The sequence below is a fragment of the Scardinius erythrophthalmus genome, assembly GCF_964197995.2.
Source record: "Scardinius erythrophthalmus genome assembly, chromosome: 6".
NCBI lineage: Eukaryota > Metazoa > Chordata > Actinopteri > Cypriniformes > Leuciscidae > Scardinius > Scardinius erythrophthalmus.
The window spans coordinates 45,976,019-46,048,107 of NC_138226.1; the positions used below are offsets into that span (position 1 = coordinate 45,976,019).

Genomic DNA, 72,089 nt, shown 5'->3' on the forward strand with positions numbered 1-72,089 from the left:
GCGACCCAGCGGGACAATCTGGGAAGCTCTAGCCAGGCTTCCAGAAAGTGCACCAGCGGGGTCATACGAACCACAGACGTTCCGTCGGGGGTGCAGCGAGGCGGAATGACCGGCCCAGGCGTGGGTGGCATAGCGGCCCAGTGCGGGGGCACGGTCATTAGCCGCGTCCTGCCAGAGGAGGCCAGGGGAGGACCAGCGTCCCACGGGGGCGTGCTCTGGCAGGGGTCTGGCGACAGAGGGGGACGAGAGGAGCGTGGCCCGTGGGCGGCGCGTGCTCTCATCCGCACACTCCGTGTGCTCAGAGATGGGGTAGTGAGTTCTTTCTTTAACCATTTTAGGGTGCTGCCCGTCGTGGGACGAGCAGCGGGAATGGGAAAACCAAGGATTCTCCCCCGGCCCTCCACCGGGGGAAGGAGCGGCCCTGCAACCGGCTCCTGAACAGAACTCAACGCCATCTCTGAGTAGCCCGTCTCAGGAGCGCCGCTTAGCCTGGCGTTTAGCGGGGCACGGGGCGGGAGAGGGCTGTGGCGCCTTCCTACGGCTTCCTCTCCGACGCGACCCGGAAGCAGCGGACTGCTGGGGCCGATCGGGAGGGGGGGGAACCGTAGGAGGGCGCCCTCGGCGGCGAGCGGGCTGAGGCACCTGTGCCGACGACTGCGCTGCCGGAGCAGCGGGCCGCCGGGGCAGGACGTGTTTTAAAGCCTCAGTCTGCTTCTGGGCAGTCGAGAACTGCTGGGCGAAGTCCTCGACTGCACCGCCGAACAGGCCAGCCTGGGATATGGGGGTGTCGAGGAACCGGGTCCGCTCGGCCTCCCGCATATCAGCCAGGTTTAGCCATAGGTGTCGCTCCTGGACCACCGAAGTGGCCATCACCTGACCCAGCGAGCGTGCGGTCACCTTCGTCGCTCGGAGAGCAAGGTCGGTGGCGGCACGCAACTCATCAAAGAGTGCTGGGTCAGACCTCCCCTCGTGCATGTCACACAACATCTGGGCCTGGTAGACCTGCAGAGTCGCCATGGCATGCAGTGAGGAGGCCGCCAGCCCCGCAGCTCTGTAGGCCTTCGCCACAAGGGTGGAAGAGAACCTACAGGCCTTGGAGGGGTGCTTTGGGTCCCCGCGGGAAGAAGCACTCTGAGGACACAACTGCATCGCAACAGAGCGTTCAACCTGGGGAACCCCAGTGTACCCTTTGGCGGCCGCCTGATCAAGGGGAGGCAAGGCGGAGGCGGTCGCCGAGCGATCACGGGAAGACAATGGTGCCTTCCAGGACCTCGTGACCTCCTCATGCACATCCGGGAAAAAAGGCATTGGGGTTGGCCGCCGACGCGGATCAGCAGCCGCACCCAAAAACCAATCGTCCAGCCGCGAACGAACCGGCCCAGGTGGCGGGGACCACTCAAGACCGATCGCCGCGGCTGCCCGGGAAAGCATGGCCGTCATCTCGGGATCAGACTCGGACAATGCTGGGACACCCGAGGGTGGCAGCACAGCCGAATCCTCACTTCCCGAGGACTCCTGCCCACCTTGTGATGCAGCGATCGACATTGAGTCTTCCTCTGGAGCGCCGAATGAAACTCGCGGCAAGTCAGAGGACTGTACAGCGGTTTCCACGCGGACACTCGCGGGTTGCACGGGAACAGAGGGAAGTGTGGAGCGTGGAATAGTCGGCGCTTTGTTCCACACTGTAACCCTCAGATCACCCTGGCCGCCAGCCGAAGTACCAGCCCTCTCGGGACCAGTAGATCGGGGTGCGGATGAGGGGACTCTCACATTAAGATCATTGAGTCTCGATCTCAACCGTGCGATGGGCATGTTCCCGCAGTGGGAACATGACTCATCCACAAACGCTGCCTTGGCGTGATCGACACCCAGACACACAAGACAACGATTGTGCCCATCAGAGTCAGATACAAATAGACCGCAACCAGAAGTGCACGGGCGAGGCATCTTTAAAAAGACGTGCCGCGTGCAATGCTCTTTTGTGAAAGGAGATTTCTCCGCAGAGTGTTGAAGCGACCAGGGAGAGAACACACAAACTCTGGCAAATCACTGCACAGATCAGCAGGGAATGTGCACTCGCTGGAACTCGCTGTCACACCAACACCTGGAGAGAGGCTCGTCTCGAAGAGATAAAGAGATGAACTCAGGATTTGGCTGTGGAGTGAAGTAGATCAACTTGGCTCCGAAGCGAAAACATATCTGCATCTTGCCAGCGACTTCCTTATATACCCCCAGGGTGGGGCGGAGTTACGCTATGCAAATTCCGCAGACCCATGGCATTTCTTTGCCATTGGCTCGTGTTTTAATACTCGAAGATGATAGGATTTCTAAGCGAAACCCCATTCGTCGTCATCCGACGTAACTCGGAGTGACAACGAAAGGGAACTGGTGTTCCTACAAATATGGGATTGTCTGGGATTACTATGTGTTTTAGTTCTTTGACCCAGTTTTCAGTTTGTTGCTATGGTTTCTCTTTGATTTGGTTATGTGTTACACCTGTTTTTAATGTGAGTAAATGTCACCACAAAGAGTTTTAGACAATACAAACTTATTTTTCCAGTTCCTTACTGGCCAACTAATGAGAAACTTTGTTTTGATTTTCTCAGCAAAGATTTTTATTCATATACAGTGCTTGGTAAAAGTTAAATGTAGACCCTGTGTACAAGCCAGTGAGGTCAGATTTTGCCATTTCTCTCCTTCTGTCTCATTTATTTCTCTGTCCATTCTTGAGCTTCATATATTTTCTTCATTAATGAATCTCCATCATTCAGAGCTCCAGTAGAAGGTCAGCAGGGAAGAAGCCCAGTTTACGGCCAGTGCTTACTTTCAGATATCCATTCACCTCTTCTCCTTTCTTCACCACAATCTACAAAGCAGAACATTAACAGGAATTATAAATCTGAAAAATCAATCAGTGATCAGTCAATAAACTGCCTCTTAAATACATTTTGATTCGGCTCCTTTATGCTTAAGTACAAAAATTATATAGGCAGACCAGATTTTTAGATTATCATACGGGACATACAGAGGTATTCCAGTTGAGTTATTCAGGGGAGGGGAGAGGAGCGCATAAAAACACATTTGCCATTTCTCAGGTATCTCGCTATATAATTTGAGAAGCTGTTAGCAGTAAGACCTTAACAGAAAGCAGCTGGGTGCGCTAACTCTCCCCAACACTTTATAAATAATAGTGAACCCACATGGAAATCACTCATCCCTCTTCAGTCCTCACCACACAGACACACACTGACCTGATCTTTCTTCAGGGTAATCTGGCCCATCTCTCTGTTTCCCACGAAGGAGCGTTTCACTTTATATACCCTCTCGCCTGCTCGCACCCTGATGATGTAGTTCATGGGCAAGTAGCCTGTCTTCTCACCAATCTTACCCTTTGAGACACACATAGACACAGTTTTAAACTAGTGGGCTAGTGTTTACTTTAAAGCCTAGGTCTGAAGCCCTGCTCACATACCCCTTTCCACCAAGGCAGTGCTGGTGCTGGTTCGGAGCCAGAGTCTAGTTTCAAAATTGGTTCTTTGTTTTTCAACACCCAAAGCGGGGTGACCAACAAGACGAAAAGAATTTTTTTAAATAGCAGCTAATCAAGCTAATAGCAGCTCGATTGTAATCTCCGTCTATGCAAGGGTTCGAGCTGCACGAACGCGTTGGATTCGCCGTGTTTGGATGCCGATGTAGGTTCGCAAAGCCATGAGCATCAATAGGAACACAACGACCATCATTGTTGATGGAAGGCTTGTTCGAGATGCATCGGAGCGGCGCGGACCAATCGGAGCTGCGGTAGTGTTTGGAGAGTATACGACTCCTTGTGTTTTTGGATCGCTTTCGCAGTGCTTTGATGCCTGCAAGAATAGGAACCATCCCGAACAAGCCTGATGTGTCTGTGTTTGGCGCTGCCATGCTAGCGTTGCTGGGCAACATGAGATGTATACAGTGACGTAAGATCTGGCTCTGTAGTGGCTTTCTGGCCTGTGGAAAGGCAAACCGGTTCTTAGAAAGCTTGTCAGTCGAACCAACTCTGAACTGGCAATAGCACTGGCTCTGAACTAGCACCCGGTTCTTGCTGGTGGAAAAGGGGTAATAGAGACCCAAATGTACTGCAGAGTTTAGTTCCAACCCTAATCAAACACACCTGAATCAGCTAATCAAGCTCTTCAGGATCACCTGAAAAATCACAGGCAGGTGAGCTGAAGCAGGTTGAAAACAAACTTTGCAGGAGTGAGTTTCCCGAAAGCATCATTAGCCAACTATGGTCACCTGCGTGAAGTTGGCCCCCCACCCAACGCAAAACGTCGTCAAACTATGCTCAATCGTTTGTGCTCCGTTTGTGCTGGTTTGTGCTGTAAAAAAATTCGTTTGTGCTGTTTCGGTTTTTTAGATATTAAAAGAATATTTTTAGGTCATTCTGAGGTCATTCAGCCCCCCATATGTTCCAAATTCACCCAAACTAGTCTCATTCGTTTGTGCTTCGTTTGTGCTGGTTTGTGCCGGTAAAATTTTCGTTTGTGCTGCGTTGGGTTTTAAAATATCAGAAATTGAATTATAGACGATGACGTCACCAGCCCCCCCACATGCTCCAAATTCACCCAAAATAGTCTCGTTCCTTTGTGCTTCGTTTGTGCTGTTTTGTGCCGATACAATTTTCGTTTGTGCTGCATCGGCCTTTAAAATATTAGACAGTGAATGAAAGCCAATTATAGACGGTGACTTCACCAGCCCATTAAATGACTTCAACCAGCCTGCATCTTCATGAACGCACCACAGAGAAATGCACATTTCATACATAAGCAGAGAGCAGTCTGTTTTCTTTCGTTTTGAATTGTTCTGTTTAAAAGTAGACATGTCTGTGATGCAAGTAGGTCTAGGCGCTGAGTTTCGGTTCATTTATGAGACCAACTGCAGTTCAGGCGCCGGCGCCTCTATGTCCTGATTATCTGTTGTCTGATATAGGCCTATTAACATTTTATTTTGCCTATTAAATCCTGGCATTTGGTAGATGAAACAATGATTAAAATTAAGATTAAATTAATACAAAACGAATTTCACCTTAAAGAAAGGCTTTGTGCTTTCTGTTTGAGGTCTCTGCGAAAGTTTTAAAGCAGTCTTTTAGTGTCGTTTTCAGAGTGGTCAGTCCGTAACGCAGTTCTCCGTCCGTTACATTGTTTTTTCCTCATAAATGCAAACACGAAAAATTAAATAAAATGAATAATTTATGTTCTGCGGAGAGACAACGCTTCTTCATCCGGTGGGTAGGCTAGTATTAGGCTACTTTTGGTTTGCGCAGAATTACTAAAAAAAAAATGTAACGCACATGCTATTTCCCTCATATTAAATATAAAACGCATGAGTAGACTGATATTTTTTTAATGTCTGGACTCCTTTATTAAGGGAGAAGCCTATGGATATATAACAGACAGTTTCAATATATTGATATTAAGTGCATTTTCTGATAATTTATACTTCAAGTTTTGACTTGCAAATGTCACGTCCATAACACTGGAATTGACCAATTTTAAAGAATTTATCCTCAACTGTTTTTGTAGTGTAAGTCTATGTATTTTATAATGTTAACTTCAAATAATAGTTATATGAAGATGTGGTAGCATTGGATCTGGACTCAGGAGTTGGAAGGGGTGTGTCGCGATTCTGCCTTCTCACACCGCAACACAGGTCCGTGGATGGAGCGTCGGGATTTTGGTTTCATATTGCATATTGTTACACAGCCCTAGTCGTTTGTTTTAGAAATGTTAAGTTCTACTTCTGTAGTTATTTTGGTGAAAGTAACTGGAGTAGCTAATGCATTACAATTCTGAGACGGCCTTTATTGTAAGGTAGGCTACTCTAAATAATTTCCTTTAAATAAAAGTAACAAAGTAATCTATAATGTATTACAGTTTGGAAGTGCTGCTGATATTGTGAAAAATGATTAGCCTATAAATAGATTATATATTTTCATATAATTAATATTTTAATGTTAATATAATTCAAATTTAATATAATTCAAATGTAATTTATTCCTGTAATGTCAAAGCTGAATTTCTGTATCATTACTCCAGTTTTCAACGTCACATTATTCTTTAGAAATCATAAGATGTTGATGTTGTGCTCAATTATTATTGGTGCTCACTGCTCATTTAAGAAAGGCTCTTATTTTGTATTGTAGGCTATTTTGTATTATATTTTTTACATATTGCGTATGTTTTTTTTTTGTTTGTTTTTGTTTTTTTTATGTTTAATATTTTTTGTGGAAAATGTAATTTTTGATATTTTTTCCCCTTTAATCCGTTTCGGTCTTACCTTGTTACTTCAACTAGCTACTATAAAAAAAAAATATGTATATTATATTATATTATATTATATTATATATATTTTTTAAAGGACGATGCAGCACAAACGAAAATTGTATCGGCACAAAACAGCACAAACGAAGCACAAACGAACGAGACTATTTTGGGTGAATTTGGAGCATGTGGGGGGGCTGGTGACGTCATCGTCTATAATTCAATTTCTGATATTTTAAAACCCAACGCAGCACAAACGAAAATTTTACCGGCACAAACCAGCACAAACGAAGCACAAACGAATGAGACTAGTTTGGGTGAATTTCAGAGATGTATAGTAACGAAGTAGAACTACTTCACTACTGTACTTAAGTACTAAAAGGCTGTATCTGTACTTTTCTAGAGTATTATTTTTTTCTCCTACTTCCACTTTTAATTAAGTACATATTTTCGGCGAGTGTAATACTTTTACTCCGATACTTTTTTTATGTGCTGCATCGTTACACGTTACAATTATAAAAATGTTACGAATCATTCCAAACCTACATTATCACTGCCAGAGCGGTAGATGGCTCTGTCACCAGGTTTGATGAAGCAAGCCCAGCGAATCAAACGATCAAGAAGACCGCGTGTGCGCTCCCGTTCTGCCTTTCGCTCTGCTGCCTGCCTCCAGTGAGAACACTTGAGCTTTGTTCATTTGTTTCGAGATGAAAGAGCCAGAACTTCGAGTGATCGTGGCGGTGAGGGTGAGAAAGGAGACCACTCCTGGCCCTACTAGTCCATGTTTTCATTTGTCGGAGGGAAAGACATTTCAAATAGATTGAAGTGCGTAACTGTTAGCTGTCATGAGGACGCCGATGCACTGAATCGTTCCTTGTTTAAATAGTTTAAAGTTAGGCTTCTATTGTATGCAATGTTATTACCTTGACAAACTATACATCATTAAAATGATATAAGACTCAAGTTTCAGTATTTGAGCACTATTTTATTCTGAGAAATGTATAGGGACAGTTGTCTTAATTTATGTCAGTTATATATCAGGAAAAAATAGTCGATACCTTTAATATGAATTATGAGCGTCAGCCGCACCCATTCAGGAAAAAAAAAAAAAACTCATGTGCGGTCGTCATGAAAGCGCTTGACCAAACAACGTCCCTCAGGGCTTTAGCTCAAAAATGTGCAGATTTTGATAGATTGATAGATTTCATAGGTTTACGTTACATTTCTATAGAGAGGAATAATATTTATTTAAATTATTATAACCAAAATGGGCCGATGTAATCATTATGAGCGCTGGATACTCTGATGTAGCCTACTGTGTTTTCAGTCCATACCGGCAGCCTGAGGGCGCCCTATGCACATTAGACCATATATGGAACACATGAAGAAGAGCCATTCCAGGAACTCCCTGACATAAACAAAGCTTCCAGAGATCGCTGTTACATGGTGGTAAATACACAATAAGCTGTAGAGAAAAAGGGCACAAGCAGGGAAGAGAAGAGAGGGATGCTTTAGAGGGGGAAGGGACATATTTGATCTGTTTTTGTTTACAAAGAGTTAAGCTCAGTGTGTTAAGGTGTTCTTGAACATTCATGTCCTTGTACTGCTGCTTCAGCCAAATTGTGTGTCCTAAACATTTGAAATAATATAAACAATATGATGTTCAAACTTTTGACTCTTTTCTTTAATAACTTCATAACACAATACTTGTACTTTTACTTTCAGTACTTGAGTAGTAAATTTTTAAATCAACTACTTGCAATACTTAAGTACAAAAAATGTTGAATACTTTAGTACTTCTACTTAAGTATTTTGCTTAAAGAGCACTTCAACTTCTACTCAAGTCACTTTTTTGATAGAGCACTTGTACTTTTACTCAAGTCTGGGTCTCTAGTACTTTATACATCTCTGGTGAATTTGGAACATATGGGGGTTGAGTGACCTCAGAATGACCTAAAAATATCATTTTAACCCTCAGAGGTCGGAGATCACGCCGGCGTGATCTGCTCGCTTTTTTCCTTATGATTTGAATTGAGACCCGAAATACTCTTTTGACTTTGATTTTACAAAACAAGTTTCATACATCAATCGATTCTGTTAAATGTGTATTATTTTTGTGTATACTCACAATAAAAACAAAGTGCTGTGCTTTTTGCCAAATAAAGAAAAATAAACACAAAGCGAGTTCTGCCTTCTCTCTGTCAGTGTAGTCCATTCTGAAACGCGTCCGAAAATGAACAATAACTCAGCGAATACTCAGTCAAACAGGCATACAGTCACACAGGCATGAAGCTTGAATTCTCTTCTTTTTAATGAAGTAATTTATATAAAAAACAAATATTCTCATCTTGTGAAATCTGTATTAAAAGAGAGCGATTCCAGTCGAGCTAATTACATCTGATTCAGATGTAATGTGACTCCGCCCACGGAGAGCGTGCGCTATTCAAACGCAAATGGCTGAGGCAATCCGCGCAAACCTGTGAACGCCCCCATATCAGCGCGAGAAAACACAAGTTTATTCAGATCATTACTTGTTTACACCGTCTTGCAGCTGTGAGGAATAATAATGGAAAATGTCCCCCAGAAGTGCGGGTATATCGAGGAGCGAGCTGAGGAATACTAGTAAGTTTTTTTTTCCTTCTCACGTGAATTTCTTCACATGGGTTTCTGTTTATGAATGAATGAACGGCAGAGATGCGCGCTGTTTACCACAGCTGGCAAAGACAGTTTAAATTTAAATCGCGTGTGTGAATGAATGATGATGTTTCAGCAAGCTGTATTGCTATACTGAGATGAGTAAAAATCGACTGAAATATGTTTAAATAAAATGTAGGCTATTTGTATAAGCAACGTATTAAACTGCAAATTAACAATATGCCCTAATATTTCATGAAAACAACGTTACAGTCAGGCGAAATATGAAAGTAATGAATACATAGATAAAATGTAGGCCTATAATCATTTTTTTTTACAAAGAAAGAGTACACTTGAAATATTGTTGAAATTGTAATATTGTTGTAATTGTAACCTTTTTAATAAAATGGCAAAACATATTTACAAGATAGATGTAAGCAAAATCTTAAATGGTCAATATAAGTCTTCTTCTAAATATATCTTTTGTTTTTGCATTGTGGCTCAGTCAGTGTCACACCTGAATGAATGGCTAATTATGCAGAGTCATTATGCAGAGTGGGTGGGACATTGTTGTAAACCACTCCTCGTTCACGCCTCCTCGCATATTGGCTTTCCAAGCAAAACCTGTTTTACATAAATTTAAATCAATGTATGGTTTTATGTGAACGATAAAGCAAGACTATTTTCACATAATTTTTAAGAAAAAACACTAGGCGAGGACATCCATTATTCAAAAGTCTTATTGACACATATTTACTATGTGTTTTGTGGCCTTATTTCAGAAATTTTAGTTTTTAGTTTTTTCAATAACCATGCATAAACATTATTCTCTCAAAAATGAAAACATGTACATACACGTGGCTCACATATTATGGTAGCCCTGTTTGTGCTTTATAGAGTGAATTTACACCTTTGCCATTAATATGTTTATAAGCAACTGAAAAAAGCACAAATGTCAGGGCATGTCAGAACATCTCAAGGGCCCCAAAAACAGCTCAGACCCCAGAGGGTTAATATCTAAAAAACCAACGCTATCTCACGACCAATTCGTACGAATTCGTACGAATGATAAAAAGTTGGCTAATTCGTACTAATTCGTACGACCTAGCTCGTACGAATTTGTACGATTTGTCTAAACCCACGTGATGGGTAGGTTTAGGGGCGGGGTCAGGGGTAGGTCATTCGTATGAATTCACACGAATTGGCCAATTCGTAAAATATGTACGATTTTGCAAAAATCGTACTAATTCGTACGAGCCAGGTCGTATGAATTCGTACGAATAAGCCACCTCGTAGAATTTGTAAGTTTTCCCGTGAGATCGGGCTCAAAAAACCGAAGCAGCACAAACGAAACTTTTTACAGCACAAACCAGCACAAACGAAGCACAAACGAGCGAGACTATTTGGGTGAATTTGAAGCATGAGGGGGGGCTGGTGACGTCATCAAAAATAATTGAATGTATAATATTTTAAAACCCGAAGCAGCACAAACGAAAATTTTACCGGCACAAACCAGCACAAACGAACGAGACTATTTTGGGTGAATTTGAAACATATGGGGGGCTGAATGACCTCAGAATGACCTAAAAATATTCTTTTAATATCTAAAAAACCGAAACAGCACAAACAAAATTTTTTACAGCACAAACCAGCACAAACGGAGCACAAACGATTGAGCATAGTTTGACGACGTTTTGCGTTGGGTGGGGGGCCAACTTCACGCAGATACTATGGTCGCAAGTTCCACCGTTATCAGCATAATTCAACAAGTCTGAGTTTACCGAAACCTTTTGCATTGCAAACTTCAGCATTGCAAAGTTGTGTGGTTGGAATGAATGCTCTCGACCTGTGGTTAGAAGCATAGGTTCTTGTTTGTATGACGTGGACTTAAATCATTATCTTGAGCAAAATAAGCAAGCTGACATTCAGTGCAATCTATATCTTTTATTTTGAATGCATATATAATTTGCGTTTTTATTTTGTAAAAATATTTAAAGCACTGTTTTTGATGAGAGCGCATGTGTGCACGTGCTCAAGTACGTAAGGACAAGCCTATGATTGAATCTGGAAATAAAGCAAAATAACAGATAAAAATGAGAAATTGTCCTCAGATGCCATGTCCATGATTTATAGCAAAATATCTAGCATTAATTCGATCTCATAGAAGTTATTATTCCACAACCTGCGTGACATCATTACCAATGTGGTTGAACGTCAAATTTGTGACATTATACAGTTTCGGGAGACTAGCTAGTTGATTTCTTCAATATTGCATCGTACTATGGTAGTTAAGCAGCGGACTACGTCATTGTACAGGAAACACACCCCAGGATAGTGGTCACCAGGAGCAGGGTTGAAGACATAGGCTTTAAAGGTAAAGTGTGTTAGTGTTTCTCCATTAAAATAATTTCTCCTTTCTCAGCTTAATGTGCAAACACTTTAGGAAGATATACATTCTGATTTCCACTGAAATCATATTCTAACCTGGGATGCATTTCCCAAAGCCAACCATGGTTGCAAGTTCCATCATTACCAACACAATCTAGCGTAAATGTTTTAACCATAGTTGCTAACGATGGAAACGCACCCCTAGGCGGTATCAAAAAAAGTAGGTAACTACTTTAGTAACTGGTAATGGGCAAGTTAGCACAGAGTCGTTAATATCGGCATGGAATGGAAGTTGTGTTAGTCTGTTCTTCCCAACTGTGATGTATGTACAAGTGGAATGGCTTCTTGACAAAAAAAAAAAAAGTAGGAAAGAACTTGATTCTGTCTATCGGGAATTAATTGGATCATTAGATCATTGTGGTTTGCTGCTGCGATGATCTCATGTGAGTGACAGTTTGCCCCGCCCTTGCGCCAGTAAACACTTAATTAGAGAAGAGAAGTCATTCCAAGGGGGAGGGAAAGTTAATTTGATTGAAGATTACATGGGAACATTAATTTTTGGAAAATCATGTTCACGGATAAATCCTTTATTAAAAAAAAAATACTGCAGTGTTTCAACAACAATAGTCAATTTTGATTTCATGATGATTTTAAAAGGTTTCAAAAGCTTTAGGTTAGGGTTAGGGTTAGGGTTATCTGATAACCTGAGTGAGGTATCACAATAGGTGAAATGCCTCTGGTATGACTAATCATAACATACCATCATGACAACACGATTACATGTTTCTAGACTGATGCCAACATGATTATCATGTTGTTAGCATGATGCAAACATGACTACCATGTTGCTAGCACATTTTTACTTGTTTTTATCATGTTTTAACCCTAAGCTAATTGCTATTAGCATGTAGCTATTCACTGCTAGCATGTGTAGCATGCACCAAAAAGGCCAACCTCCATCTCTATTGTCTATGACAAATTCATCAGAATCAGAAAGAGCTTTATTAATTTTCTACAAAACACATTTAATGAAACAAATAAATAAGGACAGTAAGGTTGTTTCAGAATAAAAATTTACATATTATGAACTAGGGCTGCCATGATGTTAGATTTTTCACACCACAGTTATTGTGGACAAAAGAATTCACGATATCGATATATCGCGATACCTATAGAAATTCTGTGATGACTGAGTAGAACTGGGTCAGCAGTCAAGTTATCAGTCAAGTTAATTTTTACTTTGTTTTATATAGTTTTTCTTTTTTACCCAACAAACATAGGGATACTGATAATGCATTTTTACTTCTTGTGTACTCAATCTATGGCAAATTTTTGTGAAGGAAGACAAGCATGTGAAGTTTATCTGGTTTGAAACTGAAGCGAAACACTGTCTGAAGGTTTCCTGAAGAACTGAAAAGCTCTTAAACCTATTGTTATGCCGGCGCCAATAAAGTCATGCAGATTTGAACAAAAAAAATCAAGCACAAATACAAATATAAAAAATAAGATGAGTAAAGAAAATGGGGTTCTTAATAATCACCCTTAATTAAATATATGAACACAGAAACCCTGTTAACAGGTTAATGTCACGTTTACCATTCCATGACTAGTAAAACTAGATGTACCGCATCGCGGTACAAAATATGACCGCCGCTCAGGCCTGCACTGGCTTTCCACAAAAATAAATGACGTGGAGTAATTTGGCTGTATTGCGTGTTTATGTATATACCTAAAAAAAGTAATAGTATGTGCATGTCTGTCTGTGTGTGTGTGTGTGTGTGTGTGTGTGTGTGTGTGTGTGTGTCTGTGTGTGTGTGTGTGTGTGTCTGTGCGTGTATGTATGTGTGCGTACATGTGTGCGCGTGTGTGTTTGTGTGTGTGTGTCTGTGCATGTAGATTTGTATGTGTGTGTATGGGTGTGTGTCTGTGCGTGTGGATGTCAGTGTGTGTGCATGCTTGCGTTTGTTTGTATTCCTGCATGTGTGTGTGTGACAGTATCATCCTAAACCAGCAACCCTTCGCTCAACAGCACCATCTACAGGCCGATGAGTGTATAAATGAATTTATTTTATACCCCCCCATGGATGAAATTCTACAAAACTGAGTGGCCCCCGGGGACCAAACGAAATTTTTCCGTAGAAGTCTAGTGGGGCTACATGCCCACCAAATTTCATGTTCCCCAGTGTTTCGGTGTCCCTGGTATCGTTGACGAAAAATTTACGGGGGCCCCAGCGCAGGTGGGGGGGGGGGGAGTGGCCCCCGGGGACCAAACGAAATTTTTCCATAAAAGTCTAGTAGACCAACATACCATAAAAATTTCTTCATCCTCGGTGCCACGGTTCAGGTAGTTATTTAGGAAAAACTGCATTTTTTTGGTTTTGGGGGGGGGCCAGCGCGGGGGGGGAGTGGCCCCCGGGGACCAAACGAAATTTTTCCGTAGAAGTCTAGTAGACAAACATACCATAAAAATTTCTTCATCCTCGGTGCCACGGTTCAGGTAGTTATTTAGGAAAAACTGCATTTTTTTTGGGTTAAGGGGGCCCCAGCGCGGGGGGGAGTGGCCCCCGGGGACCAAACGAAATTTTTCCGTAAAAGTCTAGTAGACAAACATACCATAAAAATTTCTTCATCCTCGGTGCCACGGTTCAGGTAGTTATTACCTGAGGAACATGAAATTTCCTCCGAAACACCGGGGAACATGAAATTTGGTGGGCATGTAGCCCCACTAGACTTCTAAGGAAAAATTTCGTTTGGTCCCCGGGGGCCACTCCCCCCCCGCGCTGGGCCCCCCCAAACCCCAAAAAATGCAGTTTTTCCTAAATAACTACCTGAACCGTGGCACCGAGGATGAAGAAATTTTTATGGTATGTTGGTCTACTAGACTTTTACGGAAATATTTCATTTGGTCCCCGGGGGCCACTTCCCCCCCCCCCCCCCTGCGCTGGGGCCCCCGTAAATTTTACGTCAACGATACCAGGGACACCGAAGCATCGGGGAACATGAAATTTGATGGGCATGTAGCCCCACTAGACTTCTTAAGAAAAACTGCATTTTTGGGGGTTTGGGGGGGCCCAGCGCGGGGGGGGAGTGGCCCCCGGGGACCAAACGAAATTTTTCCTTAGAAGTCTAGTGGGGCTACATGCCCATCAAATTTCATGTTCCCCGGTGCTTCGGTGTCCCTGGTATCGTTGACGAAAAATTCAGTAAGGTGACAAAAAAAAAAAAAAAAAAAAACTTTGACAATCCCTATATGACCGCTTTCGCTAGCTACGCTAGCGGCGGTCATAATAATAGCAATTTACTCTCTGTAAATTGGCGTAATCCGCAGGGTGATGGACACGGAGATGGGTAAAAATGTTGATGGCTACACATTCTGCAGCGCCGCGTCGCGTGTAGGACAACTTGAGGTATCGAGATAAGCGCTTCTCGTCCGGTGTGCGACCCCCTTTAAGGCGCTGTTTTCTTTGAAGCCGAAGAACTCCATACTGGCGAGCTTACTTTTTTCAGGTGTGGACAGAGTGTTTCACTCTGGGGGAGCGCTGCGTCATCTTCTTGTTTGATAGGTGTCCACGGGTGCAATACAGACACCTGAGAGGTCAACCAGGTACTGGCACTGGAGTACTTGCGTGTCATGTTATCATAAGAGTCCTATTAATTTTAAACATTAAACAATTAAAAATTGCAATATATTGCAATATCGAATTGCAATACTTGTAGAATCGCAATTCTTAAAACAATCGCAATACATATCGTATTGGCACCCAAGTATCGAGATAGTATCAAATCGGTAGATAGTCCCAGCACTAATATATGTGCATGTTCATCTATATTGCTTTTATGCTGTTTTTATGTTTGTTTCTTTGTTTGTTCATTTGTCTCCTCTCGTATTATGCATCTTTTCTTGTTTTTCGTAAACTAGCTTATTTGTCTGAGACTTGCATTTTCAACTTTTTTTTTTTTTTTTTGCGTGTTCGTACTTATCTGTATCTTGCTTTGTTTGCTTAATACAAAAAATAATAATAATGTGCACTCCATGTGCGTGAAAAGACCGGGGTTTCCTTTATTCGTTCCCGTTCTCTTGTAAACTGCGTAACATGGTTTTATTCATTAAATCATATTTGGGTGAGACAAAGAATCAAGGACTTCAGGACTACTAGAAGATTGGGATCATGGTTGGAGTTGAACTCTGCAGGAAAGTGAATCTCGAGGACCAAAGTTGCCCAGCCCTGGCTGAAAAACTGAACTCCTGACTCACTCATGTACTCCTGTACTAACCTTAACTTCTGATAGCAATCCACCACAATGAACTCACCCTCCACCACTCCTCATTAGAGTCATCCAGCACTGTGATGCGATCTCCTGGACTGAAACACACACACACACACACACACACACACACACACACACACACACACACACACACACACACACACACACACACACACACACACACACACACACACACACACACACACACAACAACAACAACAACACACCTGATCAGGTTTAGAAATTAAACCAATTAATGAAGCATTTATGATGGTTTTGACAATGCATGAATGCGATGACTGAATTGAAATATTAATAAATATGTGAATAGACTCACTGGAAGTCTAGGTCATCTTTCTCAATGGCTTTGAAGCGATACAGAGCCATATAATAGTGAGACTGACTAAACGTCTGCTGCTGCTTCTTGTTCTGCGAATCAAACACAGTCTGTTAGAGGGTTTATTTGCCTCTTTCATGGACAGCGACAGAGAAGTGGGGGTGAGATCAGGAACCAGATTCAGATTCGGTTGCATCCTGTTAAAGAGTGTGCACTACATGCCAGAGCACATGTCCCACAAACTCTCTTGCAGTTAAAATAATTTAATTGGATTTTTTCCCCCAATGGAACTAAAAAATTAGGTTTCAGGAAATCGGTAAAGTATTTTTTTTACATCTGTATTGAGATGAGCGTCTACTATTTATACACAAAGCTGTCAAACGTAACTGACCTATCAAAATATGCATTTAGCTGTTTTAATTAATTATGCAGGAAACATTAGAAGCATCCAAATGCAACAGTCTTGTGTTATTATTTCTCTGCATTGTGGTCAATCGAAGTCTGGTTATGACATGGTGACGAGTGAAAATGTGCATAATTTGTCTCAGATCATCTTTAGACCATGAAAACAGGCCAGAGTAATCAAGTCTTTGACCACTAGGTGGTGTTGGTCCCAAGCTTCTCAGTTTCCTCCAGGACATGATGGCCATGTAACAGAGAAAGTTTTCTAATAATATGCCAGTGTTTTATGGCAAAATACAGGATTTTAGAAATCAAAATGATCTATTAGAGACGCTAAAGGGTTTGAGAGATATTTTCTATGTTCTCTATCAGTCTGCCTTATTTCAATGATTGACACACAAATTACATTTGGTAAACAATAGAAGCTTATGCACAAGAACAAAGAGGTTTGTTGAGTGAGGAACGATCTTCTGTGATTACCATATGTGATGTCCTATGTGTGTCATTCTTTGTTTAGATGTAAATTAAAACCTGTTCATCATATAAAGCGATCATATCTCTTTACAAGACTTCTTTTAGATTAAACTGCTTGATCCATTTGGATTTGTTTTACAATTCCTTTATACACTTTTTGGATCTGGTAGGTTTTGCTTAGCTAGATTTTCAAAAGCCTCTCAGGATTCATTACAAAAAATTTAATTTGCAGATTAACCAAAGTCTAATGGGTTTGGAACAACATGATGTTGACAGAATTATAATTTTTGGGGTAAATTATCCCTTTAAGTCTCTATGAAATTCTGGTCTGTAGATATGGCTCAGGTTTATAGGATTTTTAGTCTTTTAGAAAAGAAATAGCACACGTCTCCTCAACAAGCCACACAATTTGAGGAACAAATCATGCCCATAGCACAAATGTAGTAGTGTGAGTTATGCACTATAGTTTAGTTCTAGGGGTGTGTTCAAATCTTTAACCCAACATATAACCAATAGTATTAGTGATACATGCTTTAACAAGCACCACTATTGACAACTAAAACTACCCAACAAACACCATATAACAGGACAATCTGAAGGGCACACACATATACACCCGAACTCATGAAGGAATCATAAGCTCGAACTAGAAACTCTGAAAATGCTGCATGAAGTTGACAAACCAGTCCATGCAACCTTTGCTCCTGTCCTTGCAACTTTTTTGGACATTAGTACAGCGGTATTTTACCTTGTCATCTGCTGCTGTTTTATCTTTCTTGTCTCCATCTTGCTTTCCTAACAATAAAGGATAAAGTGTGCCCATTCAACATGTCTTTTTTTTGGAGTTAATGGATATAAAGAGCCACTATACTGTAGATTGATTCAAACGGCCTTTGTTTCCCACAAAAAAAACAAAAAAAAAAAACATGAATTAACAGGCCAGTCTCATATTGTGTCTCATGTTAAGTCTTATGAATTTAGAACGACATCAGGATGAGTAAATGGTGACTTGGCATTTTTTTGGTAAACTATCCCTTTAATAATTAACAGAAAAGAGGGATCATATAAAATTGCATGTTGCTTTGGTAACATTTTATTTTGATGGTCCCTTTTGAACATTCTGTTGACTATAAGCAACTACATGTCAACTAACTCTCATTAGAGTAATAGAAGTCTGTCTGCTTAAAGGTGCTCTAAGTGATGTTGGGTGGCGTCACTTCTTGTTGATGTTTGAAGTATTGTCAAACAAAACGGAGGCTAGCTAGACCCTCCCTCCTCCTCATCCGCGCACTAACCCCCCAAACCACACCCCAAATCCTTCTTGTCAGTTATTAGCTGGAACAGTTTGTTATGTTTCATGGTGCGGGTTAGCCCAGTTTGTTTTTCTTGCCATTTGTGGAGCCTGGGGTGTCTACAGAGACCGAGTTTTTTTACATTGTGTTCAGGGGACAGGCAGCTAGCAGATGGTGAGGAGATGTTTGCTGTATATGACAAAAAATGTTTTGGCCTAAAAAACGTGTGACATCGCTTAGAGCACCTTTAATTCCTGCAAACTATTAATTGTGATGATCCTCCAACAGACATTCAATTGACTATGAGTAACTTTGCAACTACATGTCAACTTATTCTAACCCTAACCCTACCAGTCTACTAATATTCAACTAATACTCTAATGAGAGTTCGTTGACGTGTTAAAGGGACCATCAAAATAAAGTGAAACCGTTGCTTTTTATTTAGTACAAGTTATTTTACATAACAGATGTTTACATACTGTTCACAATATATATAAATAATATATATTACGACATCAGAGTCAGGTCTAAACCAACACTATAGAAACTATCCGTGACATTAGTGTTTGCTGATTGGACGAACGCACGGAAACACCAGCACCCGGTATTTAAAAAAAAAAAAAAAGCTGTGTAAACACAGATTATAGCCTATATATTTTCTCCACAAACTAACTCTACGAACATGGAAAACAGTGATAGACGAGCCTCTCAACCTTTACGCTGAGGAGAAAATCCAATACAACTTTGGACCAAGCAAAACATGTATTTCTCCTCAACTAGCAAGATTGGAAATGGTAGCTAGTTCCTATAACTGAGTTCCTATAACTACCCGGTGCAAAAGTCCATCATCTCAGGGAAATAGCAGAGAGGCTTGCGGTGGAGATGAGCTGGCCAGAGGGGCATCAGAGAACAACACTTGGACCGTTTGAGGATGAAGAAACACTGAGAGAGCACCTTCAGTCAACTGAAAAGAGATTTTTTCCTGCCCTGGTCACATTGGATTCTCACACATGGAAACCTATGTGCTGAATGGATTCCTCTACTCCAGGTACTAACGCTAAAAGACGTTTCGTGCCTCTAAAAAGTGCTTTTGACCTTCTTTTTGATCTGAATGGTATTTAGAAAACACTTTTTTCCCACAGATTTTTCCCACCGTCATATTAAGTGTGGTATTTGGCACAGGGCCTAAGTTTTAGCCCGACTGCAATGCTCTCTTGACCAGGGACTAACACCCTTTGACCTCATCATGGACCCTATAGACTATACTTACTTACAGACCACATATATTCCCACAATACATACTGAAAACTTCAGTTTCAGCTTGGTTGCCTTTTATCTATGGCCCTTTCCCAAAAGGCACATTTCATATGCACTTCTAGTCTTGTTCTAGTGGACTTACGATGGCGGCCGCGTGTGTGTGTCCGTTAAGTCCACAAGAGCGTAGAGTGTCCCATTTGTCATTTTAGTTTTCAGAAGATCGCCCCCCCTTTGCGGTCAATATGCGCTCCTGATGCGCACTTTTGCCGAGCTTCTTCCCGACAGTCGAAGTGGCATTACATCACGAAAGTGGTACTCGTAGGAAGACCGCGAGTGTTTGGGGTGCCATTTGGGACAGGGCCCTTGTACTCAAGGACCAGTGCTGTGACTGTTTTGAAAGAACAAGAACATTTGTGTCTATTAATCTAGAAAATTAATCTGTTTAGGAAAATCTGAGGAGGCATTACTTGTTTTGAGAGAACTTTCACAAGTCGCTGGAGAAATGTGTAAAGAAAACTACAAAAAAAATAGTAAACTCCCCTTCGCAAACAATATTCCATTTTCAAGAAAGATATATAGAGTAGAGCCCTGCGCCGGACTGTTTTCTTCATCCCGCTCCAGCCCACGCCTGCCGAATTTCTGACCATTACCGCCCGCTCCTGCAACGTATGTGTTACACTCCCGCCCGCTCCCACAATATGTATGTCCACTCCCGCCCGCACCCGCAAAACTCTGAGAATTTATTCCCACACAATAATAGAGATGCATTGATTTTGTGTCTTCTCCCGTCCCGCAGGAAAAAAACACATATTTGTATTGCTATTATTAAAGAGATTCATGGGGTTGTTTGTTTCGTTTCCCTGGCCGGCATGTATTCTGGACACATACACACAGGACAATGGAGGAAATCGAGTGTATGCTGTTTTTGGATGGTTTTGTTTTCGTTTTTGCTGTTTTTTATTCAGGATAGGCTACTCCGTCTGGCGCGTGCAATGATGACGCAGTGAATAGTGACGATTCTCTCTGAACAATCAGCAGTCTGCCGTGTTTTCACGTCACATTTTAGTATCGCCTCAGCTCGCTTAGAACCTCGCCGGAGGTGGCACGAACAAAAGTACCTGGAAGCAGATACAGTTACAACTTTTACACAGTGGAAAACCAAACAAAGGCAAGTCGAGCCGAGCCGAGGCGAGCTGGTACTGTGTAGTGGAAAAGTGTCATTATTGACATCTCCATCATGTCGCTAGCCTAGGCTACCTCCCGATCCCGCAGTGTTTTTTTTAGCCGCCCATTCCCGCCCGCAGCAAAGTTCAAACCACCCGCTCCTGCGAGATTTGCGTTGGGTCCCGCGGGACCCGGCGGGACTCAATCCCAATGCAGCCCTCTAATATAGAGTATACCCGCATATAAATTCTACAATGTAAAAGCCACAAAACAAAATTGATTTAATTTGCCACCTAGAGACTGCAGTTTCAGCAGTTATTTAAATGGATGAGTTATTACCCTAAATTACTGTTGCAAGCTTGATGCGAAAACATTTTTCGAATCACAAGGCCTGATAGCTTTCCGGCGTACAGACGTGTCTGCGGAAAAAAAAATAATAATCAGGGCTGCGTTCACCCCCGACAAAACGTTGCACAACGTTTTTTAAACAGAAACGGTGATGCGTTGAACACACTGTTCTGACGACGCAAGAGTTGCAACTATGGCAGCTGAGAAGGCCATTCTTTGTGTTCTTTGTGAAGAATTTTCGGAGCCTGATGAAGTCGGTATAAATGTGTTTAATACTACAAAATATGCCCGATGTTACAGTTACTGCACTTGCCGCCCAGAACAAAAGAGAACAGCCCCATCGAGTGAAGGGATTGCTGAAACTGAAATGGAAGCAGACTTCTTACCTAATTCAGACTAAAACATCTATTTAGCCTCACATACTGACTTTATTTGTAGTTCATACTGTTTTAATACCCTGTATTTTCTTTCTCATTTTTAGGAAAAGGACTTAATTACCATTGTTTATTTCTATACCAAATGTCATACACTTGCAATGAAGCTAAAAATATAAACAACTACATCATTATGTTGATATCCTATATTTTTACAATAAAACTTTCGACAAACATGTCTTCTAATATCCTCAGTTGTTGCGTATACCGAGCTGCATCGAACACATTTGTAAATTACTTTCCTTGAACCCATTGTGCAAGTTCACTTTAATACCGCATGCTTTATATGTACATGTTGCTGCTGATTGGAGTGCAGTTCTGACACACCCACCAAACAAGAGAAAACTTATCTCAAACCCTGTTGCACACCGGTGCACGCTGTTTCCAGGAAACATGACGTTCAACCCGGAAACCATAGCAAACGTTGCGCACCGTTTTGAACTTGAACGTGCCCCAGGTTTGCATTCGCGTGATCTGACAATTCCCAAGCTGTTCCCAAGATCTGAGAGGTGCTTTCACTAAACCACACCAGTAAACCTACTTCAGCCAATTAGTAATAGGGTAGGGGCTGGTCTTGGGTTTTGGACAATCAGATTGATTCAGCAGTCACTCCACTTGCGAATTTGTTTTGGGTTTCCCATACAATACGAATGTGTTTCCCCTCACTGGCAGCGTGAAACGTAGCCAAAGTCATGGAGTGCAACTTTATGAAGCCAGGGGAAGACACCAAACTTGTCGATAAAGGCATAAAGAATAAATTAGACTATCTAACAGAAATTAGCGGAGGATAAACTCACCCTTACGCATCTGTCTGTCTCGAGGCAGCATGCGGTCTATCATTACACACGGCATCTTGCCAGAATTTAAAAGAAATCTGTCCGACAAGCTTAAGAATAACATGTTTTCACTTAAACATTGATGAGGCCACGGACAAAAGCATGGATACGATTTAAGGGTGGAACGGTACATGTATTCGTATTGAACCGAAACGGTAGGGGCGTCACGGTTCGGTGCATGAATACACGATATAAAAATAAATAAAACTTGCGTGCAATTTAATTAATGTAATGCGGAACTACTGTTAGATACGCGGGTGCTTTAGGGACACCTAATCTGTAGCCCTGCCTTAGCTCTGAAGCAGGCTGCGGTGTAAGGATTGCAATGCTGGAATATGTTGTGTGTGTGTGTGTGTGTGTGTGTGCGTGCGTGCGTGCGTGTGAGAGTGAGAGGTGTGGGCGCGATCGAACAGTGGAAACATAAAAACATACTCCGCCATTTTGTTCATACGGGACATCATTCAAACTGCAAAGTGTTTAGCCTACTTATATTTGTGTACACTCGCAATATAAAACAACATTGTGCTTTTGTCAAACTGTAATCCAACCAAAATCTCTCTCTCTCTCTCTCTCTCTCTCTCTCTCTCTCTCTCACACACACACACACACACACACACACACACACACACAAACACACACACACACACAGTTTAAAAGCAGAAAATATTTCTCCAACCTCATTTAAAAACAGTCTGCCGGTGCCGTCTTTTGGACATTCATTGCATTGATTTTCATTTTTTGTCCTCAAACAGAGCACTAATCTGTTGATTTTTAAGTTACACATTCTACATTGACTAAATAGAAAATCAAATGTGTTTTTAATGGTAGTAATATTTTATACAGAAATAAATTATTTATAATTAAGATGAGAATAAAGTTAGTGTTAATTAAAATTTTAAGGAAAACAAATATATTGATCTGAAATATAGTAATAATTTTAAAGTAATTTAGGTACAATTACCAAACATATCTCAAGGTATTTTTGTCTTTTTATTAATTTAATTAATAAACTACTTACCGTATATACAACTATTGTCAGTGCACTACAAATAAACTGGTTCTATGCCTTTACTTTATTAATAAAACTTATTTAAAAAATACAAGGCTTAAGACATTTATTTTCCTTTGGTGAAACAGCCTGAGACATGCAAAATAAAATAAAAATTGCCTTCTGCATTTTTGTTTTGCTTTCTCTCCATTGTACCGAACTCGTACCGAACCGTGATGTCTGAACCGAGGTATGAACCGAACCGTGACTTCTGTGTAGCCTACCGTTCCACCCCTAATAAGATTCTAAATGTACTAGTCCGATTTTATGACGAGGATGCAGGCAGTGTGAAAACACAGACCCTTGCCAAGGGACTATTTATCAAAATGTTCTCCCAGGGGAGCACACTCCCAGGGGACAATTATGTTGATCAGGGCATATATCTTGGCTTAGGGGCCCGCTTACCTCCCATGGAAAAAAGTTCAGGCTCAGGATTTCTTTCTACTATCACCCCTGCACATGTAATTCGCAGTCCCGTGGATTCCTAATAAGATGACTGCGTTTCAACCACGGAATTTCGCTGTAAAGAAACAATAAGCAACTCCTGGTTTAACTTACCCTCACCAACCTCTTCATCCTCTTTCGGTTGTTGAGCTTCCTCTTCCTCCATCATCATCATCATCATCTAATGAAAGGAAGGATGTTCATTACATTCTTCATAGAAGTGAGGGCTCAGGCATATGCTGGATTATTCTTAAAAGCAGAACATGTCACTTACGTTCTTTTTGTCTTCAGACCCTTTCTTCCTCTCTTTGTTGGCCATGATCACACCCACTCTCAGTGTGTCAAACACCGGATCAGTGCGGTTCTGCTGACCTACACATGCAATTTAAACTCTGTAAGTATAATTTCAATGTGTTCAGTTTATTTTTATAGATTTCATCATACAGTAATTTTAACATCATTTACCATCACAATAATCTTCAAACATTGAACAATATAGACATATGTTATTTTATCAGACATTGAAAGATGTAATTCTGTTATGTGTACCAAATAGTTACAGAAACATTCTAGACTTTCTGACTAGCACATAATTGTCTGTGCTAATGTAGGTTGTTATACAATGTTTGTGTGTTATATATGCATGCATTTGAGAGCACTAATGAAACCGCTAGCTCTGTACTCTAGCTAATAAGTTTTAGAAAAATGTTGGCCTATGTTCCCATTAAGTTTTGAAATAGTTATTTCTGAATGTTCTCTGAACATTTAAAACTTACAGTTTTTTAAAATACTTTTTTTCTTGGTTATGCAAACTTTAAGAAAACATTCCATTTTAGTATTCTTTAAACATTTTGGGAACATTACTTTTAAATGTTCAATAAACATTCTGTAACAAGTAGTAATATTTAAAAAATGTTAGCTGAACATCCAAATAAAATGTTTCAGAAAACTATTATTTGAACAAATGTCTGAACAAACTTTCTGAACAAACTCCGTGTCACGGTTTGGGTTTTGTTTATTGTTCCTGGTTCTTGTCTGTCATGTGATCCCTGTTCTAGTCATGTGATCTTGCCTTGTGTTCCCCTGTCTGTTGTCATGTTGTCATTGGTTGATTGTCTAAATGTTCACAGGTGTTTCTGTTTAGCCACGCCCCCTTGTTATCTTGTTTAGCTTGTCTGTCTGTGTATTTAAGCCCTGTGTTTAGTTCAGTCTTTGTCAGTTCTTGTATATTGTTGCACCATGGTGGTTGTTCTGTTCCCGAGTCTCAGTCCTGAGTTTGTGTAGGAGAAGTTTTGAGTTAATTTAATAAATGACTACTGCACTTGGATCCTGCTTCCTCCTCTGCTTCAACCAAATCATAACAGAAGAACTGACCACAAAATGGATCCAGCAGTGGTTAGCAACCAGGCCCTGAGGAAATTCCTTTCTTCGTTGTTCCAAGATGGCCAGCCTATTGAGAGGTATGCAAGGGATTTTTTATCTTGCTGTCATCTGGGAGCGTTAGATGACATCCAGCTCATGGACCTGTTTTGGAGTGGGCTGGATGATGAAATTGCTCAATTGATGCCGGAGGACTATACCGGCTGGACCCTAGAAGGGTATGTCAACCTGGCCCTCTCCTTGAGCGGTTTGGCATTTACTGTGAGCTTGGTTGATGAAACACCCTGCGAGCTCACAGTACCCCCAGAGCCCTCACCACTGGTCGCGCCCAGTCCAGAGTTTTCACAGCTCCACGTCCTGTCTGCCAAGCCAGAGTCAGTTCACGTCTCGCCCGCCCGGCCTGGGAATCATCACGTCTTGCCAACCATCAAGCCAGCCACTGGATTGGTCTATGGCCGTCAAGGACTAGTTTCCAGCGTGGCCGATTCCCCGCTGATGTCAGCACGTGCTGCCACGAAGGCCATCGTTCCAGGGTCTCGTCCCGCCGAGCCTGAGCTTCACGTCACGTCTGCCGATCCAGAGACGGTTCACGTCGCTTCTGCTGATCCAGAGACGGTTCACGTCGCTTCTGCTGATCCAGAGACGGTTCACGTCGCTTCTGCTGATCCAGAGCCTGTGCACGTCACGTCTGCTGATCCAGAGACGGTTCACGTCGCGTCTGCTGATCCAGAGACGGTTCACGTCGCTTCTGCTGATCTAGAGACGGTTCACGTCGCTTCTGCTGATCTAGAGACGGTTCACGTCGCTTCTGCTGATCTAGAGACGGTTCACGTCGCTTCTGCTGATCTAGAGACGGTTCACGTCGCTTCTGCTGATCTAGAGACGGTTCACGTCGCTTCTGCTGATCCAGAGACGGTTCACGTCGCTTCTGCTGATCCAGAGACGGTTCACGTCGCTTCTGCTGATCCAGAGACGGTTCACGTCGCTACTGCTGATCCAGAGACGGTTCACGTCGCTTCTGCTGATCCAGAGACGGTTCACGTCGCTTCTGCTGATCTAGAGACGGTTCACGTCGCTTCTGCTGATCTAGAGACGGTTCACGTCGCTTCTGCTGATCTAGAGACGGTTCACGTCGCTTCTGCTGATCCAGAGACGGTTCACGTCGCTTCTGCTGATCCAGAGACGGTTCACGTCGCTTCTGCTGATCCAGAGACGGTTCACGTCGCTTCTGCTGATCCAGAGACGGTTCACGTCGCTTCTGCTGATCCAGAGACGGTTCACGTCGCTTCTGCTGATCTAGAGACGGTTCACGTCGCTTCTGCTGATCCAGAGACGGTTCACGTCGCTTCTGCTGATCCAGAGACGGTTCACGTCGCTTCTGCTGATCCAGAGACGGTTCACGTCGCTTCTGCTGATCCAGAGACGGTTCACGTCGCTTCTGCTGATCCAGAGACGGTTCACGTCGCTTCTGCTGATCCAGAGACGGTTCACGTCGCTTCTGCTGATCCAGAGACGGTTCACGTCACTCCTGCCGATCCAGAGCTTCACGCCAGTCCAGCCGAGCCTGCACTTCACGCCAGTTCAGAGCCCTCTTCGCCGCTGGTCCTGCCCAGCTCAGAGCCCTCTTCGCCGCTGGTCCTGCCCAGCTCAGAGCCCTCTTCGCCGCTGGTCCTGCCCAGTCCTGACCTGCCTTCACCGCCTGTCTCATCCAGCCCTGACACGCCTTCGCCACCGGACTCCTCCTACCCGGCGCCTAAGTCCGTTAACTTCCCCAAGAAAATTTTGGGGGGGGGCAATAAGCCTTCACCGCCATGGCCACCCGAAGGGTCCTCACCGCCATGGCCACCCGAAGGGTCCTCACCGCCATGGCCACCCGAAGGGTCCTCACCGCCATGGCCACCCGAAGGGTCCTCACCGCCATGGCCACCCGAAGGGTCCTCACCGCCATGGCCACCCGAAGGGTGCTCACCGCCATGGTCTCCCGAAGGGTCGTCTCCGCCCTGGCCGCCTGAAGGGTCGCCTGCACTGCCTGATCCGTCCTGGCCTCCAGTCCTGCTACAGTCTCCAGGCCCTCTGCTGCTCCACGGGCCTGGCCCTCCATCCCGCCCCCGAGACCGCCTCCGCTTCACCGCCCTCATGAACTTTTTGTTATTTTTATGGGCGTCAGGAGCCGCCCATAGGGGGAGGGCTATGTCACGGTTTGGGTTTTGTTTATTGTTCCTGGTTCTTGTCTGTCATGTGATCCCTGTTCTAGTCATGTGATCTTGCCTTGTGTTCCCCTGTCTGTTGTCATGTTGTCATTGGTTGATTGTCTAAATGTTCACAGGTGTTTCTGTTTAGCCACGCCCCCTTGTTATCTTGTTTAGCTTGTCTGTCTGTGTATTTAAGCCCTGTGTTTAGTTCAGTCTTTGTCAGTTCTTGTATATTGTTGCACCATGGTGGTTGTTCTGTTCCCGAGTCTCAGTCCTGAGTTTGTGTAGGAGAAGTTTTGAGTTAATTTAATAAATGACTACTGCACTTGGATCCTGCTTCCTCCTCTGCTTCAACCAAATCATAACACTCCGGCACTGATCAGTCACTGAGAGAACATTTGTTCATAACTTTGAGAGAATATTATTTAATATTTCGAGAATGTTCCTGTTAGCTGGGTCAGTTCTGTGTTCAGCACATGCTTGACATTCCCAAAATACTTTGATTGGATTATTTGTTTCTCTTCTTTGTTTAAACTCTGCTTGTTTAATTAATTATCACCAAGAGTATTTTCATGTAAAAAAATAACTTTCATTATACATTATACTCACCGGGGTTATTGATCTCTTGATCATAGAGAGGAGAACTATATGCCCGTCTAAATCCAGGAGGCTGACAGGAGGAGAGATATTAATGAAAAGATGAAGCTGACAATGTGATTGTCTCATATATGTATATTAGAAAGCATATAGAATGTCATCTCACTATTTTTCCAAAGCATCTCTGGAACTGCACATATGACTGGCACGAGTGGTGAATGTTGGTCTTGCAGTTTTTGCAGCGCAAGGCAAATTTATTATTGACTGAAAGAAGAGGAACAGGAATCAGTTAGATCAGTAATTATATCGCAATAAAATCGTATCGCGAGTTCAGTATCGAAATCTTGACATGATGGTATCGATCTATATAAGTGGCATAAAGCTGCTTCTCAAACAGCTCGCGAGTACCAAAAGGATTTTTTCAAGGTATCATAGTATTGTGACAAGCCTATAGGCATTACATTAAAAGTGGAAAATTGCGTGCATATTTAAAAAATATATTTTTCAAATATTTTTAATATTTAAAAATTATTTGCAAATAGAGATGAATACATCAGCTAAGACTGCCTGCACACACTGATCATCGCCTCGTTATCATAATGACAGATAGAAGAACTACATAATAACGTTACCTTCCAAAGTATCTCAATCTCAGGAAAATGGTTTTACATTAACTTAGCGAATGTCTCTGGAAGTGTGGATTCTTTGGAAAACCAGTTTCAATTTGACACAGGCACAAACAGATGATAACAGTAAGATATGGACCAGCTAGTAATGCCATAAAGTATAAGTAAGCATGTTAACATACGTGTCCTTTATCCCTTTATCCCATTGGATAAAGACACGACTGTTTTACTGACTCCAGTGGAAGCAGAATATACAAGAGATAGAAAAAAATCACTATACGGATATTACACACATACAATTTCTTCTTGTTTTTGGAGAATATTTCAATTTTATTAGCAATGATGGAGTGAACTGTGAACTTACGAACAATCATTCGTGCGCAGACGTCACAGAACTTGGGTTTCTTGCAGTAGTGGTCCTTAAATTTGTGTGGTTTGTCATTGATCTGGATCACTGGCTCAGGCGTTGGAGGAGGAGGAGCCTCTTCTTCCTCCACCTCTTCATCATAGACAAAATACACCTGAGGAGGACAGAACATGAGATGTGTGTCACGTGACACACACACACACAGAGATAAACTCACACACGTACAGTGTTGTCATCCTCCTTTACGACATTGTCTGGCGCTGGAGGATTATCATGTATATCCAGCGAATCTTTATCCTCGAGTCTGAAACACAATCAGGATTTAGATAGTTACACACTTATATAATGTTCCTGAAAGACGATATAATCTGTGGAAACACTCACTGGTCATATTGAGCCATAAATACAGCGTCTTCAGTCCGTCAGCAGAGCTCAGCACCTACACAACCATGACACATTAGCTGGTTTTATGAATAAAACTTTCAAAAGTGACGATATTAGTAGTCAAACTCAGTGGTGGAGAGCAATAAAGTATTTTAACTTTGTTACTGACTGTAAATTTTTACATTAAAACTTTCACTTACTGTATCTACATACCAAAGTAAAATATCATACTTTTTACTCTACTAAAAGACGTTCTTAACGTAAGTTTGGAAGGAGCCTAATCATTCAGTCCTGTCAATCAAAAAAGAGAAAAACACTGAAAACACATTAACATCTCATTGAATGAACAACTTTATTAAGCTTCATGACATAGGCCCACTCCCGGTTTGCTCACTATTTTCTGGTTATTTGTGTTTATACTGTACATGTCTAACACCACTTTAAATGAGTGATCAGAAGAGAGAATAAACATTCTGAATATTACCGTGTAATAAATATTTATACTCTAATATTAAAGGGGTGATATAATGCCCTTTTCACAAGATGTAAAATAAGTCTCTGATGTCCCCAGAGTGTGTGTGTGAAGTTTTAGCTCAAAATACCCCACAGATATTTTTATATAGCATGCTTTTTGAGGGTGAGCAAAAACATCTCATTTTGTGTCTGTTCCTTTAAATGCAAATGAGCTGCTGCTCCCGGCACAGGGGGCGGAGCTACAAGAGTTTACAGCTCCGATTACCTCACACAGACACACACTGAAAATGTCAGAAACTGTTTCAGCCTTTTATGTTCAAACCGGAGTCAGACAAAGATGGAGAGACTCAAGAAGAAGTGACAACATGTAGAAGCAAAATTCTTTATGGTTAGTTGATGAATTTGTGCAGCTTTTGTGTTTTTATCTTTTAGTCATTGATTAGCATATTCTGTATTGATAATTTATAAATTGTGTCCTGGGGGCGGGGTTTATGTAAATTATTTTAGGGTTAGTGATGTCACTAACCCAGGAGGAATGTCCTATAGTCATTACTTGTAGTTTTGTTGTAGTCCTTATCCCAGATCATAAAATCACAGAAGGTTCAAAGCTATTAAAGGAGAACTCCGGTCAATTTTAACATTGAGCTAATTTTTTTTGTAAATTTGGAGTGCTGTCAGTACAGAGAACAACGACAAAAATCGGTGTTGCCTACACCGTGTTATCCTCTTTTTACAATTTGCACCCTGCTGACTTCAATGGGGCAAGTTTTAAACCTGCTTTTAGCCTCTTAACATCCTTGATGTGTCATTACAAGTGCACAGCCAATGTGAGTGATTCCTTCAGAGTGAACACGGGTGAATCTGACTGCAGTAGATGTGAAAGATATTAATAAAAATGATATTAATTCAGCCAGCTCACATACCTGTATTTACTTCCTGTTTTCGGTCGAAGTCCATAGTAATCAATTGTCGAGTTCACGCGAACTCGACAATCGATTACTGTGGACTTCGACCGACAGCACTCCAATTGACAGCACTCCAAATTTACCAAAAAATGAGCTCAATGTTAAAATTGACTGGAGTTCTCCTTTAAGTGTGTCAAAGAAACAACTACACACTTTAAACACTGCAATGTTAAAGAGAGGATTGAGAGATCTGACGAACACACACATCACCCTTTCATATGATTTATTAAATGATGTTTGAATCTCTATTTTGTATATTTGTTTCATTGACAAGTATCACTATTATGTTAAACAGTAAATGCATTTTTTCTTTTTTCTTTTTTTTTTGCTATATGTAAAACGTAGATGCAATGCTGCCAAAGATAACAGGGTGGTTTGAAATTACTGAAATATTTTTAGCAGCATTAAATATATTTTAGTCTCTTCTTCCAATTTGTAATTTTTATCAGCTGCTTAATTTTTAATGTGATTTAGTCAGAGTAAAAGCATGGCTAACTTGTTAATAAATTAAATCAATATTTGACATTTATAATAGAAAAGTCATTGCAATTGCATGGTAGAATTAATCATCAAATAGTTTATTGTTTTAATCCACTGACCTAAAAAGTAAATCTTGATTCATAAATCTCTGCTTGTAGGTGTGCTGAATGTTGTTACCGCCTGTTATGACACAATAATTCAATCAAATTCAACTCAATAAACTTCATTAATCCAGAGGGGAAATGTACACGTCACAGCAGCACGCACCACACAGTAATTATAATAAATAAAAAAAATCACAAAAACAACCATTATTGTCCAGTATCAGTTAAGCAATGCATCCAGTGTCATGTTCAGTGTATAGGCTATTTCAGCATTAAAATAAAAAAATCTGTTTTTTTATTTTTTTATTTATACTATATGTATGTTGTCACCACACGTTTACACAAATTTGTATTTTTTAAAACATTGTATGGTATATTTTGTTATTTTTACTTGTTGCACACCTGAATTATCAGTAACTCTGATATTTTAGATAGCTATCAGAGGAAAACAGTGTAAAGTTACAAAGTGATTCAACTTTACTGTCTAACAGCAAACTGAAGTCTGGCTTACAAGTATCAGTTATTTATATATTTATTCACGGCTTTCAGTTTAACTTTTAGGGTCAATTTCTCACTATTAACAATGACTTCTGCCTCAATAAACCCCTTATTACTGCTTATTAATAGTTAGTAAGATAGTTGTTAAGTCTAGGTATTGGGTGTATTATGGGATGTAGAATGTGGCCATGTAGAATAAGGCATTAATATGTGCTTTAAAAGTACTAATAAACAGCCATTATACTTGTTATATCCATGCTAATAAGAAACTTGTCAATAGTGAGAATTGGATGAATTGTTACTGAACTTTTTTTTTAATTGTAATTGCATTCCTGGTCATTAAATGTGTGGTAATTGTTATTTGGTAAACCTTACTTTGTTACATTATTTTGCAATAAAAAGTGGTTTTCCCTCAGAGCTTCTTATGCTCTTCCATAACTGTATAGACAACAGACAAGTTCAGCATATGGCAGAAGTTTATGTATCATAAAATAATGAAATATTTGTCCAATCAAATACACTAACTAAGCATTTTAATTTCACACACAGACTCACAGTTTCTATTTCTGGGCTGGAAACACTATCTGAGTCCAACAAAATTAGTATCTCACTAGGCAGAGTTACAGAGGAAAATATGATGGATGTTTTCTAGATTGCATATAGCAAATATATTTCAATAATCACACTTAAATGCACACATTCTCAAAAGAGGAGTGAAGCATGTGACCTCAACTAAGATGATTAAATATACATACCTGTTAATGATGATTTGCTTTACTTAATCTGATGTCTTCAGTGAGTTTTCAGCCAATGAGATGTTGTCCTACAGCATGTTTGCATTAGATTTATAAGTTAATCTGAACTCACTAATAACCAAACTGGTCTGAGCTGAGGAACAAACACTTGCATGTACGTGTGTGTGTCACTGTGAGTGTTTTAAACAGATGGCAGATGACGAAGAGTAATAAGACCCTCTCTCTCTCTCTCTCTCTCTCTCTCTCTCTCTCTCTCTCTCTCTGACAGACATGCACAAATGTAGTCAGTTCAAGTCATTCACAGATTCACTGCAGGCCTGTGAGTTTGTATATATGACCGGAGCTGTAACAGAGAGGCCAGAACAATAACAGAGAATGTGTTATATATAACATTTAAAAAAAAAAAATGCACTAATACCTCAAATCATAGGTTTTATTTTAAATAAACTAATTACAAAAGTCTCTAATTTTATTACAAGCAATTTAATTCATTGATTTATTTCAGTATTTTAGTTCTATTTTGGTATTTTGATGCCTTCATTGGACAGGACAGTCAGGAAAGCTCGGGGTGGACGGAGGGGGGAACTCGGGTCGCCTGAGGCACAGTTGCGCTATATTTGTCAGAGAGCAGTAACTTTTTTAACTTGTACCTTCTACAGAATCAGAAATGTAGCATCATTTGTAATTATACCTTCATCAATACACTGCAAAATTAGTTAAATGTTAAAATTACCGTAAAATAACGGCAGCTGTGGTTGCCAGAAATTTACTGTAAAAAATACAGTAGCAACATTTTACGCTTTACAGATTTAACTTAAAAAAACATATTTAATTATCTGATATGATGTTAAATTCCCAACCTTTGAAGTACTGCTATCTGTTTTGTACCTTTGTAATACACTGACAACCAGCAAACACAGTTATTCACTGTACTATATATAGTACGGAAACTTTCTTTTAATCAATTAACTGTTAAATTTCACCATAGCATTTTTACCTTTAACATCATGTTAAATGTTCTTTACACTCAAGCCAAAATGTTACATAATTTAAATCAATATAGTTATGTTTTTGAAATTTCACCATAAAGACAGCTAAATTCGATATATGACAGAACAATTTTCAAAACATACAACTATAACTTAGCATATAGGTGTCACGTGGTGGTTGCAAGGTAAGTACCAAATGCAGCAGTAAAAGGTGTATCAACAATGAACTCAGGAAAACACGAACACGGAACAGAACAACCATCCAAACTGAACAACCAGCCAAACACAGGGCTTAAATACACAGGGACTAATTGAGGAACGGGTGACATTAATATATATGTATGGGCAAAATGTAGGCTTTGACATTCCTGTTCCATCACCACATTTCCCTTGTCCAGCGAGTCCAGACTTGCTCTCGATGTAAAAGACCAACAGCCTGGTGTTCTTCTTCACAATAATCAGTCATGAAATAATTTGGATTCCAGGCATCATTACATTTTTTAATTAAAGAAAAAGGCCTCAGAGATCGCCATGGTGGATTCATTTTCAAAGATGAACTCTGCAACAGGTTTGTAGCCAACATTTGTCCCGACAACAACTTAAAAAAAGGGGCAAGGTTTGGTATGTGGCATCCAGGAGAACCATGTCTCCATGACGTTTAATAAGTCTCTGCTGTTCTTTTGACAGATGTACAAATAAAAATGTGTTCTGCATGGTGGACTCATTTTCTTCACTTTTCACACAATCACCATCTTGGGATACTTTTATATTGTCTATGATTTGGGCCTTTTCTGAAATAAAAATGTGCAGTCGGGTCATCATCTTTCCATTTCTGCAGCTTTTTTTTTTCCAAATTAAGCTGATCAAGACCAGAGTACCTTCCCTTCGCTGCTAAAGCCAAATGCACATGGTTTTGAATGGTATGGCGGGTTGGAAAGTAGCACTGATCATGTGACTTTGGGAAGTGTTCAGTGTTCACAAACTGCCAAGGCACATTTTAAAGGAAAGTAATTCCTAATGACACATACTCTTGAATTTCTTTCTTCTTAAAGAGGGAGGATATATCTTGTGTATCTGCTTTCTGCTGGAATATTGTGGTGTTGGTGAGGGTCTCAAGTGGTAAGCTGATGTGAATTATTAAATCTTTCTGTAGAGCCATTTTCAGAGTGTTCATAATGAATTGTTTCCACACTTTTGAAGCTCCCTTTTCAACTCTGAATTTGTCAAATCTGGAAATAAAATAAATGCTTTGTAGGAACATAATTAATTGCAACAGTTGCTAAACAAACAAAAAATCTTAGTTGCAGTTATTGAAAGAGGGATATTAGAGACCGTGGAGGAGATAAAAGATCATTGAGGGAGTTTTTCCTTTCTCCTCATCATCTTAAAAATAGACGTTTTTCAATGCCAGCAACCATTGCTAAATATATATATATATATGAAATATCATTAGGCTTGAGATAGGCATTGAAAAAGCAACGTAGCTGTGATCATTTCAGATTCAGTCAGTGTATTTTTACAATAATGAAATTGTAGCAATATTTTAAAAATTTGTACATGTCTACTTAATGCATGATTCAAGTAAACTCCACTCTGGACAGAAATTCTTTCCTCAGTGTCAACTCCTGGCTCTCCCAGGAAGGAGATTTTCAAGGGATTGACAGGGCTTTCTGTTTTTTTGACGTTTCCACAGCTTCAGACCTCTCTCAACCATGTTGTCTCGTGACACACCGATTTCAAATGTCTTTGTGGTGTTTATCTGTCCTGCTGCATGACGATCACATTCTCCTCACTGTAATAAAAAATATATATTTAATGACCTTTCAAAGCAATGAACATAGTCAGGTAGGTTACCATGATATACAGGTGCATCTCAAAAAATTAGAATATTGTGGAAAAGTAAAACATGCTTTGTAATTTTATTCAAAATGTAAAACTTTCATATATTTTATATTCATTAGACAAAGTAAAACATATAAAGCCTTTTTTTTATTTTGTTTTGATGATTATGGCTTCCAGCTTATGATAAGAATATTTCCTAAGATGAATCAAAAAAAGTATTTACAATACAAAAAAAATCAAGCTCTGAAAAGTACATTTATGTACTCAATACTCGGTCGGGGGTCCTTTAGCACAAATGACTGCATCTCTGCGGCGTGGCATTGAGGCGATCAGCCTGTGGCACTGCTGAGGTGTTTTTGAAGCCCAGGTTGCTTTGATAGCAGCTTTCAGCTCACCTGTATTGTTGGGTCAGGTGTTTCTCATCTTCCTCTTGACAATGATTCTCTATGGGGTTCAGGTCAGGCGAGTTGGCTGGCCAATCAAGCACAGTAATATCATGGCGAGCAAACCAGTTTGTAGTAGTTTTGGCAGTGTGGGCAGGTGCTAAATCCTGCTGGAAAGGGAAATCGGCATCTCCATAAAGCTTGTCAGCAGATGGAAACATGAAGTTCTCTCAAATGTCCTGGTAGACGACTGCGTTGACTGTGGACTTCAGAAAACACAGTGGACCAACACCAGCAGATGACATGGCTCCCCAAATCATCACTGGCAGTGGAAACTTCACACTGGACTTCAAGCAAGTTGGATTCTGTGCCTCTCCACTCTTCCTTCAGACTCTGGGACCTTGATTTCCAAATGAAATGCAAAATTTACTTTCATCTGAAAAGAGGACTTTGCACCACTGATATACAGTCCAGTTCTTTTTCTCTTTAGCCCAGGTAAGACACTTCTGTTGTTGTCTCTGGTTCAGGAGTGGCTTTGTTCTAGGAATGTGACAGTTGTAGCCCTTTTCCCAAAGACGTCTGTGTGTGGTGGCTCTTGATGCACTGACTCCAGCTTCAGTCCACTCCTGGTGAAGCTCTCCCAAGTTCTTGAATCGGCTTCGCTTGACAATCCTCTCAAGGCTTGCTTGTGCACATTTTCCTGCAACACTTTTTCCTTCCAGTCAACTTCCCATGAATATGCTTCGATACAGCGCTCTGCGAACAGCCAGCCCTTTCAACGATGACCTTTTGTTGCTTACCCTCCTTGTGGAGCGTGTCAATGATTGTCTTCTGGACAACTGTCAAGTCAGCTGACTTCCCCATGGTTGTGGTTGAGAGTACTGAAGTTGACCGAGACATACACGCTATTTATACTGTATGAATGGTAATTTAATCAAGTTTGAAATTAAATATTCTTATATTTTGAGATAAGGGTTTTTTTTTTTGTTTGTTTTTTTTAGCTGTAGGCCGTAATTATCGACATTAACATAGAAATAGGTTTGAAACATTTTAGTTTACATGTTTTTAGTATATTACATTTTCACTTTCTTAAATAACTCATAAAAAATGTGCACATTTTCAAGATATTATAATATTTTGAGACGCACCTGTATGATCCAAATCTGAGCACAGTCGTTTTTTCTGGCACTCCATCTGGGCTAAGGTTTAGAAAAGCAAAACGATAATAATTCATGTATACAGTATACTCCGGGTTTTAACACATTAGTTTACTGAAACACTTCAGCAATATTGTAAACAAAGATTAAACAGATATTACACCCAAAAACAGTCACTCAACCTCTGAAGTCGCTTCATTACTCATAGGTGTGGTTTGGGCGTAACGTGAAATAAACCAATCAGAGCATCATCCCACATTCCCTTTAAGAGCAGGCGCGCTTGTTCCATGGCGGATTGCTATTATAACGGCGGATTTGCCAGGAGCGGTTCACAGCCGAGGAGACCGACGTTCTCGTCAGGGCCGTAAAAGACAGAGAAGTGACATTGTATGGGGATGGAGAAACACACCCAGATTAGCTTCGGTTAAACAGGCGTATGATAATTTGGGTAAATGTGTAAGCTAGATTTATGCCTATTTTTTCACATCTTCATGGACACCACAATGATTTCCCTCGTGTGTTAATATTGTTCCTTGAAATTATTTATGGTTTGCAAAAATGGGAACTGCTGCGTCTATGTAGATGAGAGAAGACAAGTTTATGTGCGTTGTGCACATGCTACATTATGGCCAAGCATGCGCCCTTAAAATAGCATCTGAATAACGCTCCACTGACTTTAGACTAGGTTTTTCCTGGTCAGTGGTGGAATTGTTTTCTGAAACTGCAAAATAGCACCAGGGAACGTTTGCGCTGGAACACGCCTCCTCTTTTCGCTTAACTGCCCCCGGGAGTGCAAGTTCATTCCCTAATTTACCGACGTGCGTCTGTCGAGTGAAAAGTCCACTAAAATAGGTGCAAAATAGGAATGATACATGCGTTGGTGTACAAAGTCAATTGCACTGGGTGCAAGATAGGGCCCATAATCATCTTCCTGCAAACAGAAAATGAAAATATGAAGTTCTACAGATACAATTCTATTGCTGTTGGGAGTATTCACACATAAAAAACACACCTTAGAAGTTAGGGAAATATTGAAATGTAAAAGTTAGTTAATTAACATGTCTTCAAAGCAAGTTCCTGCAAGGCTACAGTAGTACTGGCTGAATTCACTAGCATTCATGCAAAAGACATTACATATGACCATGATGTTTTCTTAGTTTATATATTTTTCTATTTATGTTAAATAAATGTACATTCTTGCAACCAACTTCACTATGTCCTCCATTTATTTGCCACGGATTTGAGCTGGTCGTGACAATGCGTGCATGTGTGAAATGTGGCAAACACATCCTTACTGTGGATTTAAACGCATCCAGACAGAGAGAGAGCGTTTTGCAGTTAGGGAAGAGGAAATATGTTGCAAACTCAGACTCTTTCTTGAGCCAAATTTTTTTTATAAATCTCATGCAGAAGAAGTGGCTCAGTCAAAATGCTGCATCTGTAACTGCACAAGAGGATAATATATGAGCCCTCAAGTTTCCCGCTGACATGTTGCAAAACTCTTTTTTGTTTTAATGCTTTATTTAACATCACAACTGACATAAATCAAATACTCAGAGTAAGATACACAAATTATTACGTTTTGATGTTACTACTGTTGCACCCTGTTGGCCGTGTCGAGTTCACGCGCATGGGTTATCACGCGCGTGTACTCGACAATCGACTACTGTGGACTTTGATCGAAAACAGGATGTAAATACAGGTATGTGCGCTGGCTGAATTAACATCATTTTTATTCATATCTTTTACATCTACTGCAGTCAGATTCACCGTGTTCACTCTGAAGGAATCACTCACAATGGCTGGGCACTTGTAATGACACATCAAGGATGTTAAGAGGCTAAAAGCAGGTTTAAAACTTGCCCCATTTAACCCTCTGGGGTCTGGGCTGTTTTTGGGGCCCTTGAGATGTTCTGACATGCCCTGACATTTGTGCTTTTTTCAGTTGCTTATAAACACATTAATGGCAAAGGTGTAAATTCACTCTATAAAGCACAAACAGGGCTACCATAATATGTGAGCCACGTGTATGTACATGTTTTCATTTTTGAGAGAATAATGTTTATGCATGGTTATTGAAAAAAATAAAAAATAAAATTTCTGAAATAAGGCCATAAAACACATAGTAAATATGTGTCAATAAGACTTTTGAATAATGGATGTCCTCGCCTAGTGTTTTTTCTTCAAAATTATGTGAAAATAGTCTTGCTTTATCGTTCACATAAAACAATACATTGATTTAAATTGATGTAAAACAGGTTTTGCTTGGAAAGCCAATATGCGAGGAGGCGTGAACGAGGAGTGGTTTACAACTTAGAACACCCACTCTGCATAATGACTCTGCATAATTAGCCATTCATTCAGGTGTGACACTGAGCCACAATGCAAGATATATTTTGAAGACTTATATTGACCATTTAAGATTTTGCTTACATCTATCTTGTAAATATGTTTTGCCATTTTATTAAAAAGGTTACAATTACAACAATATTACAATTTCAACAATATTTCAAGTGTACTCTTTCTTTGTTAAAAAAAAATGATTTTAGGCCTACATTTTATCTATGTATTCATTACTTTCATATTTCGCCTGACTGTAACGTTGTTTTCATGAAATATTAGGGCATATTGTTAATTTGCAGTTTAATACGTTGCTTATACAAATAGCCTACATTTTATTTCAGCATATTTCAGTCGATTTTTACTCATCTCAGTATAGCAATACAGTTTGCTGAAACATCATCATTCATTCACACACGCGATTTAAATTTAAACTGTCTTTGCCAGCTGTGGTAAACAGCGCGCATCTCTGCCGTTCATTCATTCACAAACAGAAACCCACGTGAAGAAATTCACGTGAGAAGGAAAAAACTTACTAGTATTCCTCAGCTCGCTCCTCGATATACCCGCACTTCTGGGGGACATTTTCCATTATTATTCCTCACAGCTGCAAGACGGTGTAAACAAGTAATGATCTGAATAAACTTGTGTTTTCTCGCGCTGATATAGGGGCGTTCACAGGATTGCGCGGATTGCCTCAGCCATTTGCGTTTGAATAGCGCACGCTCTCCGTGGGCGGAGTCACATTACATCTGAATCAGATGTAATTAGCTCGACTGGAATCGCTCTCTTTTAATACAGATTTCACAAGATGAGAATATTTGTTTTTTATATAAATTACTTCATTAAAAAGAAGAGAATTCAAGCTTCATGCCTGTGTGACTGTATGCCTGTTTGACTGAGTATTCGCTGAGTTATTGTTCATTTTCGGACGCGTTTCAGAATGGACTACACTGACAGAGAGAAGGCAGAACTCGCCTCGTGTTTATTTTTCTTTATTTGGCAAAAAGCACAACACTTTGTTTTTATTGTGAGTATACACAAAAATAATACACATTTAACAGAATCGATTGATGTATGAAACTTGTTTTGTAAAATCAAAGTCAAAAGAGTATTTCGGGTCTCAATTCAACTCATAAGGAAAAAAGCTAGCAGATCACGCCGGCGTGATCTCCGACCTCTGAGGGTTAAGTCAACAGGGTGCAAATTTTAAAAAGAGGATAACACGGTGTAGGCAACACCGATTTTTGTCATTGTTCTCTGTACTGACAGCACTCCAAATTTACAAAAAAAAGAGCTCAATGTTAAAATTGACCGGAGTTCTCCTTTAAGGACAGGGTCCTCTTTCCTAGACCTGCTCCAGCTCTTCAGATAGAGATGGGGATGAAAAGGATTTATAGCCCAGAGAAGACACAGAAAAATGTGTCAGAGAAGACACAAAGGTTTTCTGTGCTTTTGCTGTTACTGTTGGCCTATGACTTCTGGCAAGATGTCTTTTATTTTTGCATTTTGTCTTTTATAAATTAAAACATTTCAAAATGCATCTGCAGACTATTTTCTAGTCATGATTTTTGTCATTGAGGATTTCTATAAAATATTGTGCCAAAATCTCGTCTCGTTCTCGTGAACCCAATCTCGTGTCTCGTCACACCCCTACATATCAGTATAAGGTCCTCCCCTTTGGACTGTCCCTGTCTCCCCGCCTCTTTACCAAAGTTGCAAAGGCTGCCCTTACCGCGCTCAGGGAGGTGGTCATTCGCATCTTGAACTATCTCGAGGACTGGCTCATTCCAGCTCACTCTTGGGATCTGTTATGCAAACACAGGGACCTGATGCTCAGGTATACCTCAGCCATCTGGAACTTTGAGTCAACTGGGAAAAGAGAAAGCTCTCCCTCGTGCAGAGCATCTCTTTTCTCGGTGTGGAGTTGGTCAGTATTACAGCCCGTCTCACCAGCTAACATGCACAGTCGATGCTGAACTGCCTGAATACATACAGCCGGTAGACAGCAGTTTCACTGAAACAATTTTAGAGGCTTCTGGGTCATATGGCATCTGCAGCCACAGTAATGCCACTCAGATTGATGCATATGAGACCGGTTCAGCACTGGCTATACGGCTGATTCCCAAGATGGGCATGGTGCAGCGGCACACTCCGTGTGGCCATCACACTGAGCTGTCACCAAACATTCAGCCCTTGGTCAGACCTTGCCATGCCTACGCAAGTATGTGTTTTATCCAGTGAGCCTGCTCGCACAGACACCGTGCAAGGTCAGGATGGAAGAGGAGCAGGTCTTGATGGATGCACCTTACTGGCCCACCAGGATCTGGTTCTCAGAACTGATGCCCCCTGCAACAGCCTCTCCCTGGTGGACACTATCACTCAAGCTAGGGCCCCCTCTACCGGGCACACTTATGCTTTGAAGTGGAGTCTGTTCGCTGAGTGGTGTTCTTCCCAAGGGGAAGATCCCCAGAAATGCCTGGTCAGCTCTGTGATGGCAGGTCACTTAGGAAGCACAACCTTTTACCTGAGAGGCGCTAGAAGGTTAAATCCTCCCAGACCACGCCTCATCCCCTCCTGGGACCTCTCTGTGGTCCTTTCCGTTCAACAGAGAGCCCCCTTCGAGCTGCTTTTGTCAGTCATGCCTACAATCCTGTCTCTAAAGACAGTGCTCCTGACAGCTCTTCACTTCCTTCAAGAGGGTTGGGGACCTGAAGGCATTTTTGGTCAGTGAATCGTGCCTTGAGTTTCAACTGGCCCCGTCTCCCGACTGCATGAAGAGCTTCGGAAGTTCAGAGCAGCTCGGTATCTGTTTGGGAGATCAGCAGAAGGAAAAGGCCATCTCCAAAAAGAGGTTGGCCCACAGGATAGTGGAAGCCGTGCCCCCTTGGGGTGAAAGCTCACTCCACTTGCGGCCTTTCTTCCTCCACGGCACCTCTCCTGCAGACATCTGCGGATCTGCAGGGCTGAGCAGCACCTAACACATTCACAAGATTCTACAATCTCCAAGAGGAGCCGGTTCCTTTCCTTGATGCCCATTTTCTGCGATTTCCCCTTGGTAATCCCATATGTGTACTGTCCACAATAAGGTTTCCCTGTCGGTGAACCCGTGTCTTTCTGCTCTGCCCCATATCTGCATCGGTAGTAGCTCCCCCCTGGCTAGGCAGGACCTACCGCAGATATCTTACACATATGAAGCACTGCCCCACCGGTCAGTCCATATGTGTATACATTACCTCCCTTTAGGCAAGGTGTGGCGTCTGTAGCGTTCATTTCTGTTCGACTGGTCACACTTTCCCAGCATTAACACTGGTCATGGCTGAAAAGCATGGGAATTGAAGTCCGAGGCAGTTTTTCCTGTAAAATGTCACGATTGAGGAACAATAACGACGACTATCCCAAGTCCATTCTATTGCTTTGGTATGGAGGACAACTGTCCTTGGGCTTATACAGGGTGCTGGGTAGGTCACGCTACAGCTTGCCAGCATCTGCGTCTCCGACACTTGTAACAGTTCAGTGGTTATGGTGCTTTTCATAGGGACTCCAATACATCAGTTATCTCACTGGCCAATGTCCATTGGCTCGTTTATTTACCACTTGGAGGTGATTGGGCTTACAGGCGAGACCCCGTTACATTTATCGACATAACAGTATTGACATATTGTCTCTTTCAGGGAACAGGGGTTACATTAGTTTCCTAGACATTCAGCCGCTCTTTTAAATAGTCAACTTATTTTGAGATCATCAGGTCAACAAACTCTGTAAACACTGGTCACAGACACAGAGATGTATCATTAATTACACCAAGCTGATTGCTCACTAAAACCATGTACACATTCATCATGTTTTTATAAAAATTTCAAGTTTGATTTTGGCGTGACAAAGCAATTATATTGAAGTGGCTGAGTTTTTTTTAATTTTTAATGTCTTATTAAAACCATAATTTTGTTCATTCAGAACAATGAACACAAATTAACATTGCAAACACGCACAAAAATAAGAGGTTGGATATATATATACACACACACACATCAAAGGTCTATAATTTTCTCAAATTAATTGGAAGTATCTTAATTTATTTGCTTTGATATTTTGCTTCACTAAAATCATTTAATCAAGGCTTTTGGTGCAAAATAGCTGGACAAAAATTCATCATCACAAATTTGCGAACAATGACGCTTCTGGGTAGTCTAAAGTGAACCACAGCGCCATGGGAGACAGCAGTTTCCAACCGGAAGTTATGGCAGATCTGAACATCACTTATAGACAGATTACCTAAGCCTGAAACTAAGGTATCTGCAGCTGTATACTATTGGGGGCTCTGGCAGCTAGCTATACTGTTGGCTAATCAAATCTATTCAGTGGTATCACTAACTACAGACTGGTTTAGATGGGAGAGCATAGGAAGAGAGAATAAATCAGTTCACTTGTAACTGAGTTTATGATATTAAATTAGTTCTTAGCCAGTAAATTACCTGTTGCTCGCCATCGCTCGCTCTTCTCTCAGACTAGTGGCGGCCGTAGCGGAAAAATGTAGTGGGTGTGACAGGTCATTTTGAAATTCCTTTTTCAACTTGGAGGGTAGAGACTGCCCAATGACAGGCAACACACAAACAAAACTTTTCAACTCGCAAGCAAAAGATTTAGACCCTCAAAAAAAAAAAGAGAGCAGAACAGAGCAAAATTTGTGGGTTAGTGATGAAAAGAGTTTGAAGTGCACAAAGAAAAATAAAGATTTTCAAAGATTACACGCACTGCAAATAATTTGATCAACTTCTTTATTTTTTAGCCTTAATATATATATATATATTTTTAGTTACAAAATATTTATTTTTCAAACAGTATTTTGGATTGAATAAAAAAGACACAAAGGAAACTCCATATGTCAGCTCTGTCTGAATTAATCCTTGCTGGAGTTTGGACACACACATTCATATGTACATGACAAAAAAGAAGCGAAGGATGCAACTAAAATAATTATACATTGACAAATCACTTTTGATGAACATGGAGTCTTGTAGGAATGTCACCTGTTCAGATGAGGATCTGACATTGGCCACATTTAACTGCGGTGTGAACGTATCTTCGATTTCACACAGATTTTCTGGTGCCATTTTAAACTGCTGGGCCATTTAAAACTCTTTCTACAAAGCGAACAAAAATATGGTCTCACATTTGCATGACTTTTCATGTGTATATTCAAGTGTGATAACAAAAGAAAATTTTGATTGCACTGATCACAATTAAATTGCCTTCCTCCAGAGGGTTTTAAATTGCTCTTTTTCATTAACTTCTTACCACACTCAGAACCTTGTAATTTCTTTCCAGAATGAGTTTGCAAATGACATTTCAGGTCTCTATGATATGTGAAACTCAAGTCACACTGATGACACTTGTAAGGCTTCGCTCCGGTGTGAAGCCTAATGTGAACCTCAAGGTTTCCTTTAGTTGCGACACTTTTTCCACACTGAGGGCAGGCGAAGGGCTTTTCTCCAGTGTGAACTCTCATGTGAATCACAAGGTTTGCTTTTGTTTTGCAAGTCTTTCCACAATGAAGGCACATGTGAGGCTTCTCTCCAATGTGAATTTGTACATGATTTTTAAGATGTGTCCTGTCTGTGAAACTCTTTCCACAATGATGGCATATAAAACAGTTCTCTCTTGAGTGAATCCTCATGTGGGTTCTAAGAGTTTCTTTACTTCTGAAACTCCTTCCACACTTATCACATGTGAACGGCTTCTCTCCAGTGTGAATTCTCATATGAATCTGAAGGTTTTCTTTTCGAGAGAAGCTCTTTCCACACAGATTGCAGGTGAAAGATTTTTCTCCAGCATGAATTCTCATGTGGGTATTAAGGTTTCCTTTTTGAGTGAAACTCTTTCCACACTGATGGCAGGTGAAAGGGTTTTCTCCAGTGTGAACTCTAATGTGGACTTTAAACTTTGCTTTTTGATTGAAACCTTTCCCACACCGTTGGCAGGTGTAGGGCTTCTCTCCAGTGTGAACTCTCATGTGAACCTCAAGGTTTTCTTTGTTTTTGCAAGTCTTTCCACAGTGAAGGCACATGTGAGGCTTCTCTCCAATGTGAATTTTTACATGATTCTTAAGATGTGTCCTGTCTGAGAAACTCTTTCCACACTGACCACATACGAATGGCTTCTCCTCACTGTGAATTTCCATGTGGCTTTTAAGGCTTCCTTTTTGACGAAAACTTTTTCCACACTCTTGGCAGGTGAATGGACTCTCTCCAGTGTGAACTCTCAAGTGGACTTTAAGGCTTCCTTTTTGAGTGAAACATTTTCCACACTGTTGGCAGGTGAAAGGCTTCTCTCCAGTGTGAACTCTCTTGTGGGCTTTAAGACTTAGTTTTCGAGTGAAACTCTTTCCACACTGTTGGCAGGTGAATGAACTCTTTCCAGTGTGAACTCTCAAGTGGACTTTCAGGTTTCCTTTTAGATTGAACCTTTTACCACATTGTTGGCAGATGAAAGGCTTCTCTCCAGTATGAACTCTCATGTGGGCTTTAAGACTTGGTTTTTGAGTGAAACACTTTCCACATTTTTGGCAGGTGAATGGCTTTTCTCCAGTGTGAATTCTCATGTGGACATTAAGGTTTCTGTTTTGAATGAAAGTCTTTCCACACTGTTGGCATGTGAAAGGCTTCTCTCCAGTGTGAACTCTCATGTGGGCTTTAAGACTTGATTTTTGAGTGAAACACTTTCCACACTGTTGGCAGGTGAATGGCTTCTCTCCAGAATGAATTCTCATGTGGACATTAAGGTTTCTGTTTTGATTGAAAGTCTTTCCACACTGTTGGCATGTGAAATGATCTTTAGTGTTTTGAGCTCTTCTTCGTGATAAAGTCTTTTCAGTCTGTGAGCAACTGAAAGGTGGTTCTTCAGATGTGAAATCTGGATGTTTCTTAATCTGGTATTTTTCATCTGTTTCATTCAGTTCTTGACTCTCTTCTTTCAGTGCCTCCAGGTCTAATGCAAAAAAAGACAAACAACCCCAGTTCAATGGCACAAAGCAACAGACATCAAAACCAATGTGTATGCTAGATCCTATACACATTTAGCCAGAATCACTGAATCACTTGGCTTTCTTTAGGACTTGAAGTATTCAGAACAGCTTCAGAAGTATTCATACCCTTTTGATGAGGCTCCAGTGGGCATGACAGCACAGGATCATATGTGAAACAGGCGTTAGTGCGAAGAATATCCCACACGTGTGCTATAAGGATCAAATGAGTTCAGCTTTGAGAATGAAACTAACCTGTTTGTTCCTCAGTTTCTTCATGTTTCACACGGAACACTTCTTCAATCTTTATGTCTTCACTCTCCTGTTTAATAAATGCCATCTTTATAATAGTGTGTCATGTGGATCTCAGATGTTTCTCCAGGAGTTTTCCTGTGTGTTTGGACAAAGTCATGTTTAGGAAGAGAATAATTAAGAAAAATAATTGTGTCATGCTGTTCATTTGATTTGACATGAGGAAATATAGATTAAAACTGTAAATATTAACAAATATGTCCTTTGATATTTGTCCTTGATAGGGACGAATGGTCCTATCTTTTCAATGTTTTAGAAAGATTTGGAAATGGAAATGATTTCATAAAATGGATTACGGTAATGTATAAAAATTCGACTGCAGAATATTTCAAAACCAATAAAAATCAGTAAAGGATATCGACAAGACCTTTGTTGTTCACACCAGCAATTGAACCTCATAAATAAATTAATCAACTAACCATTCAGAAATGTCTTGTTGTCCACCCTCTGTGCCGGGAGCAGCAGCTCATTTGCATTTAAAGGGACAAGCAAAAAGGAGTGTTTTTGCTCACCCTCAAAAAGCTTTTTGAGCTAAACTTCACATACAGACTCTGGGGACATCGGAGACTTTTTTTAGACTGGCAACTTGTGAAAAGGGCATTATACCACCCCTTTAAAGCAAATCAAGGTAATGCCCTTACTAGACCCCCACATTCATCTTTGACAAAGGATATTTTGAGAAAGCTATTAGGCTATATCTGAATTGTATGGGTTGCTGACATCTTATTCATCTGAAAGTTCACAGTACAAGTTGAATGAATGGAAGGAAAATTTTTCGGATGAGGATTGGAAAGAAGCTTGTACTAAGGTTCACACTACGTCTATAAATACATTAAATGTATCCAGTATGAATTGTTAATGCAGACTTATGTAGCACCAGTGGAATTAAATAGATAAAACTTACCAGACATATACAAAATGCATGGAAGATAGAGGAGCTCTGTTTCACTGTATTTGGCAATACAGAAAGATTAAATCTTTCTGGGAAGATAGTTAGGAAAAGTTAGGCTTTTTTTTTTTTGCCAATCTGCAAAAACAATTCTTACCAATAGCTTTTTTTTACCGTGTGTTCCTACAGGTGTCTAGTAACACCTCCCAATTTATCCACAGCCAAATCCTCGGGGAAACGCCTGGAGAGGCAATCAAAGTTGGTGTGCCCCGACGGCCTGGGTAAAAATAATGTTTTTTTTTTTTGTTTTTTTTACCAATATTACCTTTTGAGATGTCTAACTAGGGGTTTTTAGGGGTGCTGACACTATCCCAGCCATTAGTTTTGAGTAAAAATTACTCCAAGTCCATACAGAAATTTGGTTTTATTGAACAATTACAAAACTTCCTAAATCAGTTTAAAATTTAACAAACCTCATCCAACTCCCCTGCATCTTCCTCACTCCTGTTATCATCTGGCTGGTTGATGTTCTGGCAAGAGTTACCATGACAGTTCCCACAAACAGAAATACGCTTGACGCCTTGCTTTTTACAGCAGCACCTGAGAGTGTCACAGTCCCTACACAGTTGCAGCTGACAAACTTCAGAAGGTAGTCCAGTGCAGTGGGATCTGTTGTAGGGACTGGTGCATAACCTTGTTCTCCTTGTTTCCATCCATACTCAAGTACATCCAGTGATGGACTTTGTAGCAGTAGCCAATCTCTGGTCTGGAGATATGCCCGCAGAGAGTGCTGTGCGGCAGTTTCTCAGGCTTAATGCTCCCGGCTGCAGCCCGCTTGCTGAAGATATCAAATCTTAAGAGCAGAGATCGGCTACTGCTACAAAGTCCATCACTGAATGTCCTTGAGTATGGATGGAAACAAGGAGAACAAGGTTATCAAGCGTATTTCTGTTTGCGGGAACTGTCATGGTAACTCTTGCCAGAACATCAACCAGCCAGATGATAACAGGAGTGAGGAAGATGCAGGGGAGTTGGATGAGGTTTATTAAATTTTAAATTGATTTAGTAAGTTTTGTTTTGTAATTGTTTAATAAAAACACTTTTTATGGATTTTTGTATGGACTTGGAGTCATTTTTACTCAAAACTAATGATTATCTCAAAATCTCAAAAGATATCTCAAAAGATAATATTGGTTAAAAAAAATATATATATATATTTTTACCCATTATTTTTACCCAGACCGTCTGGGCACACCAACTTTGCTTGCCTCTCCAGGCGTTCCCCGAGGATTTGGCCGTGGATTAATTGGGAGGTGTTACTAGACACCTATAGGAACACATGGTAAAAAAAAAAGCTATTGGTAAGAATTTTTTTTGTAGATTGGCCAAAAAAATGCCTAACTTTCCGTAACTAATAGGTAAGAGTTATAATTGAAAAGATTTCAAAACAAATTTTACTGGACCCTAAGCTTTTTCTGTTGCGCTTATACCTAGAGAAACAAAATTATAGTAGAAATGAGTGAGCTTATGATCAACCAATGGTGAAGACTATTACTAAATTACATAAAGCATTGACAGATTTACAAGGAGATTCTTCTCAAGGAAAGCAGTTTGGTAATAACAATTAAGGATTGGGACGGTTCTTATACTGGAAAGAATTTTTCTGGAAAAACTTTTTTTTATTAGTCCTAAACAGAAAAAAAAAAAAAAATTAGGTAGCACAAACTGTTGGAGACAGTGTGGCTCTCAGGATTACAACCAATTTCACATATTTTGGGATTGCCCTAACATTAGATGTTTTTGGAGAGATATACACAGTATACTAGAAAAGATTCAGAAAAGATTCTAGGCACTTCAATTGATTGCAGTTTTGAGGTACTTTATTTGGGCATGTGGTAAATTTTCCCCTACCCACCTGACTTAAGTTTAACCAAGTGTCCCTGACACCTGCAAAATTATACTCGAGTGACTTCACCTCTGACCGCATTGGTTGACGCCTGAGAATTCTGAACCGCATAAAATGCCTAAGAATTATAGTGACCTGACCACAATCCAACCCCACCTAAGAGTCTCACACTGAGTCGAACGACGTCTCGTTCCTTTATGAACACTATCACTTGGGAATAAGGTATCTAGTGTTTCACTATTGCTGCGCAGCAATAACTAGACAGACTCCAGACAATGCCTTTAGATATGCTTTAATCACGGCTGGAGGATCTCAGAACAATTTCAGAGAGAATCCCACCAGCAAAAAGAATAGAACAGTTTTTAATAGAAAAGGAGCATGGCAAAGCGGACATGATACAATTTTTTGCAAAAGATATTTTAACCCCTGTCATTTCTCATTTAATTAATTTGTCATTTGAATTTAGTGCTTTTCCTGATGCGTGGAAACAACCCATTGTTACTACTATGTTTAAATCTGGAGATCATTATGAAGTTAGTTATTATAGACCGATAAGCATACTGCCAGTACTCTCAAAGGTTACAGAGAAGGTCGTTTTTGAACAACTGACATCCCATCTTAACACAGTTAAGTCTGGCTTACATCGTATGCAGTTTGGTTTCAGAGTAAATCATTCTACTGAAACAGCTACTTTATATTTAATAGAGCAAATCAAATGGATTTGTTGGTGCTATATTTTTAAATTTGCGTAAAGCCTTTCTAAAGTTCTCCTTTCTAAACTGTCTACATTTCAGTTTTCATCTGAAGCTTTAGCATGGATATCTATGGGATTATTATTGTGCCTTTACAATTTAACGTAACTTTTCAAGAAATTAATAAAAATATAAATTGAAACTTAATAAAATGTCTTTGAAACAAAACAAACAAACAAACAAAAAAACAAAATCGCAGGCAAACATTTTGACTTCATTTTTAATACACTGCAAGTTTCAATAACTGTTTTCTCTCTTTTCTTTCGCTGATCTGTACTTATAAATTGTACTTAATAATTGTTTTCTTACTGGTGTACCCTCTTGAGTCTCAAAGGACCATAGTCTGCCCTGTAAATGTTATTTGCATTCTGTAACGAATACAAATTCAGGCAAACAGATACAAATCCCACCTTTCTAGTAGGCCAACATGTGATAAAAAATTTTGTCCAAAAAACTATAGTAATACTATAATTGCACCTAAGGGAACATTATAAAACAAAAACAAAAACCATGTCATGACCCCTTTAATCTAGATCTCCAAATAAATTAAAATATTTGCATTATATGCGGTGTCTGAAGATCAAGATCCCAGTCATTCAAAAGTGATGTGTCATGTGTCTGAAGAAAGTAAGATTCCTGTCTAATGGGGACACTGGATCTCTGGCAATACACCACTCCATCCTCTGGGTCAGCATCATAATTTTGTTTATGGAAAAGTTGCTCAACTCCCTGCAAAATGAGAAAGGAGAAGTATTATCCTATTCTAACAATGCAAAGGGCACATAACAAATTGAAGACAAACTATTAATTTTAAACAAATTAATACATTTATCGATTAGCCTGTTTGAAAGGGATTTTCAGGCTACTAAATAAAACTAGATAAAAGTTATTCAAATGTCACACATGATAATTATATTATTAATTACTGAACCTCCCTATGTTCTTAGGTTTTGTACCTATGAAAAAGCAAACATTATGTAATCGAAGAAAGACTGTAATTGAATGCAGATAAGGTTGTGTAGGCTAATGATTGGGCTAAAATTAAAAATCATCCCTATCCCCTCTTCTGCTGTCTAACACTTCTTTCGCCATGTATTTGTTTGTTTCCTTTAATATTTTATGCAATCCAAATCACTCTAACCTGCCGCGCTTCGTATCACTCTGTTCAAATCCTTCCTTCCCGCGCTGCTGTCATTTGCAGACGGAAAGCATGAAATTACCGTAATAAACCGTATATTGCCGAAAAGCGCATGTTGTCTACTGTCAGGGGCAATTTGAATGGTTTTGATAGTGCAAACTGTTGAAGAGTTACGGTAAAATTAATACAGCTTGCTGGTATGTGTCGGCGACGACACAGCCGGTTCTAAAGGGTTAAGAACAGAGTCAAAAAATTCTTCCGGTTTCAAAGACATTTTATTAAGTTTCAGTTTATATTTTCATTCATTTCTTGAAAAGTTTGTTCAATTTTAAAGGCACAATAATAATCCCATAGATATCCTCATATGTATCAAATAGAGAATAATGTGTAAAAATTAAAGGGGTTAAGTCCTGTAATTTACAATATACCCTGGGTGTACCCCAAGGATCAGTGTTAGGTCCCTTATTATTTAGTCTGTATATTAATGGTCTCCCGCAACAGTGTGAAGGGATACAAGTACAAATGTACGCTGATGAGACTGTTATTTTTACACATGCGAGAACAGCAGAGTTAGCAGCTGAGAAGATAAAAGCTGATATGGAAAGGATTACACAGTGGCTGGAGCAATCATGTCTTAGCCTGAACGTTGGTAAAAAAAAAGGTTAACAAAAAAGTTAAATCTCCTAATGTTGATATTTTTATTAATGGTGAATAGATAGAAATAGATAATAGATAAGAGTTCAATTATCTTGGCGTAATATTGGACTCAAATCTTTTTTTTTTAAAACATGTAAAGAAAATGGTGAGGAATATTTGAACTTTTAAAGATTTTTATATTAGACAAATTAGACAGTCTCTCTGTCGACGTAGCTAAGACTTTTAATGTGTCCTACAGTGACATGTTGGGGTCAAGCTGGTGAAACTGACTAAACTCTTAAAATCCCTATATAAACAGACTTTACATTTTTTTTTTTGATAAAAAACAAACCATTTTCATCATTGTAGGATCTTAGAGACACATCATTTTTAGAATTTTGACAATTTTAGATTTTTTTCAAATTTGTGTATGGTTTATGAAATCTTAAATGGCTTGGCTCTTTCTGTACTATGTGATTTTGTTCATTTTCGTTCTGAAAACTCTGTGAGATTATCATCCAAGAGTAATTGTCTTGTTCCCTTTCGTCATTCTGCTTTTGGACTATCGTCTTTCGCAGTGAAAGCCATTAATCACTGGAACGCCTTACCAGAGGATATAAAAGGGTGTAAAGCTTTTCAAAAATGGCGGGAAAAGGTCTGCTGACGAAAACCCTCTCAGTTGGTGTCAAAAATCATGCAACTTGACCATTTTACAACGATCAGAGCTGAGCGTGTTTTCATCAGCTGCTGGAAACGGTGTCAACAAAAAGCGCTCAGCACTCGCTCAGATCAAGTTGAGTGTCTGGTGTTTTTGACGGCCAATATGTGGATGCAGCGAGTAGAAGTGGATTGTTTCTGAATGGCAGTTTGCTATTTTGTGTTCATGTAACGTTAAGCCGTCTGTTGGAGCGTATTTTCTCAGGTTACTGATGCACTTACATAGTTGTATGCACTATTGTAACCTAATTTTCCTTCCATGCACATTAAGGAAATTATTTTTTATTTTAAGAACAACTGCTTCAAAAGTTAATGCACTTTAAAAAGTGAATGTCATTTAATTTCAATAAAAGATGCAGTGTTATCAAAAACAATACAGCACTGTTATCCTCCATTGCCTTTAGAATTTGAATATAATTTTAATTTGCTAATATTTCAGAAAGAAATTCGAATATAGTTTTTCAGCCATTTTGACAGCCCTGATGTGTGTGTGTACCTATTTTTTTATTGTACGTATACATATAGGTATTATCTGTGTAATTTTAAATTAGTGTTGACCTGCCTGGGGACTACGAATGAAAATAAGCCTTTGGTTAAATCCGGTACAATGCATGAAATGGAAACATTTATGTTAAAAATTTGACATGGTCCATTTATAAAAAAATAAAATAAAAAAATAAATACATTACATAATTTCCCTACAGTTTGGTTCTTCATTTGCAAACCCTTATGTTACTAGGTAAGCTACTCTGTAAGGTACTGTGTTTTCTTGATTACTTCACTAGTCTAGTTTCATTTCCTCTTTTGTTATATCCGGACATGATTCACACACACACACACACACACACACACACACACACACACACACACACACACACACACACACACACACACACACACACACACACACACAAGTTTTTGACCAAAGGGTTTGGAAACATTTAGGATACAAAAGCATATGAATATTATTCCAGCAAGAAAAATAAATGTTAGTTATTATTTATTAAAAAATCCATCACAGTCATTATGCCGTTGGTTTCCTGGGAAAGGAGGAACAAATACATGTTTAGCGTAATTCTTGCATCTAGCAAAAAAAGCCATAATTAGATGCTAATATATACATAAACCTCCACAAATAAAGTATTGGATTGATGTCTTAAAAAATATTTTCAATATAGAGAAAATTACATTTCATGTGAACTTTCAGAAGGATTTGTTTGTTGATTTCTGGTCCAAATGGTCCCCTTCTTTTGTAAATAGTTTCTGTGTTGAACTTAAAGAGATCCATTGAGGTGTTTTGTGTCATTGTCCATGGAGATGAGAACGACTCGACATGCTTCAACAGAAATACACAAGGCGGTAGTGGTGGGCGATCCTGCAAATTTCGGTATCGATCCGATACCAAGTAAATACATGGCCAGTATCGCCAATATCGATACCGATACCAATACTTTTTCATTTTAAAAGCATGCACTTGAGCTTTAGGGCTGTCACTTTTATGAAAAAATCCTGTTCGATTTTTGAGACATAAGTGTTCATTGAATCGATTGTAAAATCGAAAATTGAAAAATAAAACGCCATATATGGGCAAATCCACGGACAACTAACAGGCATTAGGACGAATGTAAAGAGGGCGCGCCGCGCCTGACGCGCACAAGCAATATTTCTGATGATTTATTGGCGTGAAGTTTCGCGCACAATGACTAGTGCAACATTCTCGAAAAGCAATAAGCAGAGTGGACTGCCATAGCACGCAGCATATGAAAAACATTACCTCATTCTTCAACATGGCTGTGTTTACAATTAGAAATGCCAAACAAATTTCGCCTACGTAGGCGACTGTAGACCGTTGCCCGAATCTGTATCTGAATGCATGAGACTGTCTGAATACCGGGAAAATTCACAGTTTTGTCGTAAAAAGAGACACATTATGCAGAAGGATCATTGCTGTTATGCGTGTTTGTCAGAGCCTGCAGTTGCAAATGACGCGCGTTCGCTGCGGGCATAACATGACGAGCTGGACGCGCTCCGAGAAAAGACCGTTAAAATCGATTCCCTATTTTCGTTTTCGAAACTTGCGTTGGTTGGTCCGATCGATTGTGCAATCGATTTTCGAACGTAAAGTGACAGCCCTATTGAGCTTGTATGAACTTTCCTGTGCTAGAACAGTGTGTCATGATTTATGAGGTGAATGCATCATTAATATGCTAAATCTGAATACGTTTTCACGACTACTAAATATTTTGTGATTTGTGCTCTCAACTCGCCGGTAATTAGTCAGTGACTTTTACAAAACTACCCTTATTATAGTACTAGCCTACTAGAACTAGCCTACTGTTCAAAAGTTTGGGGTCTGTAAGATTTTTAATTCTCTTCTGCATTTATTTGATCAAAAATACAGTAAAAACTGTAATATTACAATTTAACATAGGTTTTCTATGTCATAGTAAACTGTAATTTATTCATGTGATCAAAGATGAATTTTCGGCATCATTACTCCAGTCATGATGATAATTCATTTTAATATGCTGATTTGCTGCTCAGGAAACATTTCTTATTATTATCAATGTTGAAAACAGTTTCATATTTTTGTGGAAACCATGATACATTTTATGCAGAATTATTTGATGAACAAAGTTGAAAGAACAGCATTTATATGAAGTAGATTTTTTTAACAGTGTAAAACCCTTGACTGTCACCTTTGATCAATTTAATGCATCGATCCTTGTTGAATAAAATATTAATTTCATTAAAAAAATCTTAGTGACGTCAACATTTTGAACCGTTATGTACACTTTTGGTTTGTTTATTGCGAAATGACTCCCGATTGTTTCTCTGTCATCAAAGCAAGGCTTCGTTTCCCATTAACGCACTGGGCCTGTGAGCTCAGCGAAGCACCAGCATCCAACGCTCTCTGTGATTGATTGGTTTCGTCTTGTATCCAGATGACTAGGAGAAATAGGCTAGTTCTATCCTACACAATTATCCACTAACATTCGCTTATTTTTCCACTTAGAAGCTTATTTTACACACTGAATTGCGTGCTAAATTCATAAAAAATTACTGGTGAAAAAAACACACATTTGGATCGATATTTTTATGTGAGGATCGATCCTTTTCGATACCAGGTCAGTATCGTTCCTTTAGGATCGATCCGCCCACCCCTACAAGGCGGCCACACTAGCTAAAGTTGCGGGCAATATCGGTGCATTATTCGGGGTAACTACTGTGGAAACTGGTAAAATAGCGTCAAGTTAAGCCTTGCACATGCATCACACTGTCAGACATGACCGACTGCCTTGTTAAGCTAAACGGTGCGTTGTTTCATGACTCAAATGTTGTGAAGATGATGCACTTAGGAATAACAAAAGCTGAGAGCTGATAAAAAATGAACTTCAAATATCTGTGAACTGTGTGGCCTGTCATGTAAGGACTTTACTCTGGATGCACCAAAGGACAAAAGACCAAAATTAGGCAAATATATCCATGGAAAAAGTAGACTTGGTGATGCCCCTCTTTTCCTCTTTTGCATTTATTAATCTCATTATTATTTTACCAACTTATATTTAGTTAGAGTGAATAATAATGTGAAGAATTTATTCCCTTGTATAGCCTACACAGAACGTTTGAGTCCTCTGCAAAACTCCAGCATACAGAAGCTGCTATTTTTAGTTTGTCACATGCAAGATTAACATGAAGTGGAAAACTTTATAGGAGGAAGTGTTTTCTCTTAGACAAATAGTCAAGTTAAAATTAAAGGACTGTGTTAAAGCTGATGTAAATTAAACTATTATTAAACCCATCGTATGCTGCCATGGCATGAGAGTTAGGTATTAATATTTAATAAAGAGATTTACATTATGACAAATGGCTTAAAACAATACACTGTATATTCACACAATTACACTCTCTGACTTCAATACAAAACAATCATAAAGCTGTTAAAGACATCTCAGCTGTTGAAAAGGATAACTGATGAATTAGATGTATGATTGATTTTTTTTATTTTTTATAGATTCAAGTGTGTTGTATGACTCTGTATCCCCCTGTTGTTATTGCAATAAAAATTATATATCACACAAAACCTGCCACATTTTGACCCTAATTTCATAGTGACAATGTTGGCAACCCTACAAGAAAACAACTGAAAACTAGTAGTACAAATTAATTAATTTATAACATTTGTTTTTGGTTTGTTAAAGTTATAATTGTTCATGTCTGTGTTCTCATTAAAGTTGTTGCCAAGCGCTTCAAAATAGTGAATCATTTTGCGAAGCAATCGGTTCAACTGTCTCGGAGTTTGCTTCACAAATATCCGTTTCTCCCATTAATACTGTCAGAGACCGAGTTCGTGTTTACGATAAACTGATTAACGATAAGTTACATGGAGCGAAATGAGACGCAACTTTTCTGTTACTTTACTCACAAAATACCAACCATTAATGTTAGACAAAGCATTACAATGTTACATTCAATAACAACTTATCCATTTTGCAGCTATTGTAAAAAAAAAAAAAAAAAAACATAAAATAGACAGAAACTTTGAATGTGTAAAAACACAAACCTTTCTTTTCTCTTCAGCCGAATGACAGCAGGCGCAGGAGCGCGGCGCAGCTTTATGACGTCATATGGCTAGACCAAAATAAAAGTCCTGTTCACGCTCCTAAAAACCACAAAAGTTTTCATACAAATAGTAAAATGGATGTCAGAGGAATTCAGAGTTTATTTCTTGGTGAATTTCAAATGAAAATGTAAATAACTACTAATGAAAGAATGTAAAAATCTTTCGAAAGGCAAAACGGTAATGCTTGGGCACAGAACCATTTATAAAAAAAAAAAAAAAAAAAAAAAGTTCATTTGCGGCCTGAAACTTGGCTGTGTAAGTCATATCAACTTAGATTATATTAAACTCACTTTAAAAAAAAGATGAAAATTGCCAAACTTATTTTGATGAGTTAAAGTAGTGTAAAAACATGTTGTCTTGACCTGTTGATCATACGATGACCTGGAGCAGATCTTCCAGCTGTTGTTCCTGATGCGTCCAGTCGAGGTAGACGGAAACACGGCGAAATAACATCATTAAATCGACGCTCAGAAATTACACATTAATAATTGTCCCATCCATAGACGTTGAAATATTTAACGTTACAGTAATATCTGATAGACAGTGTCATGATCTGCACAACGGATTAAAATATCTGTAGATATTCACTGTTGGTCTTCATACATAGCCTACAGGAGGTTTTGTGAATAAAATGTGTAATACACATAGTTGGACAATGTAATGATATATGATCAACTGTAGAATAGTTAAATTCACCGTGGGTTTTCATATACAGGAGATTGAGTGATATACATGATGTTGTGAATTTATATATAAAGTAACATTCATTAACCATATTTATTTAGCCCTACAGACAAACAGTGTAATCATATGGACCCTCGATGAAATATCTGCTGTAGTGTTCACTACTGGTCATAAAGACAGTCTCATACATGAAGACAAACACAATTCAACCCCTTCTAAAATTCCCAAGGGACATTTAGCCAATACAGGAGAAAGCACTTTTTTGTGAAGAAAAATATTATTAACACCATTTATTAAAAACATAAAGTAGGATGAGTCCCTTATGGCTTGTCACTCTTCTTTACATTTTGCTGAATCCTCCTATCAAAATTCTCCTACTCACTAAAAAAAGAAAGTTGGATAGTGGAGAAAATGGTTATTTGTAAATAATGTCATGTTTGACCATTCTTTTCCTCTTTTCATACACTCTGCTTATTACACACACACAGGGACGCACAGCAGCACACACACGTCAAATATTAAAAATAAAAGGATTACAATGTAAAAGATTAATATTGTGCACATAAAGATATGGTGGAATCCGGCTTGTCCCGTAGATGATCTGCGCTTTAACCTCACACACACACACACACACACACACACACACACACATGTCTGGTTTGCTATCTTTGTGGGGACTCTCCATAGACGTAATGGTTTTTATACTGTACACACTGTATATTCTGTATACCTTTACTGGACTATGTCACACAAAGGTACACCAGTAAGAGGGAGATGAATGAAATAAATCGCCATACAAATATATCAGAAGCAGTCATTTAGTCGTTATTTACAAACTTGGACACCATACGCGGTAATTGACTGACCACGAACAGGTAATAACTTACTTGCATTTTTCATTCGTTAATGTCTCGCAGTCTTGCTGTTTTTTTCCCCCGGAATTTTTTTTTTTTTTTTTTACAATTAAATTTTGGGATAAAAGTGTGTTGTAACGCAAGCGTTACTGAACATGTACCGAGTAAAATATTACTGAAAATTGATTAGTAATGCCTTACGCTACTGCGTTACAACAAAAAGTAATGTTACTGTATTACATTACTTTTGTAATGCGTTACTCCCAACACTGCTTATTTAATTTGCAAGTTGATGTTTAGTCATTAATAGAGTAACTAATGAAAAAAGTCGGTAGTTGGAACTTGGTGCAGCTGATGTTAGCTAGCTGTCCATCAATTATGCTGAATCAACATTGCTTGCTTGCGGTATGGTCCAGCCGTCAGGCCCAGCTCTGGGCTACAGACCGCGTAGAGACAGACCCAGCTCTTATGAATGTATTTTCTTTTTAACAGTTAACGTTACATGACCCACACTAGTTCTGGGAAAGAAAAAAACTATATCTCAATAGACACTTATTACAAAAAAAATAGTCTAATTATTGAACATTAGAGGGAAAGAAAGTAAAAAGGGAAAAGAGAAAGAGCAATCATTTGACAGTCAAAATCAAAATGAAGTTTAAAATAAAGCATTTAAATACAAGCTTTTTCTTCTGGTCTTCATTGAATAGGCAATTAAGGATTATTAATAAAAGGAACACTCCACCGTTTTTTGAAATAGGGCTTATTCACATTCTTTCCTACATTTAGATTGGTGGGTAAATGCATTTTTGTCTCAGTGCATGCATTGTTTTAGTTTGACAGGGTCGGCGCTAGCTTAGCTTAGCACAATGAATGGAATCCTTTGTTGCTAGCTAGCATGTCCTGAGTAAAAGTGATAAAAAAAAAAAAAAACACGTAATGGGCTACGTGCACAAGCGTCGCGACGAACTTCCGCCATTGTCAGAAGTTGGCATATCAGTTTCCGGTTTACGACTGTCTTCATCGGCATCCGCTATAAACAAACAAGATGAGAGCTGCTGTTGTACGAAATAAAGAGATATAATGTGCGTGACACATCTAAGTTTCTAAGAACTGTAGGTGGATCTAACGGCCGTTTCAGACATACTCCGTGTGCAGTGTGTGTGCGGTGCAGGAGCAGCACGCGCTATAGTGCTTCACATATGATGCGTTTGCAGTGAATAACTGATTCACGGCTGTACCACAAACACTTACTATTTTTATTTAAAATCCAGAAGTTACGCTGCAACTTTTATTTAAAAAAAAAAGTTTCCCTTTGTACACATATAAATTCTTTAATGGACGCATGCACGTTTAAGCACAATTTAAACAACGTAGGGCTATTATTCCATGCATTACTTATATTAAGTTGCTCAAGCAAGTGGCCAAATATATTACTGTAAATTGACAAAAACAGCCGACTCTCATGCCTTTTCTTTTCCATTCAAATTTTAATAAAATAAATCTTGCATGTCACAAAGAACTTGTTTTTCCACCTCCACGAATGAGACGAGTGTTGTTCATTATGTCGCCTTGTTGAAGTAAATTGTAGTTTACCTTGCTTTACCCCGGTCCTCTAAAAGTAAAAAGATGACTGTGAAAAATAATAGTAGGCCTATATAATTAAATGCATTTATGGTGAGATTACTACATTTTATTTAATTAAACGCATTCATGGTGAAATTACTACATTTTCAGGTCAATCTTTGTTCATTTTGACCACGAAACATGCGCTGTCACTTTAATTCAGCGTTTGCAGCACAGCAGAAATAGACTCGGTGCGGAAACGATCTTTGCACTGCTGTATACTGTATACTTGCCGCACCTGGAACGGATCGACGGACTGCAACCGCGTGCAGTGTGAAAGCTCTAACCTGTTAACATGGGTACGTATAAGGAGCACTGCTGTGTGCCACTTTGCTCTGCTTCAAGTCGCTAACAGCCATTTGAGCTTCAATTTCGCAGCACGAAATAGACATTTTGGGCGACGCGCAAGTAGACCGGAAACAGATATGCCGACTTCAGGCGTCAGCAGAAGTTCGTTACTATGCTTGTGCACTGAGGATATTACTTCTTGTGGCCTGCGTATTCACAGCGAGTACAAATAGCGATGCAGATTAACACTAGGTGATTTCCTAGGCAGATATTGACTTGGGACTATATTAGGGGGAAGCACAGGCGAAGCACTGCTACTTAGGCGAAGCACTGCTACTTGGGCGCAGAGATATCACGCAACACATGATGAAATCCCACGAGTTCCGTCAACATAACGGCGTGAATAGTTGCTATTTTCCCTACAGTACATGAATGGTGATGAACATAGCTGATTTTGTGAGAGATGAAGAGGGTGACTTCTCAGACAGTCAAGAGCCAGAATAACCATTCCTATATGAACAAGAGTTTACAGAAAATGAGTTGCGAGCTTTGGAAATAGAATGACAGGAGGAGGAGGTTGCGATCGCTCAACAGCCCGAGGAAGTGAGGATGAGAGCCAACACGAACTGGTGGTGTGAATGTGGGGGAATATGCCGACTGAAATAGAGTGTCTGTGCTGTGGAGAGTGGGACAAATACTGCCATCGATGACCAGGCTCAACGCGTCAGATCAAGATGAGCGTGCCCGCAGTTGTGTCACAGCTACCGAGGATTTCACGGCGCTGATCCATCCGGCAGTACTCGATTTTTTTTCCGGTGTGATAAAGTGAACTGGAAAAAACGCCCCACGCTGAATGGACCAAATGGACAGCTGTCCACAGAGTAAGTGATTATTTTAAACATGACACATGTATAGTAAACTGCTTGTAGCCTTCTCTTCTCTAGTAGTTATACTAAAACTCCCGAGTCAAAAGAACCAGACTAACTCGGTGAGAGAAATATAGCTAACTTAGCCCTCAGTCATTTCATTTTACAGGTAACGATAACAGCGATTTTTATTTTAGTTTGGTTGTTCATGCTAAACAGGTTTAATTCAACATGAGGTTATACTAACGTTAGAGGAGGCTATATACAGCTTCTCAGCATCTATCTTACAACCGAATAAAGACAGATTAAAATAAGGAAGAGTAATAAAAGACAACTTACATGTGCACTTTGTTCTGCCTGTGCTTTGAAAATAGATGGGATGGGACGGCCGTATGTTTCAGACGTAGTACCGTCTTTCTGGACCCATATTCCATTATTTCAAAGTAACTTAACTTAGTCCTCCGGTGTAAAATGCTCTTCGCAAAAACGATACTGTTTGATTTTGTAGAGAGGTGTTGAAGTACAGATCTCCAGAGCAGCTAGCCATTTATTTCTCAGTTCCACATTCGATGGAATTCTGTGAAACATTGCATTCGTGTATGTCCTTTGCTTGTTCTAACAACCTTTTGCTACGCAGGTGTCACGGTGTGACAAAATGCGGAACTCATTTCCCTTAGAGTAGTGTTTCCGTTGGGACACTTTTGAGTGTAACACCGCTCCCAGGCCTGTGTGTGTGTGTCTGTTGCCATGACAGCCTCAAATGACAGATTGACAACAGGTGTGAGGAATTTACTGGGAGTTTGGGTGAGGCTCTGCCAGCAGCTGAGAGAGTATAAAAAGCCAGTGAAGAGAGACTGTGGGGTGGTTCTCCTCCCCGCCTGGGGGTTCTCCTCCCTGTGTGTGGTTCTCTTCCCGTGAGATACTGTGTTTTGTCGGCAGGTGGTTTATATCTGAGGCTGGGCTGTGCAACAGGGCGAAGATTGAAGCCGAGAAATGGAAAGGAGAGAGTGAAGTTTGTCAACGAAAACCCAAGGGATATCGCCAGCAGTGGGAGAGACGCAAAGTGATGAGTATTTGATCTGTTGTTTATATGCACTGACACTGAAGTGGTGTGGAGAGTCTGGAAAGCGTGTGGCACGAGTGAACTATTACACCGAGTGAATTAATGATCTGTCTCCAACCTTTGTTCTTCCTTCACTGAATGTGACGATTACTACATCCGTTTGACTGTCTCTGAGAGAAGTGGAGCCCGTGTGAGAGACGAGAGTCGATCTGGTGGGAGAAAGACCGGTGGGTGAGTGCTGGCCCGAATGCACGGTGTGCGAGTGGAATGCAGTGCCTGAAGTGACGATTCACACGGTTCTGATATATCAAGCGCCCAAACTTACCATTTGAGACCGCCCGGCTCTGTGAATGCTGGAAGAGCCCGCTACTGCTGGAAGAGCCCGCTACTGCTGGAAGAGCCCGCTACTGCTGGAAGAGCCCGCTACTGCTGGAAGAGCCCGCTACTGCTGGAAGAGCCCGCTACTGCTGGAAGAGCCCGCTACTGCTGGAAGAGCCCGCTACTGCTGGAAGAGCCCGCTACTGCTGGAAGAGCCCGCTACTGCTGGAAGAGCCCGCTACTGCTGGAAGAGCCCGCTACTGCTGGAAGAGCCCGCTACTGCTGGAAGAGCCCGCTACTGCTGGAAGAGCCCGCTACTGCTGGAAGAGCCCGCTACTGCTGGAAGAGCCCGCTACTGCTGGAAGAGCCCGCTACTGCTGGAAGAGCCCGCTACTGCTGGAAGAGCCCGCTACTGCTGGAAGAGCCCGCTACTGCTGGAAGAGCCCGCTACTGCTGGAAGAGCCCGCTACTGCTGGAAGAGCCCGCTACTGCTGGAAGAGCCCGCTACTGCTGGAAGAGCCCGCTACTGCTGGAAGAGCCCGCTACTGCTGGAAGAGCCCGCTACTGCTGGAAGAGCCCGCTACTGCTGGAAGAGCCCGCTACTGCTGGAAGAGCCCGCTACTGCTGGAAGAGCCCGCTACTGCTGGAAGAGCCCGCTACTGCTGGAAGAGCCCGCTACTGCTGGAAGAGCCCGCTACTGCTGGAAGAGCCCGCTACTGCTGGAAGAGCCCGCTACTGCTGGAAGGGCCTGCTAATGCTAGTGAAGAGCCTGTTAATGCTGTGAGTTATACGTATTCCCCACTCTCTGCCTGAGTTCAATGAAGAACCTGCTAATGCTGAAAGAGCCGGCTAATGCTGGAAGGGCCTGCTAATGCTAGTGAAGAGCCTGCTAATGCTGTGAGTTATACGTATTCCCCACTCTCTGTCTGGGGCTAGTGAAGAGTCTGCTAATGCTGTGAGTTACACGTATCCTCCACTCTCTGCCTGAGTTTAAGGAAGAGCCTGCTAATGCTGGAAGAGCCTGCTTATGCTGTGAGTTATGTTTCCTCCACTCTCCGAGTCCAGTGACGAGCCCGCTAGAACCTGCTAATGCGGTGAGATATACGTTTCCTCCACTCTCTGAGTCCAGTGAAGAACCTGCTCTCCAAAAGAAGAGAATGCTGAAGAGACTTTTTAAGATTTTGTTTTTATTATTTAATAAAGAGTATATTTATTTTGAATTCTGTGTCTGTCTCCTTCGTGTCCACGGTCAGCTCCTCAGGGGTGGCACGCAAGCGGAGGGGTGGGCGGCCCGCTGGCGCTCCACCCCGACCTGTGACACAGGTAATTACCATGTTTGCTGTAACTGTAGCTGTAACTTCTCAAAAAATAAACAATCCAAAAGTGAAGACACTCGGTGCAGGTCACGCGTGTTCTTCTTTTTCTTCTGTGTTTTGACTCGTTGCACGCCGGTATGTTGACGGAAGTCGTGGAATTTCATGTGTTGCGTGATATCTCTGCGCCCAAGTAGCAGTGCTTCGCCTAAGTAGCTGTGCTTCGCCTGTGCTTCCCCCTAATATAGTCCCAAGTCAATATCTGCCTAGGAAATCACCTAGTGTTAATCTGCATTGCTATTTGTACTCGTTGTGAACACGCAGGCCACAAGAAGTAATTACGTGTTTGTTTGTTTTTATCACTTTTACTCAGGACATGCTAGCTGGCAACAAAGGATTCCATTCATTGTGCTAAGCTAAGCTAGCGCCAACCCTGTAAAACTTAAACAATGCATGCACTGAGACAAAAATGCATTTACCCACCTATCTAAATGTAGGAAAGAATGTGAATAAGCCCTATTTTTAAAAAAACGGTGGAGTGTTCCTTTAATAAATATTAATCTATATACTAATATGAAATATTTTATATATTGTTAAGCTAAATCGCCCAGACCATTTAAACCTAAAGAAAACACTGTGTCCTCATCTGAAACATTATTGAATGATGATCGATACAAGACACCTACAAGCAAAATGGATTTGTAGTCAATTTTAGTAAAGAATGTAGTACTGTATGTAATCATAAAAGGTGAAAAATGTCTCACTCCATGCTGTGAAGGTTTAAAATATGAACAGTATGTAAGAGTTAATCAACCAATAATTAAATATCATTTAACCTGGGATTTCTTTTAATTTACTCATAACATTATTTTCTGCTCACACTAATTGTAAAAAAAACAAAATTTCACTTTCTCAGGAGGAGCCATTCTTAAACATGTTGGTGGTCGTGGAGAAACATTGTAACAAAATTGTATGTGTTTTATCTACTCTGCATAATGTATTTATGATTATATTATAATGTCAAAAGCTGGAGGAGGTGACTCTACTGCTGCTTCAGTAGAGCACAGCGAGCGACATACCACAATGGATAATGTTGCTGGTAAGTTAGTTATATATTGTTAAAGGGCACCTATTATGCCCCTTTTTAGAAGATGTAATATTGGTCTTGGGTGTCCACAAAATGCATTTGTGAAGTTTCAGCACAAAATACGCCAGAGTTAATTTATTATAACCATTTGAAAATGTCATTTTTGGGGCCTGTTTTAAAAAGAGCTGTTTTGGCGCCTACCACTTTAAATGTAAATGAGCTGCATATCCCCGCCCTGCTGGACCCAGATGATGAAGAGACTCCGGCACAGAATAAACACGAAAGAGAATGGACTAAACGTCTCGGAATGGTTATTTGATACATTTCTGTACTTACAAAGTTTTAATCGCGTCCCTTTTGCCATTATGGATGTGCAACACACACACACACACACACACACACACACACACACACACACATGAACTGTGATAACGTTCGTGCAATTTTTTGAAACTACACACACACACACTACTGTGAAGTAAAAACGAATTGTTTTATTTATTTCTTAAGGGGAGGGAGATAGACGTTTATATAGCCTACTGTCTCTATGGAGATAGAGCAGACCTTAATTTATTTACATTTGTAAATGCTGCAAAAAAATGCCTACGTGACATAAAACTGTCTGACGTTGTTTGTTGAGACATCCTATGACGAGTTGACGACGACAATAAATAGCTTTAGACGCATTTGTTGTTGAACTGGCTGACATCGATTGAAATGACTACTTGCTCAAAAATCATAAAATACACTTACTTCTGGAGGTGACGTTGGCGATCGCGAACTGTAGGCAACGATCCACACTCTAGGATTAACTTTGACCCTCGTTCACTAAACAGTCAGTCAGAAAATGAATCTCGTATTTAGGAAGTTTAAGTGGTGCCTTTTCTTCATAAATAAAATCCATCCGCTGCGTTTTCAGTGGCTCTGATGTCAGTGAAGACTAGTATGTCCATTCTTACATCCCACAACACACTTCTTAGGAGACATTACCGGCTGTCGCTGAGGATGCAGATCACCGAGGGCGGGGTCTATGCCAAAACCAGATGTCAATCAAATCACGTCGGTGGGGCTTAGCGCAATTCTACGTCACAATGAGGAAAATCTAGAACAGGGTGTTCTGAGACAGTGCTTATGATTTATTGAGATAGTAAAAAAACTACTGGGTGGATTTTTATCATTCTAGGGTGGTTTTGCTCACACACTGCCAACACACATTTATGTTCAAACACCATGTAAAAGTGAATTTTGCATAATAGGTGCCCTTTAATGCTAAATTATTAATATTTATTTGTTTACAACAAATTGACCTTATGTATGATGTTGATATGATTAATACTAACACACTTAAAAACAAAGAAAACAACTAGGCCTAATCACAATGATGTTGATGTTTTTATTTCATGTCAGGCCCATCATTATCATGCCACACTAAAGGTGATACAACATCTTCATCCCGACCGGTGTTTATCGCTGCTGGTTCCAGTGATACAGTTGGTGAATTTTGTTTGTTTCCCACAATATTTTTCTACCTCTGTTATTAACTCAAATGTATGGTACACAAGTAGCTAACCATTTCCCATCTAATTTTCCCACAGCTCCAACTGCAACTGCTGATCTAAGCCAACCGACCTCTTCGGTTACTTGGATCCCTGCTCCACCACCAACTGATCCTGCCCAGTTTTGATAACTGTCTGACCAAGTAAGGGATGACTTAGTTTTGTCATGATGCGAGAACGAGGAAGCAAAAGCAGGTGCAATAAACTCTTTATTTATATGAAGGATGATACACACAAAGTAACAGACACAGGCGGGTGGCGCAGGGACCTCGATGGTCAAACACGGGTGAGTCTAGGCTGGTGCTGAAGTGCAGTGATGGTGATGGTGAATCCAGACGTGAACGAAGAACAGAACAGCGAACAGGATTCCAGGAACAGACACCACATGAGCACAGAACGGGGAACAGGAACACAGGATCAGGACACCAAACAGCACGAGACTTCAACAAACGATCTGACAATGGAGAAGAGAAAACTGTGAGTATTTAAGGATGTGATGATGAGTCGCAGCTGGCGCCGATGATGATTGCAGATTGATGAATGAGCGTGATTGCTCCGGCCACACCCACAGATACACGGGACACACACACACACATACACATACACAATAACAAACGCACGAGACAAAAAGAAAGCAATGCATTCGTGAACCGTGACAAGTTTACAGAGGTCCTGCGAACTTAGACAGAGACTTTGAATTCCCCAAGTCCCATTTGCACAGAAGCTTTCACTACCATCATATGTTTCAGAACCTTGCAAATGGTGAGAAAGTTAAACGTGACTGGTTAACATACTCAAAGCAGAGTGATGCAGACTACTGCTTTTGCTGCAAGTTGTTTTCGAGAAAGTCATCAAAGCTTGCCACTTAGGGTCAGAATGACTGCGTCAATATCAATGCAATATTAAAGTCCCATGAAACCAGCCCAGATCATGTTAAACATTTGTTAGCATGGAAGGATTTAGAGCGTCGACTTAAAGCAGGAAAAACAATTGACCACACTGCGATAGCTCTCTTGAAGGCAGAGCAGAATCGATGGAGAGAGGTACTCAAACGTTTGATCAGCATCATTCAATCACTGGCTGAAAGAAACCTTGCTCTCAGAGGATCAGCAGACACCATCAACAGACACCATCAACAGTCCGAACAACAGCAATTTTCTGAAAGAGGTAGAACTTCTTGCAAAGTATGATCCAGTTTTAAATGACCACGTCAGACGCATCAGCTCTGGTGAAAATCACACTACCTACTTGGGGAAAATTATCCAAAATGAACTCATTGCGTGTATTAGTGGGAAAATACTTAGCACTATGGTGGCAGAAATAAAGCAGTCGAAGTATTTTGTTATAATTTTAGACTGCACCCCAGACATCAGTCACCAGGAACAAATGTCGGTTGTTGTCAGAATTGTCACGACGTCAACACCCCCAGAGATTAAAGAGCACTTTCTGGGTTTCCTACCTGCTCCAGAGTCCTCTGGCCTTGGCCTATCTTCATTGATTTTGAACAAGCTGAAGGAGCTGGGCATCCGTTTTCAAGATTGCAGGGGTCAGTCATATGATAATGGCTCCAACATGAAGGGGAAAAATAAAGGAGTGCAGGCCAGGCTGCTTGAAAGAATTGCTCGTGCTCTATATGTTCCATGTGGAACACACACCCTTAATCTAATGGTTGCAGATTCAGCAAAGCAGTCAGTAGATGCCATCAGCTTCTTTGGCATAGTCCAGAAGCTTTACAACTGGTTCTCTGCTGCTCCTCAGATGTGGGCCATTCTTAAGAAGCATGTCCAGATCACGCTGAAGTCATGGAGTGAGACAAGATGGGAGAGTAGAGTCAACAGCATTCAGCCTTTACGGTAGGGCTGTAGTACTCAAGTCCGGTCTTTGACTCGAGACCGTTTTTTCTATGGTCTCGGACTTGTCTCGGACTCGCTGGTATTCGGACTCGGACTTGTCTCGGTCTCGGCCACTGGTCTTGCCAAATATGGCTTTTGGTCTCGACCGAGTCCAGGTGTCTTTATTATGTTCCCAGTAAGCACACATACGGCTTTTTAAAAAATAAATGTTTTAACTCGCTGAAAGTCCACCGCTAGTGCAACGTAAATATTCACATATTTAATTGTCCATAACAACCCGAAAACTTGCCTGCTTGCCTTGCACATCTAATTAATAGGCAAAATTTTCCGACTTTTTTCTTACCTTCTTCTTCTTCTTTTTTTTTATGTGGAGGTTAGGGGTTATTGAGCTTGTAGAAGTTTAGCTCTTGTGTTATATATATAATATATAAATGTAGCAGCCAGTGTCACAATCTAAACATTAACATATGATCAAAACATACAAGACAAGGAACGATTCTCACCAGAAAAGGCACATTTGAAAACTGACATAAATGTTAAGCGGTCTCAACATTCATATTCCCACCTGCCTGATATGGGTTGTCCTCTAGCTGAACAAACATCCTGCAGCTATTCATGACCACTTGAGTAGAATAAGATGTCTAGCATAAAGACAGCTGAGGGTAGGCGATATGCACACGCTATAATCACCCATAATATCACTTGAATCTGAACATCTCGCTGAATGACATCTGAACATTGTCCGATGTAATTTCTGAGTCATATCACTCCATAATCTACGAGTGGGAGGCTCCAATGACTGGCTGTTTTGAAATATAGCTAATATTGAAACAAAATAACCCAGGCAGTCTCATCTACGACACGTTTAGGCCTCCTCCAATAGTACTGACAGCTGGGCTCATAGCTTGCAGGTTTGCTTAGTGGAAAACTTTTTTCATTTGACTGGTTCAACTGCCACCTGCCCGAATTTAATTAAAATATTATTTTTCGTCACGTCATCCGCCCGATCCGCGGTTTATCCACATCTCTAGTGTGTGTGAGTTGGCTCGGCCCTCCCTCATGCAGTTTAATTGGTTGACACTACGTGTATGATTGACAGGAACAGAATGTGAGGCTGATCAGACAGTCGAAACGAATGTGTGTGCACCTTTAGGCCTATATAATTACTTTTTTGTTGTTCTTTGAATTAGTCAATTATTTTAAATAAAATTAAAATCATTCATTATTTCATTATTACATAATGATTTAATTTCTATATGTGGTGAAGTGAGTGACTCGTTGCCACGTCACCCTCATTACATATATGGCCAATAGGGTTCTGCCCCTTGGTGTATATAGACTCTTTGGATGCTCCCTGGGATACGTCATTGAAAGCCCGCCCCTTTGTCATTTATTCCAAGAGACCGCGGAGGTATGTGTGTCAGCCGTGCAGCCGGTTGTTTTAATGTTACTATTAAGTGATGTTTCATTGTGCCTTCATCTGTATCTGTTTAGTGTGACACTCGGCCATCGAGGCTGTGCGCGTTCTCGTGGCGACACCCACATCGTGGTAAGTTCTAATGTTAGTTTTTAACTTTTTGTGTAGTTCTTTTGTTTGAGCGACCTGCAATGCGTTTTAGTGTGGCGTGCCTTCGGTCTCCCATTGGTGTGACGTCTCCTCATAGCTGCGTCGGAGTATCAGCTGTTTATTGACTCGCTAACATCAGATGACTGTCATATGATTTCCGTGTGCCTGTGATTGTGTGTGTGTGCGCGCCGAAATTGAATAAGGGTGAGTACATTTACAATCGTTTCTTTTAATCTGCAACTGTTTTTAATTAGACAGTTAATGAATATTTGTGTTTAGGAGTTCTCTTTTGCCCGTGTTAAAGCCAAGCTGAGCAGCTACTTTAACAACTTGCTGTCAGCAAAACATGTTTCATTGAGCCACGTTTGCTGCTTTGTGGAAGCCGAATATTACTGCTGGACTCCACTTTATCTATTGCTCAGGCAATTTATTTGTTCTTTTGGGCTCAAGTGGGCCAGAAGGATTACTTTATATGGTCTCATAATTTCGTGTTTTTTTTGTTTATGTCGTATGAATGTGGCTGGTTTCGTTACCAGTCCTTAGCCGCATGATCATCACTGTTATAACTGTGATTTATTACATGGAGTGATAATTAGCCTACCAAACCGGTTCCATCATCTGTGTAGGTTGGACTGATTGTGTGATTTTTGTGTTGTGATCGTTTGAATGGTTTATATTTATTTTTTGTCTTTATTATAGATGACCATTTATCTCATAACTTGATTTTTGTTTTCATTATTTGTCTCATTGGGATTTGGTTTATTTCTAATCATTTCTATATTTATTTCTTTTCTGTTTTCTGCAGGAGCTGGGTTTTCCTGGAGGTGGTTTTTCCAGGCTGGTGGTTTTAGCTGCAGGCCTTCACCCTAAGTAGGGGTTATAAGTGTGGTGTGATTTTTAATCACTATTTTGTAGTGGAGTGATTCTTCAAAGTGTGTTTGATTGCCATATGCAGCTATAGCTAGCCTGCTTCTCAGACTCGACTCGGACTCGAACCTTTTTGGACTTGGTTGGTCTTGACTTGGACTCGACTAGTCCTGTTCTTGGACTTGTCTTGAACTCGACAAAGGTGGTCTTGACTACAGCCCTACTTTACGGTACCAAACTGACAAAGTCAGAGAGGCCTTGACTGAAGTCAGAGACCAAATAAATGATGCTGCTGCAAGAATTGAGGCCCAGTCATTGGCAGAAGAAATAGGATCATTCAGATTTCAAATCTGTACAGTGGCCTGGTTTGATCTCCTATCCAAAATCAACATTACCAGTAAACTCCTGCAATCTGCCAACATGCAGCTTGATGTTGCTGTCAATACAGAGACACCGGTTTCTCTGATGTCCTGTCAAAGGCGAGAGAATCATGTGAGAACATGAATGTTGAGGCAGTGCTGGCACAGAAGAGGATTCGAAGCTCAAAAAGGCAGTTTAGCTATGAGGCAGCAGATGAGACATTCTTTAATGTTGTTGTTGACACTGCCATCCAGTCACTGGAAGATCGCTTCAAGTCACTAAAGAATGTAAGAGATAAATTCAGTGTTTTGGTCAGTTTCACTGACATGGATGACGGGGCACTCAGAGAGCACTGTGAGCTACTTGGCAACACACTGACTGACGGGGAGGAGACTGACCTTGACTGGCAAAAACTGACTGCAGAAATTCAGAGTCTTCCAGTTCCAAACTTACCAAAGGCAATGACAGCATTTGAACTTCTCAATTTTCTCCACCAAAAATGGCTAACTGGGCTTTATCCAAACCTTTGGGTTGCATTGAGAATAGCCTGGACACTACCAGTGACAGTAGCATCTGCAGAAAGGAGTTTCTCAAAGCTGAAGCTTATAAAAACTTACCTAAGGTCCTCCATGGCTC

General features: G+C 40.4%; 2 protein-coding genes across 3 annotated transcripts; both read right to left on the reverse strand.

The window, feature by feature from the left end:
* Window positions 1–2,587: 2,587 nt before the first annotated feature.
* Window positions 2,588–32,615, reverse strand: stac3 (SH3 and cysteine rich domain 3). Of its 2 annotated transcripts, XM_081368396.1 has the most exons (14): window positions 32,449–32,615; window positions 31,211–31,271; window positions 29,173–29,227; window positions 29,014–29,092; window positions 28,786–28,942; window positions 27,962–28,059; window positions 27,808–27,868; window positions 23,901–23,998; window positions 23,741–23,807; window positions 17,552–17,598; window positions 15,928–16,019; window positions 15,634–15,685; window positions 3,252–3,389; window positions 2,588–2,866 (listed from the first exon to the last, which is right to left on the reverse strand). In XM_081368396.1, the coding sequence occupies exons 3-14, from the start codon at window positions 29,187–29,189 to the stop codon at window positions 2,768–2,770; spliced, it is 1,005 nt and encodes a 334-aa protein (XP_081224522.1). In that variant the 5' UTR covers window positions 29,190–29,227; window positions 31,211–31,271; window positions 32,449–32,615; the 3' UTR covers window positions 2,588–2,767. The 2 variants fall into 2 exon arrangements, with proteins under 2 accessions (XP_081224522.1, XP_081224521.1); XM_081368395.1 differs by lacking the exon at window positions 31,211–31,271.
* An 11,606-nt stretch (window positions 32,616–44,221) lies between these two features.
* LOC308692408 (uncharacterized protein) lies at window positions 44,222–57,139 on the reverse strand (the record flags this gene model as incomplete). Its single annotated transcript, XM_081368378.1, has 3 exons — window positions 57,095–57,139; window positions 46,436–46,570; window positions 44,222–46,146 (listed from the first exon to the last, which is right to left on the reverse strand). Exons 2-3 carry the CDS (start codon window positions 46,518–46,520, stop codon window positions 44,222–44,224), a joined length of 2,010 nt encoding a protein of 669 aa, XP_081224504.1. The 5' UTR covers window positions 46,521–46,570; window positions 57,095–57,139.
* Between the last annotated feature and the right edge of the window lie 14,950 nt (window positions 57,140–72,089).

What these genes read in the sequence shown, in the direction of transcription:
- stac3 (XM_081368395.1), bottom strand. An exon ending in TCAAGAGATCAATAACCCCG is followed by an intron (nt 23,999 to 27,807) that starts GTGAGTATAATG and finishes TTGCATGTGTAG; the next exon opens with GTCAGCAGAACCGCACTGAT. An exon ending in CTAATGAGGAGTGGTGGAGG is followed by an intron (nt 3,390 to 15,633) that starts GTGAGTTCATTG and finishes TGTGTCTCAAAG; the next exon opens with GGTAAGATTGGTGAGAAGAC.